General features: G+C 42.0%; 1 protein-coding gene and 1 non-coding gene across 3 annotated transcripts; both read right to left on the bottom strand.

The window, feature by feature from the left end:
* Positions 1 to 9821: 9821 nt before the first annotated feature.
* Positions 9822 to 28292, bottom strand: MMADHC (metabolism of cobalamin associated D). 2 transcript variants are annotated; one of them, XM_074967326.1, is made up of 8 exons: positions 28149 to 28292; positions 27466 to 27511; positions 23540 to 23684; positions 23072 to 23289; positions 19683 to 19788; positions 17486 to 17616; positions 14515 to 14601; positions 9822 to 10909 (listed from the first exon to the last, which is right to left on the bottom strand). In XM_074967326.1, exons 2-8 carry the CDS (start codon positions 27472 to 27474, stop codon positions 10715 to 10717), a joined length of 891 nt encoding a protein of 296 aa, XP_074823427.1. In that variant the 5' UTR covers positions 27475 to 27511; positions 28149 to 28292; the 3' UTR covers positions 9822 to 10714. The 2 variants fall into 2 exon arrangements, with proteins under 2 accessions (XP_074823427.1, XP_074823428.1); XM_074967327.1 differs by lacking the exon at positions 28149 to 28292 and adding an exon at positions 27595 to 27984.
* A 13457-nt stretch (positions 28293 to 41749) lies between these two features.
* TRNAE-CUC (transfer RNA glutamic acid (anticodon CUC)) lies at positions 41750 to 41821 on the bottom strand. Its single transcript has one exon. It is a non-coding gene; the product is annotated as a tRNA-Glu (tRNA).
* Between the last annotated feature and the right edge of the window lie 30268 nt (positions 41822 to 72089).

Consider the following 72089-nt stretch of genomic DNA (forward strand, 5'->3'; position numbering starts at 1 on the left):
TCCCTGATTTTTAGTATCTAGCAAAATTATGAATTTAAACTCTCAAGCTCATCTTTTGACAGTGTTATGCAGATTTCCTTAGAGAATGAGGTCTGAAAGTTCTGATACAGAGTGATCGTTTTGTGAAAAGTGTTTACCCTAGATCTGTGGTTCCCAAACTTGTTCCGCCACTTGTGCAGGGAAAGCCCTTGGCGGGCCAGTCTGATTGGTTTACCAGCTGCATCTGCAGGTTCGGCCGATCGCGGCTCCCAGTGGCCGCGGTTCGCTGCTCCAGGCCAATGGGAGCTGCTGGAAGCGGCACGGGCCGAGGGACGTACTGGCTGCCACTTCCAGCAGCTCCCATTGGCTTAGAGCAGCAAACCGCGGCCACTGGGAGCCGCGATCGGCTGAACCTGCAGATGCGGCAGGTAAAGAAACCGGCCCGGCTCGCCAGGGGCTTTCCCTGCACAAGTGGAGGAACAAGTTTGGGAACCACTGCCCTAGATGATATGCGGTACATCTACACAAGGATAAAAGACCCACAGCATGGCAATGGCTGGCTTGGGTCAGCTAACTCAGGCTTACAAGGCTTGGGCTGCAGGGCTAAAAATCACCATGTAGATGTTTGGGATTAGGCTGGAGCCCACGCCCTGGGACCCTCCACCCTCACAGGATTCCAGAGCTCAGGCTCCAGCCCAAGCCTGAATCTCTACACAACAATTTTTCAGCCCTGGAGCCTGAGCCCCATGAGCCCAAGTCAGCAGACCTGGGCCAGAGGCGGGTTTTTAATCCCTGGATAGACATAGCCATTGGGAGGGGGGCATGAATCACTTCTGAGTTCAGTCGAGAGCGTAGTGATTGTCTGGTTTCACCCACATAGTTGTTTTGGGGGCATTTGATGCACTGGATGAGGTTACACCACATGTTGTGACACGCATGTGCAGGACCCATGGATCTTTGTCTGTGTCCCATACTTACTTCCAAGCCTTCTTTCTTGTGATCCTGTACACCTAGAAGCCCCTCCTGACTGCACCCAGAATCCCGACCCCTTCTCTTACTATGGTTTTACGTAAACTAAAACTAAAACTATGTAACCGTCAGAGACATGTTTATCTTGGGTCCATTATCTCCACCCTATCTTTTCCATCAGCTCATCTTAACTTACATTGTCAACTGTCCTGGGCAAGGACTCCATTTTTGTTTTGTAAGAAACCGTGAGGTCTGACTAGTCTTCAGCAAAGCAGTTTTTCATGGGCATGCAACTGTCAGCCCTCAGAAACTACAACTAGTATAAAACACAGCAGTGTGCCTCTTTAGCAACATGGGCTGCCATTGACTGCATCAAGCCTTTCCTTCACTCACTTCACTGGCTCCCCATTGAATAGTGTAATATACAAGATCTCAGTTTTCATCTTCAAGACTCATAATGACCTGTGCCTGAGATAGTAAAAACTGTCTTAAAGCTCTGGGATGGGGACCATGATTGACAACTGTGGCAGAATGGAACTGCCCAGCATACAGGTAATGCCCATCTGTGCAGGGAACAATGCTTTTCCAGGCGGGATGGGGAGGGGCAGTCTAAGACTGGAACAAACCCCGGCAGGATCTAAGAACAAACACAAACCTCACTACCTTGCATTTCAAGGACAAGGCACATTTCATTGATCTGGCCTTCACTAAAAAACAAACAAACCATGCAGCATTATATATTTTTAAAATCCACATGAGGTTTGCCCCCTGGGGAGAGCAAGAGAGACAACCACACATGCTATGTTGTTCACTGTGCTTAATGCACCTCTAGAAGGTGTTCAGACACCACATGTTGGATACAATATCAAAATGTGAACAGCATTTATGGCACAATATATATATGACACTTTGATTCAATGGACCTGCATTTAAAAACAATAGCCGTGTACCTATGGTATAAAAGCATCTTAATGTCTACCTCACATATGGGTTGAAGCTTAATTCATGTTTTAAAATTGCTTTGACATCCTTGGTTCCTTGCTACGTAAGTGCAATATATTTTTATTATTCTTATGTTCCTAAAGACTATGAGCAATATTATATAGAGGAACACTTGAAAGTAGCAGCGATATATATCATGCCTCAATTGTAAAACATTGGATCTGATCCAAAGCCCATTAAAATCAACGGCCATCTTTCCCCAGACTGCAGTGGGCTTTGGAGCAGCCCCACTATTCGCTTAGAACCCAACACTTGTTTTTCAGCCACACAGACAGGAATTCTGCCTGCAGTGATACTGTCCCAAGCTGTACTCTTGAACATGTAATTGATGCCACGGGCTTAAGGAAATCTCCAGAGAAAGAGAAGGCAGTTTTTGCAGCACCACCGCTAGAGAATGTCTCACAGTTACGATCATTCTTAGGACTGTTTAATTACTATGGTAAATTTCTGCCTGAGCTGGTGAAGTATTGGCACCATCAGATGACATGTTACAAGCACATTAAAAATGGACAGAGACTAAAGAGTGTGAATGTGTATTTAAGGAAGCAAAGAAACTGTTGATATCAGCTTCACTATTACTGGAATGGTTTGTGCTGCTTCACCATAAGCTTCAGTGCTTTCCTACATTTTTCCTAATGGCATGGAGAAACCAATTGCCTTTTTATCGTGAAAACTCACTACACCTGAGCAGAACTATGCACAAACAGAGTGAGAAGCTCTCAGCATTCTATTTGGAATTTGCAAGTACCATACCGAGCTGTATGGTAGACATTTTACCTCGCTGATGGGTCATCACCCATTCATTTCAGTTTTTGAACTGAAACATGGAATTCCATCATTAGCTGCTGCGCACATAAAACGATGGGCATTTCTACATTAAGCTCATTCAGTTCCATAAAGTGACTTAGCATTGACAATGCTGATGGGCTGTTGTGCCCGCCATGCCCAAGCTCTCGTCAACCCAAAGAAAGTTTGGACTAAGTGTTCGATCTCCATTTGATAGCTAGGTTACCCATCACTAGCACAGATATCAACAAAGAAACCGCTAAGGATTATGTGCTTTCCCTTATGAAGGCAATGGTACTACAGAGTACAGTGTTGGATCATAAGAATTCCCATTTACACAATTTGTGTAGCATGCCTTAAAAGCTAACAAGTCTATTTTGCGTCATCCACAGAAATGGGACAATTTGTTGCTTGTCTACAGGAATATACCACATGCCACTACCCAGGAGTCACCTGCAACTCTTTTCTTGAAGCAATCTTTGCATAGCTCTTGGGACTTACTACATCCTGATATTGCCTCAAGTGTAGCCAAATCCCAAGCTATGCAAATTGATTGACAACATGAGACACATTATCGTTCTTGTCAAGTCAGGGACTTTGTATGGACTCACAACTGTGATTGTGGAGTGAAGTAAGTACCTGGAGAACCTGTAAAATGCATGGGACTTGTTTTATTTGTTACAACTATCTGACAGTATTTTGTGGAAATTGAATATGGACCAGTACTGGAGTCCAGGGATACTCCAGTCGGACTTTCTGTTCCTCCAGTCAAACTTCCTCCCATCACAACTCCTAATTTCAAAGACTTGTTGAGAGAAACTTTGGTACCAGATCCATTTGATTCCATACTAGATCCAGTTTTGCCTTGCCACTGATAGTTCCTGTTGTTCAGGATGTTGCTGCACTGCCATCACCATGTTATCCCAAGAGAGTGCAAAAACCAGTGGTGCACCTGAATTTATAAATTGTTTAGTTCATGAATTGTTATTCCAGGGCAGAATAATCCCTTGCAATTTAAGCATCCATAGTAGCCCACCTACAATTTTTGTTGGGTTATATAGAGTTTTATGTTAGCTATATAATAGAGAGGGAGAGAGAGCATGCGAGCACGCTTTTTAAAGTAGGGAGGAGGAATGTGATACCCTCTCCCTTTAAATGGTTGAATACCTCACCCTCCTCAGTGAAATGCTTTACTTTCATGTTGCTTTCAGGCTTGCTGGCTAAACAATAAAGCAAGCACAGAGGACAGCTGTGTTTCTATCAGCTCCCTCTGAGTCTGTATCTCCTTTTCTGTTAGGTCCAAGTATAACAATGCCTCCTTCTGCATGGAACCCAAGGCCTTCTGCAAAGGAGGAGGGCCCAAGAGTCCAAGCTCCAGCCTGAGCCCAAATGTCTCTACACAGCAATTATACACCCCGAGCCCCACAAACCTGAGTCAGCTGACATGAGCCAGTCACGGGTGTTTAACAGTAGTGTAGACGTACCTTGACAGGCCTCAGTTAGGTCAGGGTTCCATTGTGCTGCATGCTGTACAACCATATAATCAATGACAATCCTTGCGCCATATTGCTTAGTTTAATTTTACAATCTTGGAATGAATTCAAAAAATAAACATCCAACTCTGTGCTCACACAGATTTTGAATCACCAAAACTTTCATGTTTCTCTGGTGGACAAAACCCATGTGTACCAGCCCTATCATGGTCCATCTGTACTGCTGGGAAAAGGGAGTGGGGAAAACATATGCACTAAAATATTTTAATTGTCCATGTTGAAAATTTCTCCCAATAAAAACTCCCCATAAACTAGAGTACCAAAGTGGCATCCTGACTTAAATCAATATAATTTGAATGTGAAACATATTTTACGGGATGCCATATTATTTGCATGACAATATGAATTAAAAATATATTGTTCATCTAATTAATACATACACTTTTCACTATAAATTGAAGCAATTAGTTTAGCTTGATTGACTAAAAACCTTTAGATAAGACATGTTCACAGTCCTAGTTTTACACAAGTTACAAGGAAAGTAGTTAATTTTAGAGAGGCTGCCTCTAAAGCCTTACCTGCTTCGGGTCAGCTACTTGGAGTAGTCTAAAATTACAAGCTTGCTTTCTTGCAGTTTTATTACCTACAATATCTGCTGTTGAGTGACACCGCAATTACCAGCGAAGGGCAACAGGCCTGAAATCAAGATGGCAGACACAGAAAAGGGCCTCTCTCCCTGTAGATGTATCTTTGACCTTTCAGATATTTTAAGGGTTTTTTTACACTCAGGTGTTGGGTGTGGAGAGAGAATAGAATTCTTTACCATTTACGCTCCTGTGAATGAGTGCTGTTTAACTGTTTGGGTTATTTTTCCTGCTTTCTTCAAGCATATGTATAGAAACACTAATTTGATTGACAACCTTCAGGATCCCGTGTAAAAGCAGATTGTGAAAGTGGGTCTTAATAAAAAAAAAAAGGCTTTAACGGCTGAGCCCATGTGAAGCAGTTGGTGCAATTAATCTGATATTACATTTCAAAGCTTTACTACATTAATGGGTATTTTTATTCACTCCCTCTACATGATTTGTGAGTAAAATGAGTTAGTTATTCTATACTAGAGAAAGATTAAATTAAGTGAAAAGATTTATTTGCTATCTTACAAGTTTTATGTCTGGTTAAATGAGGCTGTTACACCAGGGTAAACACTGGGTAATTCCACCAAAGCCCCTAGAATTATATAAAGGAGTGCAGGATCTGGCCTGAACTCTTTTTGGCATATCAATTATTAAAATACTGGCCATTTATCTAACCTATTGTAGATGCCCACCTGAGTCCACTGCTAGTTAGAGGACTGAGTGAACAAGTAAATCTTGCCCTCTACCCTGTAGTCATCAAGCTCTGGCTCTGGGAGCTCCAGTTTCAATGGAGACACTGCGGACTGATATTGGTATAACTGAGAACAGACTATAGTGAGGAGATAGCCCCTTTCTGCACCAACTTTGAAATGTCCACAACACCGAGAACTGAAAACAATACCATCAACTAGGAATCATAGTAATGAGATATAAATCCAAAATGCTGTTCTCAGGTTTTAAAAAGGATACACGACTGCAAGATTAACTAGGATATGGGACATCTTTATGATTTTGAATCGACATCAACAAAAGGGTATATTCTCCCTACAGTGCCTGCGCAGCCACGACACTACACTGCAGCATTAGTGAAGGCTGTAATAGCTGGGAACCAAATTCCACCCTAAAATACACAAGCACCACTCCCAGCTCAATGGGAGCGATGCCAAGGTATGCAATAACAGAAGATGGTACTGTGAGTACAGCAAATGCTAAAACCTGGCTTATTCTCATTATATATAATTATTGACCAAGCCATCTTTAAGTTGGACTATGAATCCTGTCTTAATACCAGTTATTTCCCACGTTATAGCTCACTCCTGGCCTGATTCAGGATGGGCTCCTGTACTTCTGGTCACTTAACCCCCTTTGGTTTTCCTTCTGCATTAGGCAGCTATTGTATATATTCCTTCCACAATCCCTTGTCATGACCTGGGCACTGAACACAGTTGAAGTTTCCAGTTCACTTGGCAGTGCTCAGAAATGGAAGTTAAAAGGTAACATTATTATCTGCTACTTACTATATCAGGGAATCTGACTTGAAATAGAGGTGAGATGAGAGGATAGCACCAATGTGCATCCATGTTAAAGTTGAAATCAATTCAATGCTGCCAAAATCTTGTGAGCTATTTTTGTCCCAGAATGTTACAAGAGATCATTGGTTTCCATAGAGTTTTGAGCTCACTATGCCTGTACTTGTGAGATTCTGGCTGCATTGATTGTGAACTGGAAAATAGGGCGATAGTGCTGTGGGATCTGGCCCAACACCAAAAGCATCAGAACAAATTTGTATCTATAGATCCTTATAATCTAGATCCCTCAGAGATTTCATGTATAATTTGAACCAGTAAACAATGTAATTGCTAAAGGAACTGAAGTACCTTATTCAGTCTTGTAGATATACTGTGTGTTAAAAATGTGTTTACAGTTCCCACATAATGTTTTGAAAATACTAAACCACATCCTTTGCTTTAAATACAAAGATTTATTTTCCCATCAAGATAAATAGCTTATCATGTCATGTTACAGAACGTATATTTTTCCTCTCGTTTGGAAGGAGCACACACATAGGTGAGCCTAGACTCTTACCAGGTATTGAATGGATATTAAGCAGACTTGATATTCTGAAGAATGTATCTTTATTTTCACTTTTCTTAATTGTGATTGTGTATTCTAATACAGTAGCCTAGGGAGAGTGAGCTCTTCCGTTTCTTCTAAAGCAGAAGTAGTAGATATACACATTGTAAACACCACCTCACCACTGATTTAATACAACCAACAAGAGGGACCACTTCTAAGATCATGCTCCTCTCTCAGGGCTTATTTGTACTGGGAAGTGACACTGGGTTGTAACACATTAACTAATAAGATGCTGAACACCTTGTGCAGCCAGGGACATGTGTGTAAAATGTCAGCTGGCCCTGGTTTAGCCAACCAACATGATTTTTAAAATATACCATCTAATATGCTAGTTAACATGTTATAACACAATGAAAGAAGGTCGGTGAGGTAATATCTTTTATTGGACCAACCTCTGCTGGTGGAAAAGACAAGCTTTCAAACTTCACAGAGCTCTTCTCTGTGAAGCTCCAATAAAAGATATTACCTCACCCACCTTGCTTTCTCTCATATCCTGGGACCATACAGCTACAACACTGCAAACAATCTCATTTCCCTGTGCTGACAAGTCCTTAGTATGGACTGTGGGTACCCCACACGGAAGTGAAGAAGAGAGGTCTAGGTGCAGGGAAAAGATACAGAGATACTGCTTCTTCTTTCCCATTTCCTGCCACCAAATCTGAAGGCAACAGAGCAGGACAGCGGCCAGGCATCCACCATGCCTCAAGCAGCAGCTGGAGGAGTGAGGTGTTCAGTATCGGCTTTGCGATAACTCACTTGCTGAGCTCCTCAGGAATGCTTCCACCAGACCCTCTGCCCACTTCTCTCACCTCTGATAGGGAAGGTTTGTTCTCCTGGGTCTACCTGTACAGCCTAATAGGGCCCTGATCTCATTTAGACACTACCACAATATCGGTAAGGTTCACGAGAGGAGAATAGGTACATCTTTCTGTCCCCTGCCTCATCCAGATTTTCTTTGGGTAGTAGTTTGAAGCATCAGCAACCTCTTTGCTTTGCAAGATGCTACTTCTCCTGTGGTACCAAGTCAGCGGTCATGCTTATACACACACTAGTTGCTAAGACATGAATGAGCCTTGGAAGTATAGAGATGTCACCACTGAACTCTGGAGCAGCTCTTGCAGACTCCTGCAGCCAGCACCTTTTAGGAGAATCACAGCATTAATGTTAAAGATTTGCAGAACAATTTAAACACAAGTAAAGTATTTGGCTCTAGAGAAAGAGACACACACAACTGATAACCGGCTAATCAACAACTTTCTATTCCACATTGATCAAACTGGGCAGGTGGAGGTTTTTCCCAAACCTCTTCTCAATTACAATGAGGTAGGTGATAGTTATAAACAGTCCATCTAGCCCCGTATCCTGCCTTTCAACACTAGCCAGTGCCAGATGCTTCAGAGGGAATGAACGTAAGGCAATTTACTGAGGGATTCATCCCATCATCCAGTCCCAGCTTCTGGCAGTCAGAGGCTTAGAGACATCCAGAGTATGGAATGGCATCCCTGACCATCCTGGGTAATAGGTTCCTGGAGGATAGGTCCATCTTGGCTATCGAATTCTTTTTTGAACCCAGTTATAGTTTTGACCTTCACAACATCCCCTAACAATGAGTTTCACAGGTTGACTGCACGTTGTTTTAAGAAGTACTTTATGTTTGTTTTAAACCTACTGCCTATTAATTTCATTGGGTGACCGGTGGTTTTGTTAAGTGAAGGGTTAACAGTTCTTTATTCACTTTTTCCACACCATTCATGCCTTGACAGACCTCTCTCATATCCCTCCTTACTCATCTCTTTGCTAAACTGAACAGTCCCAGTCTTTTTCATTTCACCTCATATGGAAGTTTTTCCATACCTTTAGTCATTTTCGTTGTACTTGTCTGTCTCTTTTCCAATCCTAATTATATATGTATGTATTGGAGCAGATATTTTCAGAGAACTCCAAGATCTTTCTTGAGTGGTAACAGCCATTTTAGACCCCATCACTTTGTATGTGTAGTTGGAATTATATTTTCCAATGTGCATTTATCAATATTAAATTTCATCTGCTAGTCACTGTCAATATCGACTGTCAATATATACCAATGTGCAAGAGAGACAATATCCATTCCCCTGAATATCTTTGTTGTGGGCAGTCACCCAATTCAACATTTCATTGTTTAATATCAGTTATAAATCCCATTTTCAGAATTTATCATGAAAATCCTGTGTCAGTGTTATAAACACCAGCACAATCTTATGCAAGTCATCCATATAGGATTACAGTGGCAGTGAGTTAAAGTTCCCTAAGATTAACAGATCATGCCAACCTTATTGGTCTTTAGCTATTTCGAAAATAGTAGGAAATAAAGACTTGTTATTTTATTGCTAAAATATATTGAACCAGGAATTAACCTTGCTCTTTTATTTTAAAAATGTATCAACCCCATTAACAGCAATTTTGATATTAAAACAAAAAAAAGCAAAAACTGATGACAAATAATTTAGCTAATTAATTTTCTAGTTTATCTGTTGCAAACTGCTTTTCCTCAGCTTTGATAGGAATGGATGGTTTGCAATGTACAATGTTTAGCTGTGTAAATTAAGAGGTGAGCTATGCCTTCATTTGTCTTTATAACAATTCTCATGCTGTATAGTTTTAGACCAGGGGTGGGCAAACTACAGCCCATGGGCCACATCCGCCCCACCAGCCAATTTAATCCAGTCCTCGAGCTCCCACCGGGGAGCGGGGTCTGGGACTTGCCCCGCTCCTGCACTCCACCTGGGCAGCGGGGTCGGGGGCTGCTCTGCAAGGCTTCCGGAAGCAGCGGCATGCCCCCCCCCCCCCCCCCGGCTCCTATGCTTAGGGGCAGGGGGCTCCACACACTGCTTCCTCCCCAAGCACCGCACCTGCAGCTCCCATTGGCGAGGTTAACTGCGGTTAATTATTAAAATTCAAATTAGGTTAGTCAGACTCTTCAAGGAGACAGTGGTCTACTTCCATAAATGAAAAAGAAAAAAAATAATTTATTTTTGCAATAAGATGTTTGTGAAAATACACTACTGTAGAGATCCTCATTGGAGAAGACAATTTGCAGTCTTACTGAGAGACCAAGCATTCTTTTAGCAAATTAATATTAAATTTGTGTCTACCAAGATTTTTTAAAAAAATTTCTGTGCAATAATTCAGTTGGTTTCGCAAACAGCAGTGCTTACTAATCTTGCAAACATTTCTCTGGATCTTATTCACGGGGATAAGGCCCAAAACCTCAAAGTACATATATATATATATATATGGCATTGTTTTGGATAGCAGAGAGAATACCTAGACAGCACATCAAGACCCTCTGAACAGAGTAGGTCCCATCTCCACAGCATGGAAAAGCTATGTGTTCAGAGTGATCTTGTTATCATGGATAGCTACAGGTATTTCAATTAACAACCAGAAGGTGCCTGAATTATGCTTGGTTTTATACTTTCAATCAACTCAGGACAGGGGTAACTTGCAGCTTAAAAATCATATGGTATATCTGCATACCTATCAACTAAAATGTTGTCAATTAACAGTGTAAATCATGTGGTGAATATGTATTCCTCACAGACTAAAAACAAACAACAGTTATTTTATTATTTATAAGAGCATACTCTAAAACTCCATTTCCTGACAGTGTTTATAGACAAATCATCAAGTAAAAATACACAGGTCCAATATTAACTTGTAAGAACCTCATAGTTGCTATTTTCCACTTAATTTCTTCATTATAGGGCTATCAGGTTCAGCACTTGTGAAAATACTTCCTACAACCACATGAGTACCCCAGAGATTATGACGAATAACTTTGCAGCAGCCAAGGTCATCAACACAGAATCCTAAATGGCAGTAGCGTTCATCTGTTTCAAATAGTGTGTTGTTTGTGTATGGTCCAAAAAACTGGGGAAAGAGAGACAATTGTCATATTTTAAAGATATATTAGATTAATCAGTTCAGCATAGTGACAATCTTACAAAACAGATGTTTAAGGTTTAAAATATTACAGATCTACCTGAGTTAAAAACAACACCACCACCACCACCAACACAAGCCTAACAATACTAGTAACAAAACTGCTTCCAAAAATCAGTAAGTGATTTCACTGTGAATAAGCTACACAGGGAGGTTTTTTTGGGTTTTGATTTTTTAAAAGAGAAACACATAATTAATTCCTAGCCCCAAAGGATTTTGACATAGGTTGTTTAAAACACATAAACAAACACCTTGTAAGCTTTATTTTGGCATGAGTACAGTGGTTGCCCTTAAAAATATGTTTTGTTTTGAAATATTTTACCATTTCTTGAAGCATTCCTTAGGATAAAGAATATCCTTAAAATGGTAAAATTAAAAAATAAAACAGCAGAACTTTTAAAAGGAGCCCACTATATTAAAGTTATTTCTGAAGAGTAGTTTAAGTACATGCTAACAAGCACACCTTTTTAGGGTTAACTGTCTAATTTGCTTTACTTTCTGAAATAAAAGGCACAGGCACCCACTCTCACAGAACAGCTTGCAGGACCAGGAATTTAGTTCTTAAATCCCTATATACTTTACAAATTTAACATTTTATTAAGCTCTCAGACTATTCCCTCCCCCCCTTTGTTAGAAGTAAATGCAGCTTCTGAAACATGGTACATCAAATATCCAAAATTTTTGAATGGAAAAACTGTAAACTCCTGGAAAAGAAAAGGGGGATTCTAAATGGAATAGCTGATCCATCTTAACTACGATGATTCTAAAAGACACCATCATCCATAAAATGATTGAGGTATACTCCAATAGTTTTTAGATTTTTCTTTGCATTTTGGAAATAAAAGTGAATGAAAATTGCTATAGATTTATACATTTTAAAAGTATTTCCTCTTTAAAAAGATTTTGTATACCAATTTCAGAAAACATGTTGTTCATAGTAAAGGTTGTAATTAAAAACACTTAAGAGTGATTTACCCAAATAAATCTCAGTCTTTAAGGTGCCACTGGACCCTTCGTTGTTTTTGCATCTTCAAGGTGCTTTACATATATTAATTATTCCATACAATATTTCTTCCAGGTGGCTATTCATATTTCATATATGAGGAAACTGGGGCATAGACATTAAATGACTTGTGTAAAGTGATGCAGTGGGTGTTGGGACTGGGATTAGAATGTAGGAATTCCTGTTCCCAATCCTGTACTCAAAGATTCTTATTTCAGTAATGATAATATACACATTATAAAATCTAGCATATTTCATATACTAAATAGTATTTAAAACCAAAATAAGGAAAAAAAACCTGAGGCATGCATACAGACACTTATTAAAACAGGATTTAATACGCCCAAGTCTTTTCACTTAAACTGCATATATGCAAATAGCACTTTCACATGGTCAGCTCTTAAACTGAGGTATTTGCGATATATTATGAAGTTCCCCAGCACAGGAACTGATTTTGAAAACTTCACTGTAAGTAGATCTATGAGTAAATGCTTCCCATTGTGATTAAGATTTGCAGAATCGAGCCCAAAAGCAGACTCCCCACCTCTACCGAACTTTTAGTACAAGATAGAAGCAAGCCATCAAATTTCTCAATAAATGCATAAAAGTGTGAGAAACTTGTAAGTTTCAACAAAAACAGAGAAAGCTATTTATTTTGCCTTGAACTAAATTAAAAAGGTGGATGGAGCTAGGGCATTCAGCATTATTTGCAGTAGTCCCATGACCAGCTTTAAAGAAAGCCCAGCTAAACATATTATTTTCCCTCCCCACCACAGTGATCACTGACTTTATTCAGTTAAAAAAAATAAAAAATAAAAAAAAAATCTTTATACACTAAAAATGCTTAGCTCTGCAGCTAGAATGTTCTAATGTGGAGGAATTTATAATATTTTTCTCATATAGCAATGCAAACCTGCACCAGGCTTTGGTTAAAATTCACTTTGTAGTCTAGAATGGCATAGGCCAGGGATGGGCAACTGACCCCAAACTATGGGCATGTCAGGGTGCACCTCTGCCAATGGGGAGGCAGTAATCAAAGGTAGGTGCTGGAACTCCTTCCTTGCTGGTAAGACAGAGGAGTGGCCAGGTCAAATTTGATTGGTGTTGCAATCTGCCACACAGGGTCCTGCTGCTCCCAGCCTCTGCTCTACTCCCCTTGGACAACAAGCTCCGCCACAAGGGAAGCCCATTCGTCAGCTCTGGTTACTTCCTCTCCCCATGGCAGAGGTGTGCCTTGTCCCCACCTGCTGATGGAGGCAGGGTGGCTGGCCAGAATCTGATTGTTTGTGAGCTGAGAGCCAATCAGCCAATGGTGAAGCAGTAACTGAAGCTAGGTGGTGTGGGACAGTTTGTGCCTACACTGATGGGGGAGTTGAGTGGTATGAGGCAGCAGCTTTGCTAGAAGACTACACCACTCAGCAACCTGGGTCAATCTTAATAAAATAAAATAAAATAAAATAAAATAAAAAAATAAAAAAATCTGTATGACCAGGCAAAAGGTTTTAGTGGTCCTCTACAATCTTGAAGTTGCTCATTCCTGCACAGAAAAAGGGCTGGACTTGTATATTATGTGCTTGAAGAGGATTACTTATGTTTCCACAAAAGAAGAGCTTAGTAAACTCCACTTAACTAGATTGCACTTAATAGGCATGGCAATTTTAATGACACATATTCCAGGTAACCAGTTTAACTTGATAATGAATGCCAATGACTGTTTAATAGGGATAATATTAGCATATATTCCACATACTGGGGACATAATTGACTAGTGCTAGGAGACTATTTGGTTGTTGTTACCCAGTTGGTAAATAGCTGTGAAATTCTGGTCAGTGTGTTAGAGGTGTACTTTTTTTTTTTTTTTTTTTTTTTAAAGTATGCTATAAATAAGGATGAAGACATGCAATGCAGTCAGTCAATTTCAATTCAGTTCAGTATTCTATTTGTCTTAACTTTTTTCAAAAAGTTGGCAGCCTCAGTCAGAATGGATGGCTATTTGAATTATTAGCCATCTACCAGTATACCTTAAAATAGAGCATTCGACTGTATTGCTACCGCAAAAGGGGATTTAACTACTGTAGTTTTACTGTATACTGAACAATATTAAGTTCAGTCTTAAAGAAAATTATTGTCATAAAAAAGGTGGCCAAGAACTCAAGTGCTATCAAATATTCCAGAGAAGAAATATGCACTAATGTACTTCCACCTCATTCTGCAGTATACTTCTAAGGAGGAGAAGCTAGTTCATTTTCTATACTCCACTACTTAGCTTCTTTGCTACAACTGTTCTTCAGAGTAGCAGCTGCAATGATGGCTCGTGTAGCGTGGATAAAAAGTAACTGGCAACTGGGCCAAAACCATGATGTCACTTTAAGACACCAAGGAAGCTATCAGATGGTAAAAAGTTTTTGGTCAACACCTAAAAGAGCTGGATTTGAACCAGTAACTGACAGGTAAAAGGATCCACATACTATTGCCAGTCTATTATATCAGTCTCCATTCTCCACCCATTCTTTTCAGCAGAGTAACTTACCGCCAATCCTGATGATGGATCAATAAAGTCAGCCCAATAGCCTTCAGACAATAGTACATAGCAAATTTCCTTGGCACCATTAACAAACTAAAGAAAAAAAAAAAAAAAAAAGGTGGGAGGAAATAATTACATTAAAAAGGAGTGCTCCTTTTATATGTAAATACTGAATGAATTTTTAAGTTAAAACTAGTGCAGAGTCTCTCTCTAACCTGCACCAATAAATGTCAGATTTAACATCCTTTTAACGAAAAAGGCCAACAACAGTACTAAAAAGATTAAAATTAACAATATATATTAGGCCACTACAATCACATGAGATTTAAAAGAAATTCTTTGTGCCACTCAGTAGAGGATTAACAGTTTGTTCAAGGATCATCTAATTGCTTTGATTGCTTATGCAGTTTGCAGAATCATACCTGTTAAACCTCTGTAAAAGTCAAACATGGCTTCAGTTATTTCTCTACTTCATGAGTCATTTACAGATCAAAACTGAATTTCCTAGTTTGCTACAACAAGCCATTAAATATACAACTTTATTTAAGTATTTCCAAAAAGTTTTGTTAGAAGATATCATGGAGAACAGGACAGTAATGTGTGGTTGCTTTGAATTACGGAAGTCTAACTACAAGTCCTTTTAAACATAAGTCAGGACACCAAACTTTCTAGTTAAAAATATAGTTTTGTAAGTATCTGATACTTTGACTACTGAAACCAGCTGTCATGTTGTAGTTAACCATTGGGCAAGATTAGCGGAGAATTCAACTCCTCCGAACATTTCTGGCCATAAAAAGAAAGTTCTACTGTGTGTTTTTCAAATAAATGGGAGGAGGCTGGTTAACAACTTTTGAGGTTTTACAGCAATATTTTTCAGAAACAAGCAAGGCACCCAGGGATGACAACATGTCATGCTAACATCTCACAAAAACATATAAAAAGAAAGGAGTTTATATTTTAGGAACAACTTTTAGTACATCTGGGTGACATGATAAGGCCAAGGTTTAATGTCTCTGATGGCATCTTGTATTCATTTGTCCAATAGATTTTATTTAAAAGAAACAAACCATAAACAGACACTATCAAAGTTGTGACACACACACCAGATTAGATACCATGTTAACCCAGCTGGTAAAACTATGCTGTTTTGCCTTGATACTGCAACAAAAAGGAACAAAAAAGAGGACATGACATCATGAGGTCCTAGCCTAATCCACAGGTATATTACTGAGCAGTGGAAGACCAGACTCCTTAATCTTACTTAAAATTTAGATTGTGTACTTATTTCCTTATTTTTTATTAAAAATAAAAAGATGCCTGATAAATGTAAAAGTTGAAATTTTTTCTAATGTTTGGACACAGCCCTATGTCTCAAAATTTTTGAAGAGTAATTCAGAAGCTGATTAGTCAGTCCATGTCCCTTCCAGTGGTCCAAAATATCAAGAGCTCTACCTTACTATTGATCTATTCTCCCATTTCTCTACTTTAAGGTTCAGTGGATCTGAAGACTAATTTAAACTTTAAAGTAAGTCACAGACATAAAAGTAAGAAATCTAAAGACACATTTAATGCATACATTTTTGGTAAAACAGATATTTTGATCCAGTGTTGTAACGGTCTCAGAGCAGTCACTTAAAGTGATGTGTTAATTTAAACTTGAGTCTTCCTACTGTAAACACCCAGATATGTCTATAAATAACCCCCATTACTTTAGCAAAAGCCTATCACATTAAATTAGTTCTTCTGAAGTTATTTCTAACCATCTACAAAGCAAACAAATAGGGCATTTTATTGTGAATTTGCTGTTAGTAACCTTTAGGCCAGGAGGTTACATCTACACCCTTACAATGATTATATTAGAGTTGACAAGGAGGTGCACAAGGAAGAAAGAAGACAATTAACATATAATTAGACCAGATTACAATGCTAAAGACCAACAGACCATAAATAATGTAAAGACAAGGACACACTAAAACGAAGGGAATTTTACTTTGTATGCAGTCTTCATGCTGATACTTCAGACTGCTTATTCCTTTTCTTGTAGTAACCCTTACATTGCCTCTACTGATAATTTATAAATGCAGTTTATAATTTTAAAGATAGTGAGTAGAACTGTTTTCATCTTAATTTCTACTGATGCTGTCTCCCATCCATAATTAGATGGATTGGTAGACAAAAATCATCTTACAGGAAGGGAACCTATCCGTTAGAGAGATTTAAAAAACATAATCAAACATTTTAGAGGGATATATTTTAAGATAATGCAGTTAAGAAAATTAGTGTCAGCAGTAAACACTGACATCTGCTGGAATAAACAACAAATTAACAAAGTTGCTTTTTCTAGAAAGAGACCTCTAGTGGCAATGCAACTAGATTCACTTGTATTAAGTTAATGTGGAAGATTAATTTGTAAAAGTCAATGACATTCAGGTTAAAAGCCTTAACTGAATACATTGTTAGAATATTAAAAAAAAAGTGACCAATCATGGCTTTGGAGGTTATAAAACAGGCCAATTTAGCAAACACTATGGAAGGATGAGAATTAAATCATGCAAAGCAACAAAACAGCATGAAACACATTGCTCTTGAACTACAGTGATAATAAAAGATAGCCGTTATTGCTTGTAGAATCTTGACAGATTATAAAACCAAGTATCTTGGGTAATATATGAAAAGGCTTTAACGCATTGCCACATAACAAGATGACTCCTTAAATCATCCCCCCAAATAAGATTAATATTTAGCATTTTCATCAAAAGATATCAAAGAGAGTTTTGTAAAACTGGTGAAGTTCATGATCCCCATTTTACCAATAGAAAAAATTATACTGGCTAGGTCAAGGGATTGGTCTAAGAAAATTAGACAGTAAGTCAGTTCCAGAACTAAATTAGGTCTAAACAAACAAAAAAGGGCCCCATCTACAAAAGATATGTCCACATATAAGAATATGCTGACACTAAATACAAATAATACTTACATTTTCTAATAACAATTCTCTCTCATCTTCCACTTCTTCACTCCATACAGTCATATCATTTTTCGTTTTCTGGGTTATGGTTAGTACTGTTAGATTATTGGCAGTCACCTCTGGAAACATTGATTCAAAGTCTAGAGAAATGGAATCAGCATGTTAAGAGTGTAATGGGTTGGTTTTGTATATTTTATGCTTTTTCTACTTCAGACAGAATGCCTCAAACGTCAGGAGCTTTTCATTCAGTGTGCTACATTTCACTTAAACTGTTGTAATAATGAAACTTCACCAATCTGTACATTTTAAAATGTGCATGTAAATAACTATCTTACTGCTCAGCAAAGACTTAGTAGCTAAGTTAGATACCCAAGTATTATGCTAATGAGATGTTATTCTTTTAAAACATACTATAGTACAGCAAGACGTAATTACAATTAAACTACAGGTGTTAATTATCCTTGTATGAACTGTGTGTTTACACTGTAGGCCAAGGGCTAGATTCACAAATGGACTCAGGTGTGGTGACACAATGTCATAACACCCAACTTTTAGAGAAGTACAAAATTACTGGGATTCACAAAGCCTGGGTTAGGTGCTCAGACTCCCTATGTAATGATGGGGAGAGACAGGCACCTAAGAATGGGATTCACAAAAGGCATCATGTTGACTGAAGAACTGCCTAAGCTAGCTAAGGGGAGATGCTGAGGAAAAGAGGGTATTCTAAACTCTGTCCCTCTCACATAATTAGACATTGGCAAAACAGCTTACTTTAAGCAAATTTGGGCTTACCTTTTTCAAAATTGGTGGGGTTTTTTGCTCAGTTGTGGCCTGTGGGTTTTTCTGCTGCACTCCAAGAGCCGCTTTCTCTCTGGGTTTCTTTTTTTTTTTGGACCATGACCTGTCTCCCTACACTCAGCATTATGACATGACAAGCCCCACCCCCACAACTTTTGGGACCTTTGGACTGCTTTTTAAGACTATTTCATACTTGTGGTCTTGAAATTTTCGGCCTGGGTATGACATGCCTAAGTCCACAAGAAGGTGCCTCTTTCTAGTTGGGATTCACAGCTGGGAGCCTTTTCCTAGAGCCTAATGCATGGAGGAGGAGGAGGAGAAGTCATTGGGCCAGAAACATCAGGAATAAATCTATAATCTGATGGATAGGGCACTCTCCTGGGAGGTGGGAGACCATGGATACAGTCCCCCATCTCCAGTACCTCTATTTATCCACAGTGGAACAGCTTCAACAGGAGAAACTAAGGGAGACCCACATCACAATATCCCATAGCCTAGTGGTTAGGGCACTCACCTGAGTGGCAGATCCTTCTTCAAATTGCTTCTCATCAGAAAACTGGTGTCTCCCACATTCCAGGGGAGCACTCTAAGCACTGATCTAAAAGTTGAGGGAGGTGTGTTCCTCACCATGCATGTGGAGTTAGGCAGCCTCTGAGCATGCCTACTGGATTGAGCTCTGCAGGTGAGACAGGTGCTCCTCTGTCTAACTTCCCCCAGTTTGTGGATTGCACTGGGGCTTCAGCTGCTGACAGCAATGTAGCAGAAACAGGTACCTAGGAAACTTTACTGCAAAAACATAGGCACCCAAGACCCTTTGTTAACCTAGCCCCAAGAGTCCTGCAGTCATGCTATACCCCAAGTCCATCCAAAACTGTTTCTGCGGAGGACTAGAAAGAGGAGAAGCCAGATAATGGGATTCAGTACTTCCATGGCAATTCTCCCCATGTGAACACAGGGCAGAAGAGTGGTTCAGATATGGCAAGCATCCCTACACAATCCATTGGATCATAAGCTGATACGGGTGCACACACAGCAGCTACAGAGGTAGTTCGGGTCAGACTATGAGTGTATCATGCCTTTAAAAAAAAAAAAAAAAGACTTCGGCTGACCTTTTAATTTTACTACTGAGTCATTACTTTTTAAATTAATTACTTTATAAATATTGCTGTTACTTGTACAACAATTTTGTATGAATTTTCATATAGAGTTAAGGATTTTCATTATGTAAAATGTAAACCTTTTAGTAATCATCCAGGAATTTGGATTATTATTGCATTTAATAATGTGAAGCTATAGGAACAATAATTCACATATTCCGCAACCTTGGTCTGATGGTGAGAAACTATTTATATATTTTTACTTCATAAAACCTTAAAAATTAAATTGTTCAAAAATGTGAAAGATGTACCTTTTCGTAACAGTTCTGGACAAGTTTGTATTGCACATTCTATCTTAGCATTTTCAAAGTATGTTTCAGCATTACTTATTTGCTGTTTAGGAGGGACATCAGTGCCCTGAGGAAAATCAAGGAAATACAAATGGTAACTTTCAGGTTTATATAATGTGTGACATGATTAACAATTAAAATAGTATTTCCGACTGGAGTTGTGTAATCCTGAGATCCTGCAGATGCTTATTCATAGTAGTTCCACTCAGTAAAGGCTGTTCACAAAGTTTGCAACAAGTCCCTAAACCTCATCACTCCATTTTATAGGCAGAGAAACTGAGGCTTTTTTGAACAACATCAGAATTAGGTCGCCTGACTCCCAAGCCTATGATTTATCAAGATAACCCTTCTCCTAAATCTAATCCTATAACCACTGAAGTCAATTGTAATTACTTGTGTAAGGGAAGCTGCAATATCAGCCCTATGTATCGTTATTTAAAAAAAAAAAAGTTCTTAAATGTGTAACAAATGAGTTTTGAACTTATCACAGCATTTACCTATCCCATTTTCATATATCAGATGTGTCTAAATACACTACTTTTTATTTAATTGTACTTACATTACACCTATAGCATTCAAATAAATGGATAAAACAAATTGCTAAACGTATCACTTTATGAATGCATGAAAATGGCTTTATAAATCTTTAATGTGTGCTGCAACGAAAAAAACTAAACAGATGTAGATATACCACTACAGGAGTCAAAACAAAAATTTACATAGAATTATGCAGTGCTCCTAAGCTTGATATTTTGCAAGCAAATTTTGCAACTGTTGTAGCCTCACAGCTAAAACTATCCACTACTACTGCCATATAAGCTCTTTAATAACTAAAGCTACTAATCTAGGGCTCTAGTTGCTAAAATTTGGGTTCTGTAGCTGCCTTTCATGTGGAAGTTCTGCAAGTTAAGAACTGCAGTTTACTCCTGTAACTAAGAGGACAACGAAAAGAGCCATCTGCTATGGGAGAGTGAAATGTTACATCAGGCTTTCCACATCTGTTCTATACCTCAACATGGATTTCTTGGCTCTTTAATCCACATATAATATGAAAGTTATTTTACCATTAATATGGGATTCCAGCGAGCTAATGTAGCAATTCCCTTTGACAGTCTAATAATGTTGAACTAGTAAATACGTTTTTTCTAAGAGGACAGTATGTACAGTATGTTTGTAGAGCATCTTCAGCTGCAGCAAATGCAGAGGCACATGGTCAGTCTATAAAACTATTCCTTTTAAAAAGGCTCAACATGTTAGGTTAGCATTTTGCTATAAAATGTTAATCATCAAGCAGGTTTCTTCTGTTTTCCTCTCAGTGTGGAAAATAACCTAGTGGATCTTCTGATCTTGCCAAAGAATTCACAAAAACTCACTAACTGCAGTCTGGGTGCACGTGTTTTCATACTCAGATAACACTGCTGTTTTCTGACTGCGTCTCTCATTGCTCTTCCTCTCTCTTTTGTCCCACATCCAACCAGTCCTTCCACTTACAAGGCTTACAAATTTACAGGACATCCAATAGCCAGAGGATTAAACCTAGTTATCAAAAACCAATATCCACTCTTCCTCTTCACAACTGCTGGGAAAAGGAAGTGAGCTGGTATTTTTACCAGGGTGCTGTCTATTCACCCTATTCAGAGGCTCTATCTTTTGTATCAACCTTCGGCACATCAGAGTCAGATAAATTTGAAATCCACCCCAGTACACTCTGGCCACTGAAAGGTAGTTGGGCCTTGGCTACTTAAACACCTCTCCTGGCTCCTCTGATGGGGGAGCTGGATCTCTCTGCTATTCTAACCTCCTGCTGCTTTCTAGTTGCTATGGGACCAGGTGTGGGGGGGAGTGAAGGGATCTCTGCTACTCTACCCTTCCCTTGCCTCCGTTTCCTGTTCCCAAGAGAAAAGCTTCAGTGTTTGCCTTTACTAATACTCAGAACTTTTCCAAACAGCAGCAGCGTGAAATTGACCCGATTCTTGTGTACACCATCCTGAACAGCAGCAGTGGAAACTGACAGTGCTCTTCTCAGTCTTCTCTCTACAACAGCTTGGCAAAGCTATAAGCAGCAGTAGAGGCATTGGAGCTTTCAGTCTACAGAGTTACTTGCAGCCAGACAGAACCTGTGTCAATTACACTTGGTTCATTTTTTTTTTTTTTTTAAACTAAAGCTTTGATCCCACAGAAGTTCAAGGCGCTGAGCCAGAAAAGCTCACTATGGGCAAATGGATTGTTCAAACTCAGGTTATATGTACACAAGAAATACTGTACAGCATTTTTACATAAAAATAGTTTATCATAATTTTTAAACTGATTTCCTGTGTTTGAGGATGCCACAAAATTCATGTGGGCTGTGAAAAGCTAATATACTAGCTCAGCGATACTCAGACTGAGGCTTGGGAGCAGAAAGTGGCTCTTTAACGCATCTCCTGAAGCTCTTTGTAGTGATATTAAGACACTGTGATTTAATTATTTAACCTAAGCTATTAGCCAATCAGGCTGCTTTTACTATGTTATTATAATCAATTGGAGTTGATAAATAATAATACTTGGCCAGTCATTTTGCTGTGAGAATATATTACTTACTTACTTACACACACACACACACACAGAGTAAAGAAAATAATGAATTCATACTACTGCGGCTTTTTTGGGTAATGTTGATCGCTAATTTGGCTCCAAAACCAGTGAGGTCTCAGTATCACTGATGACATTATACAGGAGCTAAAAATTTCTTAATATGCAAGGCCAGCAAATATAATAGTCAAACTGCCTACTGTTAATAAGGCATCTCTGAATCATTGTGAGCTTTGCTATTCCCAAAAGGGAGTAACTTCAACTACAATCAAGTTTAGTTAGTACACTTCTCATGTTGGCTTTCATGAGCACACAAGAACCACAAGCACAAATAAGGGAGACTTTGTCCTAATGAATTAGACCCATGCAATCTAAAGGAAATCATTAAAATTTAACAATTAACAGTCTTATTGATCTTTTTGCAAAAAACAGATCAATAAGACTAAGTCAACAATTTGTTTTAAAGTTAAATTGACGTAATCTTGTCTTCATATAGCTAATACAAATAAGCAGCTATTTAAAATGCTATTTCATTAGACATTTTGCAAAAAAAATTCGCATTACTCATAGCGTCAAGGGTTTTAAAGGAGACAGTTGATGATTTTCTTGGGGAAATGTTCTATATGATCCCTCCCCCCCCCCATCTCTGTTCATTTTCATCTTACATCACTTTCAGAGCACTATCAATATTCTAATTTTGGGAGATTACTCTCGGGCATATAAGAAAATCAAAACACTACTACAATTTTCAGCTTCATGTATTAAATTACTGTTCTTACCTGAAACTCATTTATGTATTGTGCCATCACAAATTCATGTCTCTCACTTGATAAGGGCTCCACTAATATATCAGGCAAACTTTTATGAACTTGTGTTTTCTTCTGAGAAGCTGTACCATTTAGGTGACAATCAAAACCTATATTACCAGGGAGCTGGAATCTCTGGTCCTGAGGACCAAATGGTCCCATTACTTCATCTGGCCACACAGTTCTTGGACCTGTTAAAAATTGAGTGCTTACATTATTCTTCACATTGAAAAAATATACACTTATTTTTAACCCCCAAATAAAAAACATTTGAGTGCAATCACGTAAAACAGAAAAAAAAAAAGTAATCACAAAGATTAAGTGAAAAAACGAAATGATTCACCATATTAAAAACAAAAGTAATTTTATCTCTATTTATTTGAGACAGATAGTTACTCTGGCAGGCAGTATATGTAACAAAATTTGTTTATTTTTTCTTACATATATCAGGAGGTGTAGCAGCAATGTGAGGCTCATCTGAGCCAGAAGATCCTGCTGTGGAAAAAGCCTTGGGATTTACAACCCTTCTGACCAAGGAGTAAAATCCTGGTAGATAGGTCACCAGTCTTGCTCTGTTACAGAGCACCTAAAGAGGACAAAAGCACAACTGAGTGTCATAGTTGCAAGTAAAAGTGATCCATGAATTTATATTTAACTTTTTAGAATACAAAACTACATGTAACTCCATAAAGAAAAACTTTATGCAATGAAGTGTCATTAATTGTATTTTTTACACTTTATTAGTACTGTAAGTTTCCTATTCAATTTTGATAAAAGAAAACTGCATAATGCAAACAAAAATGCACAATGAAATACCTCCACATTTGAGCTACAGTTAGAAAGGGGTTAAGAGCCAGGGGTATCATTGTGACAACACATGAATGTAAATATGTTTATGAATAGGGTCATGATACACTAGGTATCATTTCCCCTGCTGTTACATTTGAAAAAAAACTCAAAACCCCAAAAATACAAAACAATCAGGAAAGTTGATCTTAGGATCCATCAAAATATTTTAGATAAGTAAATACTGATATCTAATCTCTGTGCTTTGCCCTACAGACTAGCACTGTTTTTAGTCCATCCCCTTGTGCAAAGGTATTACAGGATACTCAGAATAATAATAAAATGTAAAAAGAATGCCAAAGCGCACACAGAGTGCGCACACAAATTTATTTTAAAACCAAATTATCAGAATGGGCAGGAGTAGGAATTCAGTCACTATACCATCTACCTGCAATATTACAACTTGAGGGACACAGTCAAGCCAGGGAAGCCTAAAATTAGTACCGACAACATTATTTTGCTCTGCAGACACAACACATATTTTCAGCTGCAAAAAGCCAGCAATATGGGTTTATAATCAGAAGGTCACACAGCTCGTGTATTCTGCAGAGGCAGAATCTGCGACAGAATTGTGTTTCCAAGTCTAAGTGTTCAGTTACAAAAATACAAAAACAAAGAGACAACACCTACTTCTATAACAACAAAGAAAACCTTAAAAAACAAACCGAGTGTAAATGGATGCAATGTTGTCTTCCCGAGTCTGCAAACAGCCTGAAACAACAGCACTCGGAAGCGTGACCAACTCCAATTCATCTCAATGTTGTTAACTCTGAATCCTAATGATGATAAATTTAAATGTCAACACTGTTCACTATTTTACTGTTGATTGGTTTAGCAAAAATATCCAGCTAACGTGCTTAAGCCCACAAATTTAATCTTCTCCCCAAGTTTCAAGAACTCCAACTACTATCTAACTGCTATAACTTCAAGTTTCCAACAACTTCTAGTTTCTCAACTTCAACGATCTAATTATGCACTCAAAAAACAAATCTGTAGCCAATTCAAATGTTTAGGAACAGTAAAATAAATTGAATCTGAATACCAAAAATAATAATACCATTATATTTAACTAAATAAACCTCTTCATTTTTAACATACTTAGAGCTACCACAAGATGTTCAACGTGCTGAACTGCAGTGCCCTAAAAACCCAGTCTTGCTGCACAATTTAAGTTCATCTTGTGAGACACTTTTTGGGCCTTTGTTCTACTTTCCTAGAACTGGGGGGAAATTGTCGAAAAGATTTTCAGGATAGGACTAAATCTTAAGGCTCCAGTGCTATACACATGTCTGTACACACTTAACTTTAAGCATGTGAGTAGTCTTATTGACTTTAATGGAACGGCTCACATGCTAAAGTTAGACACGTGCATGTATGCAGGATCAGGACCTAAGCCAGCCAACCTGAACACAAAGCCTTTACATAGTAAAGGCTAGTGTGCCTTATACATTAACAAAAAAAGGATGTCTATTATCTACAATACATATTAAACAGACAATATCTGACCAAAACCAAACACTTCTTGTATGCCATGTTGTTGTAGCTGTGGTGGTCTAATATCTTTTATTTGACCAACAGGAGTGGCCAACCTGAGCCTGAGAAGGAGACAGAATTTACCAATGTACATTGCCAAAGAACCACAGTAATATGTCAGCAGCCCCCCATCCGCTCCATCCCCCACTTCCCAGCACCTCCTGCCCACTGGCAGCCCCGCCACCAGCACCTCCCTGTCCCTCCTGATCAGCTGTTTCATGACATGCAGGAGGCTGGGGGGGGGGGGGGGGGGAGGAGGGACGGAAGAGAGGAGCGAGGGCATGGCAGGCTCAGGGGAGGGGGTGGAGTGGGGGCAGGGCTTGTGGCAGAGCCAGGGGTTGAGCAGTGAGCACCCCCCAGAACACTGGAAAGCTGGTGCCTGTAGCTCCAGCCCCCGAGTCGGTCCCTACACAAGGAGCCGCATATTAACTTCTGAAGAACTGCATGTGGCTCCAGAGCCACAGGTTGCCCACTCCCGGACCAACTTCTATTGGTGAGAGAAAGAAGCTTTTGAGCTTACACCGAGCTCTTCTGTTAATGAGAGAGACAAGCTTTTAAGCTTCTGACCTAAAGAAGTTGGTCCAATAAAATACATTACCTCAACCACCTTATCTTTTTAAAAGACAAACACCACAATCCTGCAGACACTTATACATGTTCATATAAGCACTTGACATGCACCAGCATTTGCAGGAATCTAGACTTTAAGTTGGAATTTTGGGCCCAAAATTCCATTAAATTCAAAAGCCACATCACAGCATAGTGCAATCTGATTCCACCCTAATGCTTTACTTGAAATGGGGCACCATCCAGGAATATCAAAATAATAAAACTTAACACGTAAGGCCCAATTCTACAAACACACACCCACAAAGAATGTCACTGACATAAATCAGATTATCCATGTTCATACTTCCAGGATCAGGGCCTTACAGCATTTGTTATCCTTAGATCTCAAAGTGCTCAAAATCAGTACACAATTACTTGAAATCAGCCTTAAGTAACGGCTTTCACAGCCTTGTATTTCACACTATTCAATCAAATAATTTTTACAGTTAATATCAGCACAATCAGAACTCACTTTTTAAAATTACAATTTGTGCTGCCAAAGCATCCTCTGAAATATCAAAATTTGCTATTTAATGTGAAAGATTTACACAAGATAAATGATTTAGATTGCTGGACAATTTTAAAAAACAATTTTTTAAACTCTATAATAAACATTAAAATATATTCAAGACACAGAACAGACCTATACTCTTACTTTATTGTACACACAGTACAACCACTTAATCTTTACCCTTACAGTTTACATTATCTTATGTAAAATCTTGTGTAAAAGAATACCCTATATCAGGGGTTCTCAAACTTCATTGTGACATGACCCCAACAAAAATTCTAACAATAAAAATTACCACACGACCCCAGGAGTGGGGGGACTGAAGCATGTGCATAAGTGTTTGGAGTGCATAAGGATTGGGGACAAACATGAATTTATAAATCAGCCTGAAAAATTCAGCCAACCAAATTTTTCTATCAGTCAAGAATCCAACATTGTTTTTACGGAAAAAAAAAAAAAGTTGTGTGCAACAGAACCTTTTATGAACAACCTAACATTATATAGGAAAACTGCACAGAATTTCACTCATGCCATGAAAAAATAAAAGAGAATCTGGTGCCATATAAAATATTAACAAAATTTTTTGTAGTTTGCATGTTGTCTTATCTTAGAGACACAAGACAGGTAAGGTAATATCTTTTACTGAACCAACTTCTGCTGATGAGAGAGACAAGATTTTGAGCTTACACACAGCTCTCCTTCAGGTCTAATCTTGTCAGATATGAGGGGCATGGGGAGTCTTTCATGGCATCCAACGGAAGCCACAATACAAATGAAAATTAAGTTTCCTGCTTAATGCTGTTTAGCTTAATGATACAACTAACATTATAAGCTATTGGTAGCAGAGCTCAATGACTAAATTACTCACATTGGCCATTTCTGAGGGTTGTTTCTCTATTTAAATAAAATTCTTCCTGAAACAGAAGAAAGACGTATCACACACCAGCGATCGGTTACATAGCGCCAGACACTATGCTTATGAGGATGGCATACAAACCTATCTAGAACAGGCAACTGCTCCCGTGCTGCTCGGGCGCCCCACCGCACTGCAGCTCTCCCTCACCGCTTCCAGACGGGACCGCACCATCGCCCGCACTCCGCCGACAGCGTGCAGGGAGCCTGGGGCCATCCACCCAAGACGAAACGGGCCAGGCTGCAGACAGCCCCCACCCTGAACAGGCCGCCGCGGCCCGCGGAAGTGCCAGGCCCCTGCCGGCCGCGCCGCCCTTTGGCTAACCCGAGCCGAGGCTGCTCAGCGGGAAGTTGAAACTCCTGCGCTGGGAGACGCCAGCAGGGAGGCGATTTACTGCAGCCTCAACCTAGTACCGGCCAGCAGCCCCCGCCTCGCAGCGCAGGGTCAGCGCCTTTAACCAGCAGCCCCCCGAGGGCAGACGCGGCTTGTCCCGGCACGACAGCCTCTGCGGGTCCAGCTCGCACCCGGCAGCTACGCGGCGCGGCGCCCGCCGGGGCTTGGGCCAGCCCGACCCACGGCCACGGGCTTGTGCAGCCCCGCGGAGGAACAGGGGCTGAGGCCCGCGGCCAGGCTCCTACCTCTCTCCCCGCTCTTCCTGCAAAATGGCGCCGCGGCCAAGGAATCGACTCCGGGAGAGCATCGATGAGGAGAGCGCCGAGCTCACTCAGGCCGCAGAGCGGGCTGCGCGAATCGGTGCGCTCGCGGCACAGGCCCGCCTTCGGGCTCGCGAGAGCGGGGATTCCGTCTCCGCGCAACAGGCGGAGCAAATCGACCCACGCTGCATCGAGGCGGTGGGGGAGATCGCCGAGTCCATCGATGAGGCCAGCGGCGGAAAGGGACTCGCTGGGGCTGGCGGTGGCCGTGCGGCACGCGCGGTCAGCGGCCCCCGCCGGGATCTCCGCCCGCAGGGGACACGACCCCGGGCCCCCGCGGGCAGCCGCCAGCCGGGGAGCCCCTGGCACAGCTCAAGGCAGAGCACTGAGTCCTTGAGCTGCACCGGTGCCAGGATTCACTAGAGAGAGAAGCCAGGTCACGTCTGTTGGACCCACTTCTGTAGAGGAGAGAGACAAGCTTTCCAGCTACACAGCACTCTCCTTCAGGGGCCCGCACAGGAGATTGCCTCCCCCACCCGGTCTCCAGCATCCTGGGGCCAGCACAGCTGCAGCAACCCTGCAAACACCTTCACTTGGGCCTTGTCTACGCTACAAGGTTTTGTCGGCAAAAGTTATGCCGCTTTATTTAAAATCACAGTTGCATGTCCACACTAGCGCCTCGTGTCAGCAGAGGGCATCCATACTAGCAGCTCTTGCATTGACACAGAGAGCAGGGCCCTGTGGTAGCTACCTCACTATGCAACTGGCCCTAGGGTGCTTTGGGATGGGTTTGCAAAGCCTCATGGGGCAGGTAGAGTGCCACATGATGCAGGTTTCTCAGTCCCATAGTTCTGGAGCATCCTAGTAGATTGTCAGCTGCTTTTTCATCTGAAGGGTGTGGGGGGAGGGAGAGGAGAGGGGTGTCTGGGGCAGGGGAGACAACAGGCTGACTGACCTATCCTGAAGAAGGGGGAGGGGATGCTGCCATCCCACGTCAGCCCCTGGCTCTGCTCCGCACAGCAGACTCTCCCCAAGCAGCCCACTTGCTCTGCCTGCCTACGATTCCCTCCGAGTTCTCCCACAGCCTCCTCAGCTGCTTGAAGCAGTTCTGGGAGCTCCCCATGCTGAGGAATGTCAAAAAACAACACAGCAGTCTTTCTCCCCCTCCAGCAGCAGCCTGCCTGGTGCGGTGTTCCTAGTGCAGGGCAGAACCAGGGGTCAGCAACATGTCCGTGGTAAAAATTGAGGTCCATGGTAATTTTTCAAGAAACACTGAATGACATTTCCCCCCCCCCCCCCCGTCACTAAGTAGGGTAATTTTGTCAAGTGTCAGAGTAACAGCCGTGTTAGTCTGTATTCGCAAAAAGAAAAGGAGTACTTGTGGCACCTTAGAGACTAACCAATTTATTTGAGCATAAGCTTTCATGAGCTACAGCTCACTTCATCGGATGCATACTGTAGCTCACGAAAGCTTATGCTCAAATAAATTGGTTAGTCTCTAAGGTGCCACAAGTACTCCTTTTCTTTTTGTCAAGTGTCTATCACACAACATAGTGGTGCAGACCCCTGGGGAACATTCCACACAAATGATTTGCTCTTTGTTCCCCAAAAGGAGCAGCACACTCAGCTGTCAGATACTTCCCAGAGCTTTGAAAGGGGTGGAGTGCATGCCTGCAGGGCAGTAGAAATCAAAACAATGAGCAGAGCAGTCAAGGCATGCATTGTGGGATATTGGCGGAAGCCAGTTCTGTCAACAAAACAAACTGCAGTGACTATGCTGATGCTTTGTTGCTTTAACTTTGCTGCAAAAGGCTTTATGCCTCTCACTGAGGTGGTTTTATTTTGTTAGCAAAACAGCAGAGTTTTGCTGTCAAAAGTAGCTTTGTTCTGTAGACACCTCCCCTGTTTTGTCAGCAAAAGGCAGGTTTTGCTGACAAAACTTTGTAGTGTAGACAAGACCTTAGACTTAGGTAGATTGATTTAAAACAATATACTGTAGAAATAGATTTCTTTAAGAATAGGAGAGAAAATTTGGAATGGAGTCTGAGGGGCAGCCGAGAAGAATATCTCAGCCATTTTCATTTCCCACTATAGTGTAGACAGGTAGTGGCCAAGATTGTTAGTCAGTGTCACAGCCAGGACTAGAAATGTAAATGAGGATTTCCCAGCTCCTCCTGCTCATTCCTTTGGGCCACACCATGAGTATTATGGTATATGTACTCTTGGAAGATTTGGAAAGATTAAGGAATGGGTTGCTTATAATATTACAAAACTATTGTCATACAAAACATTAAAATTAAGAGATAAATTTATTGGATAGAAGATTGATTTGGAAGTTATTGAAGTAAATGTTTCATTAATGTTCAGTATTTTTGCTTTATCTAATTACACTTTAAATGGGACAAAAGCAGGTCAGATAGGAACAGATATGAAAACCAAACAAAATTATACCTTTTCACAGTATAAACAAAGAAGAAACCTCTTGGACCCTATATGTCACACAGTATATTTCTAAACATGGGATTATGATACAGTGTTAGGCATTTATCCTGCAATGAAATCCATGCAGGTGCAAGGGTCTGTCCTTGAGATTCTGATTGCAGGATTCAGGCCTTGTTTCATACGTTCATAACAAAGGAATTGAAACAGAAGAGTCCTGGGGAGGAAGCAGTGAGTAATGAAGTTATGTGGTTACTTAGTAAATGCATACACAATTTTAAATAGCTTTAAATAAACCAGCTGCTTTCATAACAAAGCCTGGGTGAAATCTTTGATCCATTGGAGTCAGTAGCAAAACTCTCATTGACTTCAGTGGGGTCTGGATTTCATCCCAAAATTCCAATGCAGACAAAAGGGAAATGCTCTCCAACTAAAATCAAAATAAAGTTTTCTAAAGTAACATTTAACTCTGATCTCCCAGTACATCCTGTTTGTCTTTGTCTCATAGATTGTAAACACTTTGGGGGCAGATATGATCTTTTTCTTGCACAATGCCAAATATGTCAGCACTTAAAAAAATAGCAAGAAAAAACAGTGAGTATTTGAATACACTAACCTCAATGGAATGGAGGAAAAACATGTGCTGTCTTCCAAGTCCTAGTATATCAAGGAGATGTGTGTGAAATCTTACCTGCTTGCATTAGGGATATGCACTATGGCCCTATCCAGCACAGCATTTAAACTTAAAATTAAGCACTTTAAGGGCTTTACTGGATCAGGGGTGAAAGAGAATAGCAAAAACAAAGTGATATCTGAATAGACAATGGGGAGAGAGAGAGAGATAAAGAGGTCAGTGGAAGTTCTCCCACACCACAATCAATATCCACAGGACTTTCTCACCTCTGCAGGTGGTCACTGAGATGCCCATCCACAGTTTGACAGTGTTTTTGTACCTGTATGTAGAGGCACCGTTGGTGTCAAAGAGCTACATTTTGCCCCCCTCTCCTATGATGTATATACGTGGGTATCAAGATGCTCACAGATGCAGTCCTCCACCCCCAAAATACACTTGTTCCAAATGACCAGACTTTTCTCTACACTAAATGGCCCTATAACAATTATGTAGTTCGCAGAAAGAAAAGGAGTACTAGTGGCACCTTAGAGACTAACCAATTGGAGACTAACCAATGCAAAGTCTCTAAGGTGCGACTAGTACTCCTTTTCTTTTCACGAATACAGACTAACATGGCTGCTACTGTGAAACCTGTAATTATGTAGTTGAAACCAGACAATCACTACATTCTCGAACGAACTCATACAGGAAAAATGATAAGACAAAAAACACCATATCACATGTGAGTGAACACTTTTCACAAAGTGATCACTCTAAATTTGACCCATCAGTCCTCCTCTTCAAAGGAAACCTGCACAACACTTTCAAAGATGAGACTGGAATCTTAAATTCATAACTTTGTTAGACACTAAAAATCATGTTCTTAATAAAGGCACTGGATTTACAGCTTATTACAACTAACCCCCCTTTTTGTCCTATAACTACAGGGGTGTTGATGGGACACTTCACCTTAAATAGTCCCATAGAATATGTGGTAACTACTTATGCTAAATTATCTGTTTGACCTTGTATTTAGCTGTGACACTCTGAGTACCTTTCCCAGACCTGAAGAAGAGCTCGGTGCAACTCTCAAAAGCTTGTCTCTTTCATAAACAGAAGTTGGTCCAATAAAAGATATTGCCTCACCCATCTTGTCTCTCTGATATCCTGGATATGCTTACAACAACTCTGCAAACAGACTTTCCTCTGTAAGGAGATATTGACCTGCTGAAAGAGCCTGGAAGCTAATTAAGTGCAGTCCCTTCTGTCTATTTAAAGGACTTTTATTTATGGTCATTATTGTATTGGCACATCTAAGATGCTCAACATGATATTTGTAGGGCTAGGCTCAGGATTTGGGTACAAGAGTGTCGAGATAAATGTATCTTTTATTGTAGCCTGGTGCAGTACTGCTTATGTCCACCAGGTAGCAGTAGCTGATAACAGACAGTCTGCGTGAAGTGCAGAAGAAAACTAAAGCTGTGGTTATTTTAGGATTAGGGAACAGAATGAAGAAAAATGAATAAAAGTGTGTATTATTATTGAGCAAACCAAAGGGGGAGATGTTCAGAGGCACAAAGGGCAGTTAGATACCTACGTTCCACTTAAAGTCAATGGGAATTGGGAGCCTAACTGCCATTTCTGCCTTTGAAAAATCTCCCTTAGAAGTGATGTGTGTTTTCCCAAAGCACACTCTGCAAAATAATAATAAAAAGACTTGTCTTTCTTGTGTTAACAAAACCTACCAATTCTCCTTTTTTGGGGAACTGGTGTCAGATCTGCTTGGGAGGCATGAGCTTTTTCGTAAACAACCACATTGGGCTAAATGATGTAATTCCATTGGCTCAGTTTTAAAATTGTGTTTATTCATTTACTTGCTAATTCATAACAGTTTGTTTCCCAGTTAGTGCAGACTGCTGAGGCTACTATGTACATGCACATACATTAACACACTCACTGTCTGAACATGAATCTCTATTGTGTTCTGGGCCCATTATACTGCTCTAGCATATCAAGGGAGCTGAAAATCCAGTAGATCTAGCCCCCAGGAAATTCTGCCATCATAGGAGGAATCCCCAGAGGGTGTAATGGCTCTACACCGCTCTCTACACAACCCACTGATGTAGTGGGTGAGGGTACTCAAGCTTGTACACAGAGGGCCCAGCTGGCCCAAGAAAGGGAGAAATGCAAAGATGGCTTACAGCCACTTCTCTCTTCACTCCCTGCAATTCTGCACTGAGCATAGCTCAGTTAGAACAGAGGTTTAGAATCTTTACACCTGCAGCTTCCAAAAGGTTCCGGCAGGTTCACTCCTTTCTCCGTATTCAATGACAATTACGCTATTCTCCGTTTCAAACAACACTTTGTTAAAGCATGCTAAAAAAACAAACTTTAGGGCGCACCAGCAGGGTCTACATGCTAATGCTCAACCCGTTAGAGCACTTTTAGAAAGCACACCTCCATTACTCCACTATGTAGATGAGCCCTTGATCACTCAAGTTAATAAATTTAGGATCATTTAGGGATAGTCTCCATTACCATACTACATTGGCACAGCTGCACCGATGTGGCTGTACCTCTGTAGCGTGTCTGGTGAAGACACTTCTATGCTGATGGGAGAGCGCTCTCACACTTCTGAGTGATGTAAGTTACATCGACTTAAGTGGTAGTCGAGACAAGCCCTATGATTCCTCCCTTTCCTTCTCTCAAGTCCTGTTGCTTTGCCTTCCAAAACTTCAAAATTTGTCTCTTCATCTCTGTACCCACTTTTGAATCTCTGGCTCCATTCCCTTGTTATTTTTGACTTGGACTGTGATAAAGGTCTCCTCTCTGGCTTGAGGTTATGCAGCTAATCCTTTAGGTTTGCCCTTGCTTGAAGCATGATCTTTGGGGTAGGGATATCCGTGGTATATATGAAAAGCACTATGCAAACTAATGGCACTATTTAAACACTGAAATAATAATACAAAGGGAAAGATGCTTAATGTCACAAAAATTATGTACTTTGAGGCTTGAGGGTATGTCTATGCTATGCAGACTATGTCACCCTAGCGCTGTAATGTAGATGCAGCATACACCGACAGAAGGGATTTTTCTATTAGTGTAGGAACACTTCACCCCCGCCCCCCCAACAATACTAGTTATCTTGACAAAAGCCCTCTTGCATCAACATAGCTGAATCCATGCTGGGTGTTATGTTGGCATGATTATGTCTGTCAGGGATGTGTTATTTCTAAACGTGTAAGAGCTGAATGCTGCTTCCCTCTACAGTACAGAGGGGAACCACACATAAAACGTGTTAGAAGTAACAGGATTAAGAAACTTTTCTATTATTTTTGCTGTTTCATTGCTGTCTGTTCAAGGCAGTAATGTTAGTTAAGTATAGATCAATTTAAACTCTTCAAAATAAAAAAGAGATTAGATGTCCATATCCCTTAGTGAATGAACACTTGACATGACCTTCAGTTTGTTTCAGTCATAAAACAGCTCCTCTGAGACGATTGCTTTATTTTGTTGATACATTATTAGCATAAAATAAATCTATTTGGTGCATAGCTCAAAATCTAAAAAAAAAATCAGAAAAAAGGAGTATAGTATAGAAGATCAGAGTTGGAAGGGACCTCAGGAGGTCATCTAGTCCAATCCCCTGCTCAAAGCAGGGCCAATCCCCAACTAAATCATCCCAGCCAGGGCTTTGTCAAGCCTGACCGTAAAAACTTCTAAGGAAGGAGATTCCACCACCTCCCTAGGTAATGCATTCCAGTGTTTCACCACCCTCCTAGTGAAAAAGTTTTTCCTAATATCCAACCTAAACCTCCCCCATTGCAACTTGAGACCATTACTCCTCGTTCTGTCATCTGCTACCACTGAGAACAGTCTAGATCCATCCTCTTTGGAACCCCCTTTCAGGCAGTTGAAAGCAGCTATCAAATCCCCCCTCATTCTTCTCTTCTGACTAAACAATCCCAGTTCCCTCAGCCTCTCCTCATAAATCATGTGCTCCAGTCCCTTAATCATTTTTGTTTCCCTCCGCTGGACATTTTCCAATTTTTCCACATCCTTCTTGTAGTGTGGGGCCCAAAACTGGACACAGTACTCCTGTTGAGGCCTCACCAATGTCGAACAGAGGGGAACAATCACGTCCCTCGATCTGCTGGCAATGCCCCTATTTATACATCCCAAAATGCCATTGGCCTTCTTGGCAACAAGGGCACACTGTTGACTCATATCCAGCTTCTCGTCCACTGTAACCCCAGGTCCTTTTCTGAAGAACTGCTGCCTAGCCATTCGGTCCCTAGTCTGTAGCGGTGCATTGGATTCTTCCGTCCTAAGTGCAGGACTCTGCACTTGTCCTTGTTGAACCTCAGATTTCTTTTGGCCCAATCCTCTAATTTGTCTAGGGCCCTCTGTATCCTATCCCTACCCTCCAGTGTATCTACCTCTCCTCCCAGTTTAGTGTCACCTGCAAACTTGCTGAGGGTACAATCCACACCATCCTCCAGATCATTAATGAAGTTATTGAACAAAACCGGCCTGAGGACCGACGCTTTGGGCACTCCACTTGATACCGGCTGCCAACTAGACATGGAGCCATTGATCACTACCCGTGGAGCCCAACAATCTAGCCAGCTTTCTATCCACCTTATAGTCCATTCATCCAGCCCATACTTCTTTAACTTACTGGCAAGAATACTGTGGGAGACCACGTCAAAAGCTTTGCTAAAGTCAAGGAACAACACGTCCACCGCTTTCCCCTCATCCACAGAGCCAGTTATCTCGTCATAGAAGGCAATTAGATTAGTCAGGCATGACTTGCCCTTGGTGAATCCATGCTGACTGTTCCTGATCACTTTCCTCTCCTCTAAGTGCTTCAGAATTGATTCCTTAAGGACCTGCTCCTTGATTTTTCCAGGGACTGAGGTGAGGCTGACTGGCCTGTAGTTCCCAGGATCCTCCTTCTTCCCTTTTTTAAAGATGGGCACTACAATAGCCTTTTTCCAGTCGTCCGGGACCTCCCCCGATCGCCATGAGTTTTCAGAGATAATGGCCAATGGCTCTGCAATCACATCCGCCAACTCCTATAGCACTCTCAGATGCAGTGCATCCAGGCCCATGGACTTGTGCCCGTCCAGCTTTTCTAAATAGTCCCAAACCACTTCTTTCTTCACAGAGCGTTGGTCACCTCCTCCCCATGCTGTGCTGCCCAGTGCAGCAGTCTGGGAGCTGACCTTGTTTGTGAAGACAGAGGCAAAAAAAGCATTGAGTACATTAGCTTTTTCCACATCCTCTGTCACTAGGTTGCCTCCCTCATTCAGTAAGGGACCCACACTTTCCTTGACTTTCTTCTTGTTGCTAACATACCTGAAGAAACCCTTCTTGTTACTCTTAACATCTCTTGCTAGCTGCAACTCCAGGTGTGGTTTGGCCTTCCTGATTTCACACCTGCATGCCCGAGCAATATTTTTATACTCATCCCTGGTCATTTGTCCAATCTTCCACTTCTTGTAAGCTTCTTTTTTGTGTTTAAGATCAGCAAGGATTTCACTGTTAAGCCAAGCTGGTTGCCTGCCATATTTACTATCCTTTCTACACATCGGGATGGTTTGTCCCTGTAACCTCAATAAGGATTCTTTAAGATACAGCCAGCTCTCCTGGACTCCTTTCCCCCTAGCTTCATTATCCATAGAAGTCACATCCATCCAGTTACAATCAGAGGGCTCCTGCTCCCACTGAATTCAATGATAGCTTTGCTACTAATTTCAGTGGAAGCAGGAGTAGATCTTTTATATTAAATTTTAAACGACGATTTATAATTCTTTTTTTTTTTCCCCCACAAAACAATTGCACACAGTTGCTTGGCGCACTTGACAATTGGATTATTTCTATGTTATCACATACAAATCTCATTTGCTTGCAAATTAATAATTGTGGTGGAACTCTGAACTTAGGTATAGAAGGATTGAAGAAATGCAATTTTAACTCTTTATATAAAATTAATTTGTTTTCTTCTCACACAGAAAACTTTTCTAGATTCTGTTTAGCCTATATTGGCTTGGACTCAGGAATCCGAGTTTTAACAATACCATAAGGTTAACACTTCAGGTTTCTCAAATCAGTCAATGGTTTGTCCTACTCCCCCCTGAAATTTATGGCATGAATTCATAAACATCAATTGCAAAGAAGTTGCTACCATAATTCAAAGGAGACAGCAAAAATCAAATTATCCAATTACAGATTTATCAAATATTAATCATGAAAATCTTCCAGTCCTTTATAGTGCCAACATTTCTCTCCCAGGGTGTCAGGAAAGTAATTAGTACCTGGTTTTGATTAAATTCTTACCTTGGAAAGGACATTTTTCAATTGGAAGAGGAATGCACACAAACAGAAGATTTTAACTGATTCTTCATTTTAACATGTTTTGAGGAATATCTATAAATTGAGTTTGCTGAATATTTATTCATTTGCAATTGAGGAAACTTTATAACACTGGGCAGAGGCACACAGAATCCACCCCAGGGCCTGTTCTGAAATATATGGGTTTTACACAATACTGTAATCCAGCAATTAAAATGTTAATCATCTCACACCGTAAATACATGGGCTAACCTGGAGTACTGCGTTCCTACAGACTACAAGTTCTACTCCATTTAATATAGCTGCATTAAGCAACATGACTCCACATCTGTCATATGTTGTTTGTTTTCTCATCCCCTTCCCAGAGGGAGAAGTGTGTAGAATGGAGTGTCTTGTTTTGGTAGGGTTGGTTTTGTAGTTAATTATACCTGTTGCTTTGTGTTTGTGTTAGAGAAGCATCAAAGAAATGCACCTTGCTCTTGGAATCGAAAGCGGTGAGGTTTGTGATACAAGTGCCTGGGAAGTGGGATACAAGTTGATATATTGTTGCAAATATTCAGTATCGTATCTGTTTAAAACGAACAAAAGCCCATCCCATGGACCCAACTCCTTTGCCACCTGCATGCACCAGAGGTTCTAAATACAGTACAGTGGAACCACTGTGAGATGCACCACAGAAAGCTGTCTCTATAGCATCGTGTAGGCAGGAAAGACGGAGATGGAAATGAACCATAGAAGGGAACAGTATTGTGGTTGGCAGGTCCATGACTGGACAATCTCCCCTTTCTAGGGGAGTGCCAGGCAACAGTTGTATTTGTACTTAAAGAGTTGGGGCTGGGAATATTTTTGCCCTTCCTCTATCTCTGTGATTCCTATGTTCAAATCTTATTTATTTGGTTTATGGACAAGGGACCACGATCTGTCCAAGGTGTGCAGAAATTCATAATTTTAAGCCAGAATGGACCATTAGTTCATCTAGTCCAGTGTTTCTCAACCAGGGACCCGGGGCCCTCTGGGGCACCGCAGACAAGTTTAAGGGGGTCCATCAAGCATGGCCAGTATTAGACTCGCTAGTGCCCAGGGCAGAAAGCCAAAGCCCCGCTCTGCAAGACTGCAGCCCAGGGCACTGAGTGCCACTAGCCAGGGCTGAAGCCAAAGCCTGAGCAATTTAGCTTTGTGGTGCTCCCTGTGGCATGGGGCCCTGGGCAATTACCCTGCTTGCTATCCCTTAATGCCGGCCCTGGCTTTTATCTGCAGAAAAACAGTTGTGGCATAGCTGGGCTGTGGAGTTTTTATACTATGTTGGGGGGGAGGGGGGGGCTAAGAAAGAAAAATGTTGAGAACCCCGAATCTAGTCTGATGTCCTGTATAACACAGGCCATTAATTTTAACCCGGATACCCCTATACCTATAGTAAGACCAAAGACTTTAGTTTGATTAAAGCACTAACGTTTGTGACCTCCTACTGAAAAGAGTTTCCTGAGATTATGTAGCCCAAGATCCAATGTGCTTCAGCAGCAGTGGTAAGAACTAGAAACTGTGGACTACAAACTGCTGTATGGAGGGAGTACTTCCTGGTTCCTCCCAGCAAGTACCCTCTGCCCTCTCAGCAGGAAGTTTTAGTGCTGAGTGGAGCCGGGAGCATGAGATAAGCAGAAAAGAGGCTGCTGGACTGTAATCCCATTCTATGCTTCCTTACAGGTAGGACCAAAATGCAGCACCAGGTTTACAATGGCACCAGTGTCACCATGGAGCCGGGCTCATGCTCAGAAGGGACCCCGGCCTGCTCCACTTGTACTACACCCGAGAGCTCACCAGCTCCCCCTCGCTCACCACTTGCTCCTCTCAGCCTCCCGGCCTAGGGTTGCTCTCCACCCCCTGGCCGGACCCCAGTGCACCTCCGGCTCTGGGCAGTCTCTGCTTCCCATCACTTATGGGTCCTCGCCTGTTTCCCCGGAGCTGAGCCACCTGGGACTGAGGCAGAAGCCTGGCCAGTGTCAGCCAGTTGGGGCGGGGCAGGGGGGCTTGCCACTCATGAGGGGCCGGAGCGATTCCCTGCCCCGGGACCAGCCCTGGCTGTGCTGTCAGCTCAGCCTGGCAGACACAGTCGCCTCCCAGCAGGGCCGGTGAGTGCAGCTGGGTGGCAGGGAGTGGGTCTCTGGGGGGTGCTGGGCTGTAAGAGGGCAAGGAAGATCTGTGTGTGTTGGGGCACTAGGGAGTGGAGGTTCTGTGTGAGGTGATGGGTTGTTGTAGTGGGGCTGTGGGCAGGGGGGTGCTGGACAGGGGTGGTGTTGTGCAGGGCACTGTGCATTTGTATGGGGGGTGGGGTCTGGGAAGGCACTGGGCATAGTGGGTCTGGTGGGGCGCTCTGGCCATAGGGAGTCAGGGAGATGTTACAGAGATGCCAACTTTCTGATTTCCCCGGGAGTTCTTGACCCCCACTTTACCCCAGGCCCTACTCCCGTTTTGCCTCTTCCCACCCCTGCTCCACACTCACCCCACCTCTTCCTACCCCTCGGAGGCAGGGTGGCCAAGTGGCCAGTGCCTGGGGGCCATCAGCAGGGGGGTGGTGGCCCCAGTAGGGGGGCCCAGCCCACCCAACTCCACCAGGCCTCAACCCAGGGCCCTAACAGCAGTGGAGCAGTCCACCACTGGGTCAACAGGGAATCCCACCAAAACACAGTGACCTCATGAGGGTGGGAGGTACCACTCCCTCACCCACCCTGGGTCACTTCCTACCAGCTTTCCTGCAGCAGCAGTCCATAGGGTATCGGGGCCTCCAGGCTCCTCAGCGCTGGACACTCCGTGGGGTTCCGATAGCGGCAGGCCTCTGGTGCAGGTCCCGGGCTCTTTCGCTCCTGTAGGTAAGGGCTGTAACAGCTCCTAGGCTGGAACCTCTACCAAGCATCCTTCCTCCTCAGCAGAACACCTAAACTGAGCTATGCTGCTCCCTTTTATACTGCAGCAGCAGTTGGAGCATGCCCCACAGGGTCACGGGGGCATGGCTCTGGCTGCTAAGAGCACTGCTTTAACCCATTCTGCTCCAGTGCAGGGCCAGTCACAGATGCTAAATTTAGTATGGCAGAGGTAAGTTAAATAGCTAAATAAATAATAAGAAATATTAAAAAAATATATTTTTAAAGCGATTAGTACAAGCGAAGGTCACCGTACCAATCTTTCCACAATAGTGAAGAGTGCTGTTGCTGGCCACTTATGCAAGAGTCTCAATTAAATTTCATTAAGACTTAGTTAAACTAAGACGAATTGATCTGTGGTCTCCAAGAGGCAAGGCAGATGTGGAGTAGAGCCTGGAGGGTCAAGCACTCCAGCAAGCAAATAAAGTCCACCCACTTCCCTGACTGGGAATTGAACTTAGGCTGTGGCGGTGAGAACACCAAATCCTGACCACTAGACCATCAGGGAGAGGCACTGTAGGGACTTGCTCGACCCACATACGTGTGTATCTTCTCCAGACGCCACTGGCACAGGGGAAGCCTGGACTCCAGCAACCACGGGTGAGGGAGAGCTACAAGTGGTCAGGGCTATAGCAGGAGACAAAAAGCTCCCTTCTCTGAGGCTCGAGCTCAGGACCTTCAGATTATGAGACTGACGTGCTACCGACAGCGCTCAGAAGGCTTGCCTGCAGCACCTGGCCACGGCTGGTTGAGTGGCATTTGAGAGCACAGCACAGTTGACTTTGTCTGCAGGACAGACGGTGGTGCAGGCGGTGACGTCAGCCTCCTGTAGGCAGACGCAGTTCACCTGACTACCCCTGCAGCTGGACCCTCCCCCAGTTCTTCCTGGAAGTCCAGACTGCACCCCATCCCTCAGCAGACCAGCCAAGAAAAAGCCTTCCTTGAGTGGCGCCGGAAGTTGTACCATGGCGCTGAGTGCCTACCATCCTCACCACTTGAGGAGAGGAAGGGGAAAAATACCCTCTTGGACTAATGAAGAGAGGAGCTGCAGGAAGGCAGGAGAGGGCGAGAGCTGAAGAAAGGGGGAAAGCCCCTCCCGAGCAGGCCCTGAAAGTTGGAGTGCAAAAGGGCGGATGTGCCAGGGGAAGGCAGAAGAGAAAGAAGAGCTTCTTGAAAGACAAGTATTAGCAAAGGGGTTTCAAAGGCTGCGTGTGAGCAAGAAAACCAGGCAGCCCAGATGAGAGTGAGCAAAGTCCACCTGCTTCCCTGACTGGGAATCGAACCCAGGCCGTGGCAGTGAGAACACCAAATCCTGACCACTAGACCATCAGGGAGAGGCACTGTAGGGGCTTGCTCGACCCGTATACGTGTGTATCTTCTCCAGACGCCACTGGCACAGGGGAAGCCTGGACTCCAGCAACCACGGGTGAGGGAGAGTTACAAGTGGTCAGGGCTATAGCAGGAGGCAAAAAGCTCCCTTCTCTGAGGCTCGAGCTCAGGACCTTCAGATTATGAGACTGACGCGCTACCGACAGCGCTCAGAAGGCTTGCCTGCAGCGCCTGGCCACTGCTGGGTGGAGGGTGAGTGGCATTTGAGAGCACAGCACAGTTGACTTTGTCTGCAGGACAGACGGTGGTGCAGGCGGTGACGTCAGCCTCCTGTAGGCAGACGCAGTTCACCTGACTACCCCTGCAGCTGGACCCTCCCCCAGTTCTTCCTGGAAGTCCAGACTGCACCCCATCCCTCAGCAGACCAGCCAAGAAAAAGTCTTCCTTGAATGGCGCTGGAAGTTGTGCCACGGCACTGAGCACCTACCATCCTCACCACTTGAGGAGAGGAAGGGGAAAAATGCCCTCTCAGACTAATGAAGAGAGGAGCTGTGGGAAGGCAGGAGAGGGCAAGAGCTGAAGAAAGGGGAAAGGCCCCTCCCGAGCAGGCCCTAAAAGTTGGAGTGCGAAAGGGCGGATGTGTCGGGGAAGGCAGAAGAGAAAGAAGAGCTTCTTGAAAGACACGTATTAGCAAAGGGGTTTCAAAGGCTGCGTGTGAGCGAGAAAATCAGGCAGCCCAGATGAGAGCGAGCAATGTCAACCTGCTTCATTGTGTTCGTCAGGAGTGACTTCTTCTGGCTGCTGTCTGCATGTAGAGAGGCAGTATGCTGACTCACTTTTCTCTCCCAACACACACACACTCCCCCAACATGTACTCTGTCTCTGTCCCATACATGGTGTCCTCTACTCTCTCAGACACTTCCCAACGCACATTCTCTCTGTGTTTTCTGCCCCCTGTCACACAGTCTCCCCCTCCCATCACACTTCAGTTGAAAAGTGGCTGGCAATCTAGTAGGATGCCCATGGAACCATGGGGTTGAGTAAACTGCATCATGTGACGGTGTACTTGCCCATAACTTTTTGTCTACAGAACTCTGTTGTGTAGACATGATCGAAGAGTTTTCTCCTTCAGTGAGTCAACAAGACTGTTAGCCAGGGGACTGGGTGCCACCTAGAGGCTGGTATGGAGAACAGAAGTGTTGCCTTCAGCATGTTTTTCTCAGATGATCACTTACATGTTCGGTCTATCAACCAATGCTGGCTCCCGATAGCTCAAATTGGGCATAGAAGCAGTTTGTCCACTGAGGATGTGACAGGATCCCCAGGGTACAACGTGGAAGTGGGGTACTACTGCACACTCTTAACTCTCCAGACAATGCTTTGATAGTGAAAAGCAGCAACCCCCTCCAGGTGCTGTTATCCCTCGATATAGCAGCCTGTGGAGCCCCATAGCCAGTTAGATTGCATGAATGCTCCCTGAGCCACTCATAAATCACACGGAGACGGGCACCAGCAAATCTCCCAACCCCCCAGCCTTGCACTCTAGAACTGTACTGTCTTGCCCTGGTCAGAAACCTGACCAGTGTAAGTTCATTGTGTATTCTGCCTCTCCCTCGATATGTGGAGAGGACAAATACTAGCCTTTGTGTCCTGAGGTGAGATTTCCCAAGCAGTTCAACCAAGACACTCTGTTTTAGATAAAGTATAAAACAGATTTATTAACTACAGAAGGATAGATTTTAAGTGATTATGAGTGGTAGGCATAAAAGGTCAGAGATAGGTACCAAAGGACAGGCAAACAGAGGGAGTTTGCCTGGGAACCCTCTGAGAGGAGCTAAAGTGAGCGCTGTGTTGTGAGCTGCTGGGGTGAAGATTCGAGTGTCTGTCTCCTGTGACCATTTGTTTGACCGTGTGCTTGTTTGTTTACACAGTGTGATTTGGTAGTGCTTTGTTCCAGGTGGGCCTTGAGTGGTTGATTGGAGGGAAGGCTTTGAGCTGAGCCACCCCTTTGAGCCAGCAGTCCTAGAAAAAGGCTGGCGGTTGCGAACTGAGGACAGGCAAACAGAGGGAGTTTACCTGGGAGTTTGCACACAGCATTTCTGCCTTTCAGGCTCCTGTGAGCAGTACACACAACATCTGAGGAGCCTCTTATAAGGAAGACATGGCTAGTGTGTGATCAGCTGTTATGGCCTGCTCAGAATGTGCCATGTTTGTCTTTCTCCCAGGGGACAGAAGCTTCTTCGTCTGTACGAAGTGCAAGCTGGTCTGCATATTGGAAGAGAAGGTTAAAGGACTAGAGAACCAAGTATCAACCCTGCGTTGCATCAGAGAACATGAGGATTTTCTGGAGAGAAGTCAGTGGAAGCACAACATGCTGAAGATTTAGAGAGTGCAGTGCAGAACGGGGAAGAATATTAGCAGCATGTGACCTCCAGAAGAAGAAAGAGGAGAACCTATTCCCTCCCCACTCTGAACTTTAGGGTACAGATGTGGGGACCCGCATGAAAGACCCCCTAAGCTTATTTCTACCAGCTTAGGTTAAAACTTTTCCAAGGCACAAATTCTCCCTTGTACCTTGGATTAGGTAAACGCTGCCACCACCAAGTGATTTAACAAATAATTAGGGAAAGGACCACTTGGAGTCCTATTCCACGCAAATATCCCCCCAAGCTCTACACCCCCCTTTCCTGGGGAGGCTTGAGAATAAACAAGATGAGCACAGACCAGCCTTTTTTTTTAGGACACTAAAAAAACCAATCAGATTCTTAAAAAAACCCAGAACTTTATTAGAAAGAAAAAAGGTAAAAGAAGCACCTCTGTGAAATTAGAATGGGAGATAATCTCACAGGGCAATTAGATTCAAAACACAGAGAATTTCCCTCAAGGCAAAACCTTAAAGTTACAAAATGAAAAACCAGGAATACATCTTCCTCTCAGCACAGAGAAAATCACAAGCCAAAACAAAAGATAATCTAATGCATTTCCTTGCTAAATACTTACTAAGGAGTTGGAGTGTTTGCTTTCTTGTTTTGTCTCTGGCAAAAGCCACATGGAAAAGACAAAGCCCCCCACCCCCGGATTTGAAAGTATATTGTCCCCTTATTGGTCCTTTTGGTCAGGTGCCAGTCAGGTTACTTGAGCTTCTTAACCCTTTACAGGTGTCCCTTTGGCCACGAGGGATTTTATAGTACTGTATACAGACAGGTGGTTACCCTTCCTTTTATTTTTATGACAACCCCTAATGCAGATAGAGGTGTGAAACTGTTTTCAGGCTCTCTGCACAGGTGCTGCTGTGGAGAAGGATTTGGAAGAGCCCTCTGAGGGAAGGGATCAGAAGGCGACCCCATCAGCCAGAAGGCATGGGATGCATTGTCCTGGGGATGGGGGTTCCATGACCACCACTCCCAAGAGGAGCAGATGGGTGAAGAGTGGTCGGGGACTCCCTCCTAAAGGGGACGGAGTCATCCATCTGCCGCCCATACCAGAAGACTCGAGAAGTGTGCTGCTTGCGTGGAGCTAGAATCCAGGATGTGACAGAGTGTTTGCCGAGACTGATCAAGACCTCGGACTGCTACCCCTTCCTACTTCTCCACATGGGCACCAGTGATACTACCAAGAATGACCTTGAGCGGATCACTGCAGACTACGTGGCTCTGGGAAGAAGAATAAAGGCGTTTGAGGCGCAAGTCGTGTTCTCGTCCATCCTCCCTGTTGAAGGAAAAGGCCCAGGTAGGGACCGTCGAATTGTGGAGGTGAATGCATGGTTACTCAGGTGGTGTCAGAGAAAGGGCTTTGGATTCTTCGACCATGGGATGTTGTTCCGGGAAGAAGAATTGCTAGGAAGAGATGGGATCCACCTAATGAAGAGAGGGAAGAGCATCTTCATAGGCAGGCTTGTTAACCTAGTGAGGAGGATTTTAAACTAGGTTCGCCGGGGGATGGTGACCTAAGCCCAGAGGTAAGTGGGGAAGAAGGATACCGGGAAGAAACACAAAGAGGAGGGTACAAGAGGGGAAGCCTCCTGATTCATACTTACAAAGTAGGGCAATTGGCTAGCTATCTTAGGTGCATGTACACAAATGCAAGAAGCCTGGGAAACAAGCAGGAAGAATTGGAAGTCCTGTCACAATCAAGGAATTATGATGTGATTGGAATAACAGAAACTTGGTGGGGCAGTTCGCATGACTGGAGCACTGTCATGGATGGATATAAACTGTTCAGGAAGGACAGGTACAGGAGGAAAGGTGGAGGAGTTGCATTGTAAGTAAGAGAGCGGTATGATTGCTCAGAGCTCCAGTATGAAACTGGAGAAAAGCTTGTTGAGAGTCTTTGGGTTAAGTTTAGAGGTGAGAGGAACAAGGGTGATATCATGGTGGCTGTGTGCTATAGACCACCGGATCAGAAGGATGAGGTAGACAGGCTTTCTTTGGACAACTAATGGAAGTTTCCAGATTGCAAGCTCTGGTTCTAATGGGGGACTTCAATCACTCTGACATCTGCTGGGAGAGCAATACAGCAATGCACAGACAATCCAGGAAGTTTTTGGAGAGTGCTGGGGACAACTTCCTGGTACAACTGCTGGAGGAACTGACTAGGGGCCGTGCTCCTCTTGAACTGCTGGTTACAAACAGGGAAGAATTGGTAGGGGAAGTAGAAGTGGGTGATAACCAAGGCAGTAGTGACCATGAGATGGTTGAATTCAGGATCCTCATAAAAGGAAGAAAGGAGAGTAGCAAAATACAGACCCTGGACTTCAGAAAAGCAGACTTTGACTCCCTCAGGGAACTGATGGGCAGGATCCCCTGGGAGGCTAATATGAGGGGGAAAGGAGTCCAGGAGACCTGGCTGTATTTTAAAGAAGCCTTATGGAGGGCGTAGGAACAAACCATCCCGATGTGTGGAAAGAATAGCAAATATGGCAGGTGACCAGCTTGGCTTAACAGTGAAATCTTCAGTGAACTTATACTAAAAAAGGAAGCTTACAAGAAGTGGAAATGAAAGATGACTAGGGAGGAGTATAAAAATATTGCTTGAGTATGCAGGGGTGTAATCAGGAAGGCCAAGGCACAAGTGGAGTTGCAGCTAGCTATTCCAATTCAAATGTGTCCTTTTTGAGATGGGGAGATCAGAACTGCACTTACTATTCAAAGTATTGGTGTACTATGGATTTATATAGTGGCATTGTGATATTTTCATTTTTATTATCTATCCCTTTCCTAATGGTTCCTAACACTGTTAACTTTTTTGACTGCCACTGCACATTAAGTGGATGATTTCAGAGAACTATCCACTAGGATTCCAAGGTCTCTTTCTTGAGTGGTGTCAAGGTTCCTTCCCCACTCTGAACTCTAGGGTACAGATGTGGGGACCTGCATGAAAAACCCCCTAAGCTTATTTTTACCAGCTTAGGTTAAAACTTCCCCAAGGTACAAACTATTTTACCTTTTGTCCCTGGACCTTATTGCTGCCACCACCAAGCGTCTAACAAAAATAACAGGGAAAGAACCCACTTAGAAACGTCTTTACCCCCAAATCCCCCCAAGCCCTACACTCCCTTTCCTGGGGAAGGCTTGACAAAAATCCCAACCAATTTGCTTAGGTGAACACAGACCCAAACCCTTGGATCTTAAGAACAAGGAAAAAGCAATCAGGTTCTTAAAAGAAGAATTTTAATTGAAGAAAAAGTAAAAGAATCACCTCTGTAAAATCAGGATGGTAAATACCTTACAGGGTAATCAGATTCAAAACATAGAGAATCCCTCTAGGCAAAACCTTAAGTTACAAAAAGTCACAAAACCAGGAATATACATTCCATTCAGCACAACTTATTTTATCAGCCATTTAAACAAACCAGAATCTAATGCATATCTAACTAGATTGCTTATTAACCCTTTACAGGAGTTCTGACCTGCATTCCTGCTCTGGTCCTGGCAAAAGACAACACAGACCAAGAGAACCCTTTTCTTCCCCCCCCTCCAGCTTTGAAAGTATCTTGTTTCCTCATTGGTCATTTTGGTCAGGTGCCAGCAAGGTTGTCTTAGCTTCTTAACCCTTTACAGGTGAAAGGGTTTTTCCTCTGGCCAGGAGGGATTTAAAGGTGTTTACCCTTCTCTTTATATTTATGACAAGTAGTAACAGCTAATTTAGACCCCATCATTTTGTATGTACAGGTGGGATTATGTTTTCCAATGTGCATTACTTTGAATTAACCAACACTGAATTTCATCTGCAATTTTGGTGCCCACTCATCCAGATCTCTTTGTAACACCTCACAGTCTGCTTTAAACTTAACTATTCTGTGTAGTTTTGTATCATCTGCACATTTTGCTATCTCACTGTTTACCCCTTTTTCCAGATAATTTATAATTTATTACATGTTCATGTTATAAAACAAAGCTATAATGGAACAAGAAGTAGCATCCAATTTTCATTTCTTCTTAGCAGCATTTATTGGCATGCATGTCTCATTTTGAAATGTCCACATAAGATCATTTTATGGAGAGAATGTGTAGTGGTCCCTCATGCTCGAGTAGGGAGGGAGACCACTCTGCCTCACTACTGGCAGGCCACAAGTAACAGACTTTTAGGGGAAAGCTCCAGCCCCCTGGGCAGGGCAAAGCACAACAGTCTTTAGCTCACAGCCACCTGGCTGGGGCAGGTGCTACAAATAACACACGGGGCCACCTCCACAGGGGTGAGGGTTGGCAGCAATGGGTAGGAGGACCCAGGCCCATCTGACTCCACCGGGTCCCAGCCCAGGGCCCTAACAGCGGCAGAATGTTCCACTGCTGGGTCATTGGGGAATCCAGATGCAAAATGCTGACTCTCACTCTGCCAGGAGAACCAGACTAGAGTCTGGTTCCCCTGCGCTACTTCCTACCACTGTCTGGGTGTAGGGTCCAGTGGTCCAAAGACCGTCTGTCTCCTTGGGGTATTCGGCCGCTGGTAACTCTGGTAGCTCCTCGGGGTCCTTGTCTGCCTCCCCTGACGGTAAGGTATCGGTCCACGCCGGGGCTTGGCTGGGTTCTTGCGGAGGAATCCTCTCTCTCCTGTGGCTCAGCAGCAACTGAGCTCCAGGGCTCTCCTTTTCTACTTCCTTTCCCGCCCTGGTACTTCCGGTGAGGGGGGCGGGGTGGGTTTGGCTCCACCCACCCAGGGGAGTGTAGCGGTCCACTCCAGTTCCGAGGGAGGCCACTCCACCTCATTACAGAATGTCAAAGAAGGAGATTTCCCAGATTCTAACCATCAGTGTAACACACATTTCTTGCCATGATCACTTGGAATCCCTAGACCCCAACATCAAATAGCAAGATTAGTGTCCATTAAAGATTTGGTGCCTTTTTACTTCGCCATCATCTTAAAACTAACAGGAATAGGAGATATTATGATGGGTATGTTAGGCCAAAATGGCCAAATAGTGATTTAAACTGATTGTTGCAATTTGGCTCACTGCCTGGATTCATCTGCTCTAAGTAATGATATTCTTATTCCTGGAAGACTTGTATGTTCCATCTGGATATTGTGAACATGTTAATACTTGCTGAATAACTCCCACCAGTGTCAACATGCACATGATCCCCTAACCAAGGAGCTGAGTGTGTGGGTGTCTCATGCATGTCACTGTGTAATTGTGCCCTGAAAAACATGTCTAGTAAATGATGTCTGATTCCTGTTATTACACATGGTGTTTACACAATGATTAGGTTACAGAAGGTTACAATGAGGTGTCATTAGAGGAGGTTTTGGAACAAATTGATAAACTAAACAGAAATAAGTAATAAGTCACCATGACAAGATGGGATTCACCCAAGAGTTCTGAAGGAACTCAAATGTGAAATTGCATAACTATTAACTGTAATCAGCTTCTGTGCCAAATGACTGGAGGATAGCTAATGTGACGCCAATTTTTAAAAAGGTGCTCCAGAAGTGATCCGGCAATTACAGGCCAGTAAGCCTGACTTCAGTACTAGGCAAACTGGTTGAAACTATAGTAAAGAATAAAATTGTCAGACGCATAGATAAACATAATTTGTTTGGGAAGAGTCAACATGGTTTTTGTAAAGGGAAATCATGCCTCACCAATCTGCTAGAATTCTTTGAGGGGGTCAACAAGCATGTGGACAAGCGGGATCCAGTGAATATAGTGTACTTAGATTTTTGTAAAGCCTTTGACAAAGTCCCCCACCAAAGGCTCTTAAGCAAAGTAAGCTACCATAGGATAAGAGGGAAGGTCCTCTCATGGATTGGCAACTGGTTAAAAGATAGGAAACATAGGGTAGGAATAAATGGTCAGTTTTCAGAATGGAGAGAGGTAAATAGTGGTGTCCCCCCAGGGGTCTGTACTAGGACCAGTCCTATTCAACATATTTATAACTGATCTGGAAAAAGGGGTAAACAGTGAGGTGGCAAAATTTGCAGATGATACAAAACTACTCAAGATAGTCAACTACTCCCAGGCAGACTGTGAAGAGCTACAAAAGGATCTCTCAAAACTGGGTGACTGGGCAACAAAATGACAGATGAAATTCAATGCTGATAAATGCAAAGTAATGCACATTGGAAAACATATTCCCAACTATACATATAAAATGATAGGGTCTAAATTAGCTGTTACCACTCAAGAAAGAGATCTTGGAGTCATTGTGGATAGTTCTCTGAAAACATCCACTCAATGTGCAGCGGCAGTCAAAAAAGTGACCTGAATGTTGGGAATCATTAAGAAAGGGATAGATAATAAGACAAAAAATATCTTATTGCCCCTGTATAAATCCATGGTACGCCCACATCTTGAATACTGCATTCATATGTGGTTACCCCATCTCAAAAAGATGTATTAGAATTGGAAAAGGTTCAGAAAAGGGAAACAAAAATGATTAGGGGTATGGGATGGCTTCCATATGAGGAGAGATTAATAAGACTGGGACTTTTCAGCTTGGAAAATAGACGACTAAGGGGGGGATATGCTAGAGGTCTATAAAATCATGACTGGTATGGAGAAAGTAAATAAGGAAGTCCTATTTATAAAATTAGAAATTTAATTTGGTACTGTTGAGCATGGAAGGAGTGTCTTCAATCTTCTAGCCAGCCATTAGAATATATAACTGTTGAATATACTGTGTGAATATACAACTGGAACTAATGGAGTACAAATATATAATCTCTTTAATTCTTAGTAGTCTCATGGTTGAGGTTAAAGATTTGTACACAAAGCTTCCTGATGATGAAATACCAGGAACTAATAGAAGTGCATTGATGCACCTCTAATTTGTATAAGCATCTGTGAATTTAAAAAAAGAGATAAACAAGCTGTATAAAACAGATTTAATTTTGCCTCCTTGTATGCAGGTGTGGATTTTACAATGTCATGAGCCATGATTTAACTGGATGAAATAAATGACCACTCTAGATGTGAGAGGAAGACAAAGCTGTGGCCTTGTGGGCTTTGAAATGCAGGCTAACTACAGCTCAAATGGGAAAGAGGCACTGTATGAAACTCCAGGATCTTTGTTATATGACACTAACTGCTGCCCTGGCAGTCGGATGGGCTATGTCAAAGGTCTTTTCCATCTTTTAATTTGTATGTTTCTATGGAAACAGCTACTGAATGTGAATTGTTCTTCCTGTCCTTTTCTCTTCCTAAAGACACCTTGATTGGTGTGAAAGAAGTGACACTTGAGATAAAATCCAGTGCATTGTATCACAGCTCAGCTCTGTTAAAAATATTTTAATAAGAACATGCTTCACCAATCAAAACCTTACAGCCAAATCCTCATGTCGTTCCTCAGTTAAAATGCTCATTAAGGGGATGAAATTTCAAGGAGTTTTGCATAAAAATGGATTAGGGGTTTAGGAATTTGTCTTATAATTGTTGGAGATATGAAAGAAAGCTGTTTTGTCAAGTATCCTGACTGGTGTAGAAGTTGCTACAGTATTTTATCCCTACCCGTGCAAAGGGCATTCAAGTATGAGCTGGAGGTAAGAAGGGGAGTATCAGGGGAGAGGCTGGAGAGAATAATGCTCTTGGATCTTGGCTAGTGGAGCAGCTCCTTAGGATTTATTATATACTAGTACAATTTAGATCATCCTCACGGCCACTCTAAGTTGTGCTGGGTGCTGATTTGTCCCCCAGCCATCACTCAGATTGGTGAGAGAGACAAAAAGGAGAGAGAAGGCCCTTTCCCCATGTCACACTGTAGGATAGGGCTAATTATTTTCAAAGTTTAATACATTCTGAAGTGTCACTTTCTCTTGGTCACTTCCCCACTTCTGGAGTCCAGGAAGTAAATTGTCATATACAGTTCTTTATATTTATCTCAAACACAGTGACAAAGCTTTCAGAGTCAAATAATAAATCTGGTCTTAACATAGGAACATCATTATCCTCTACACAGGCTCCTCTATTATATGGGCCTAACTGTCTCCAGACATCCTAGCAGAATTGATTGGCCAAGAGAAAGCTGATTTCCATGACAGTGATTTTAATTCAGTGGACTTTAGCCTTAAGTGCTGTCACTAAGCACCACAGAAGGATGACAAGTTCCGTGGTGGTCTCAGTGCCCTTATATTTATTCAAACATATCTAACCTAGCTGATGAAACTCACTTTCTGTATGACTCTCTTGTCATGAAAGGCAGCTACTGCTTCAAGATAAACTCTCATAGCACCTGCCTGAAATGCAGGGTGGAATAAAACGGATCATTTAGGATTGTTGATAACCAGACTATTGTGACTTCCTGACATCAGGGTTAGAGAGATGAGTCAGAAAATAGGGATATAAAGAATGGATATGACATCTAGCCTGTGGATTAGCCTGATCCGGGAAGATCAACTGGAGATTTTATGCTGAATAAATCTGAGTAGTGGTGATCTATTTAAGTTTTAACAAGATTGCCCATCACTGTGGCCTCTGAGAAGCCACCAGGAAATAATGGATTTCAAGAGGGATAGTCTAGTCATGATGTGTGTGGGGAAGGGAAAAGCTCTCCTTGGTCCCTAAGGGCCAACGTATGAAAGGAAGAGAAAATCATTCCAAACTGTTGAGGTCTTTTCCATATCGGTTCACTCACAACTACATGTACTACCTATGATGGGCCAGACTCTCAGCTGATATAAACAGGCATAACTCCATTGACTTCAGTGGGGTCACACCAGCCCTACAGGATGAAACACCATAGCCACTCATGTCATGTGTGTTTGCTTTTATAGACTGCAATCTCTGTTGCAATAACTTTGCATGAAAGACACTACTGAAAAATGTATGAGTGTTTATCTCCCTTTTGTCATTCTGTTCAGGCATTCTGACATCTTATTACTCTTATGTAGTGATAAATGAGTTTTTTTTCTTTTTGTACTTGTCTTTCTCTTGTTGCTGTATTTATAATTTGAGAAAGAACATATATAAAAAGTGGGTTTAATTACTCTTACTTTTCAGCAGTTCTGCTTTTCCTCTAGCTGGCAATGTTCTTCCCTATGCAATGCTGGAAAGTTTTAAGTATTGGCAGCTCTGACTATGCTCCAGTTAACTCCTTTGCAGGAATTAGTAGACAGATGGCTACTTAACCCTAGCTGTTAATGTTTGGGCATTATTGCGTAAGCTTTGAATTCTTTGCCCCTCACAGCCTGTGGATCAATTGAAGCAGAGAATTAAATGGCCATTCTGTAGTGTTTTCAGATGAATCATAAAATAATGAACATTGAGTTAACATCTACTTACGATATATGCTCCACCTTACTTTGCCTTCACTTATGAAGTATAAGGAATGACCATATGTCTATTTCAGCTTCTAAATGCTGAAAGACTTACAGATTTATCCCTTGTGAACTCTGTCGATGTTGTTAAGATTTTAAATAGTAACGTGAGAATGGCAAGTTGGCTACAGTGGGTTAGAAATAGTCTGACAAATGACTGCTGGAGAGCTATGCTTTCCTTGAAAGAAAGGGCCTTTTCTACACTTGGGTTTTCGTCAATGGGTGTAGCTGCACTGGAGCCCACCTCTAGTGTAGATTCACTGTACCAGTGTGAACTGTGACTTGCAACAGTGGAGTGCCTTGGTTCTTTTTACACCAGTGCACCGTATCTGCATTATGAGTTTGCATCTGTGTGGCTCTATCATTGCAGCTACCCCAGTGTAGTCGAAGCCTAAGTCAGTAACCCTTTTCCTTGTGGAAATGGGCTGCCAGTTGTAAATCAATTACTAGAGAGAGTTGGTCAAACACGCCATTTTTAAATTAAAATACATTTTAAAAAGTAGAAGTTGTTAGGAAACTCTTCTGACACTTTGTTTTCGCTGATCTAGTGTAGGAACAGAAAGTACATTAGAATTAAAAGTAAGGTTATTGGAGTCATCCAGATCATGAGGAAATGCCTCCATGCTGTGCTGCCACGCACAAGCCCACTACTAGCTCCATTATCTCCTTCTCTTGTAGACTTTCTCAAGTCTTCCTTTTTATAGGGCAGAGGTGTGTGTGTGTGTGTGTGGGGGGGTGGCATTATTGTGGGCTGAGGAGAGCATGAAGGGACAGTGGAAATGGGGCTATGGCAGTAGCAGAGAAGGGGGTATGAAGAAGGGGAACCTGAAGCGCAGCAGGGTGGGGAAGGATTCCACCCATCCCTCAGATCAGGGGTTCTCCACCTTTTTCTTTCTGAGGCACCCCCAACATGCTCTAAAAACTTCACAGCCCACCTGTGCCACAACAACTGTTTTTCTGCATATCCAGTAGATTAAAAGCTGTAGTAAATTGAGAGTTATACAGTTAAACACACTCACACGTAATATAAAAAAAGAAAAGGATAATGTAGGTACAAAAATAAAAAAACCTGAATGTTATTTTTGTTTTACTTACTCAGTGTGAAACTTGTTGCTGGTGCTGATCCATAGGCTGGGTGGCCCTCTGAGGTGAGTCGGGGGTGGGGGAGGAGGTGGTACTCCATCCCCAAGCCCCTCCATGTGAGGCTGAAGCCCAAGCCCGAGTCCTACCACCTGCGGCTGAAGCCAAAGTCCTGTTGCCCATGGCTGAAGCTTGAGCCCTGCCGCCCGGGGCTGCTCACGATCCCCAGAGGGCCGTGGACCCCCAGTTGAGAACTGCTGCCTTAGATATTAAGAATCCTTGGGGATTTATGTACACACAAATGCATGCACATGTTGCGTACACACATACACTCTAAACCTTAGGAATCCAACCCTTTATAATCCTTAGTAGCTGTGCTGGGCATGCTCACAATGACCTCTTCCTTGGCAGGAGCCTTAGTAAACACTGCAAATCCAGATGATCCCAAATAAATTTGGCTCATCTGGTAGAAACAAGCCTCCAATGGCTCGCAGAGAGAAGGGGACTGGTTGTCCCATGACTCTCCTAAGGCTTGTGCAGCCCTGAAGAGCTTCCCCAGGGGGATGGTGGGCTACCAGTCTTCTAAGGTGGGTGCATAAGGCTCTTATGGCCTACAGAGGTGTTGGGAGGCCCTGGACAAACCTCATGTGGGCTGGGGCTCATGATGAGCCTCATAAGCATTGTCAGGGTGTTGAAGCATGTACCTAGGCATTACCATATTCCTGCCCATCTCAAGAAGTCAGCAAGAAGCATGGGCAATGCCGCTCTCCTTTTCACACTAGTTCCATGTTAGGACTATTGTAAAAAACTGTGGAAATTCCCAGGTAAAAAGCTGTTAAATTGAAGTAAAGGTTGAGAGCATACAGCAGTAACTTAAGGGTCAAAATCCTGACGAGAATGTCTAGAAAAACACCCAATTCCCATCCCCGAGCTCCTCTGAATCCCCTCCCCCTGCCTCAAATAGCTAAATAACTGTATTAAATACAAAACAAATCAGGATATTCAGAATTACAGTTACACTTACGACCGCCCCCGCCCCCCTGCCAAATACTGGAAATCCTGGGAATTCAATAAAAGTACCTATATCTCATGGCAATCTCTTGAGATAATTTTTCCCACAAGGTTTTATCTTTAATGTAGATTACTTTCTCTCTCCATATTTGACTGGCTACAATGTTTCCATTTGATGATATGCTGCTGCTGCTGACTCAGTTGAGGAGGATTGAGTGGGACAAACTGGATGACAATTCAAAACCTTGTGCGGTTTAGCATACTGAGTCTCACACCCAGCTTTAAAGATTAAAACACAGGTTTTGAATTACATTTCACTTTGTCCCACTGGATCCTCTGCACTGTAAGTGGCAGCACCACCAATCTCAAAGGCAAATGCAGAGTGTTGGCAGAAAAGGCAGCACTTCAGAAGAACACTAGTGTTCTACTACCCTCTCCGACCAACCAATCTTTCAGAAGGGACAAGTTTGAAGACTTCCCTCTGATGTTTTCCTCTTCCATTTCCTCCCCTCTTCAACACTTACTCATAACAGTGCAGGGAAAAGAGTTAAAAATCCCGATTGGCCTGCAAGAATGCTTCAGAATTCAAGTATCAGAGGGGTAGCCATCATTGCATCCGACGAAGTGGGTATTCACCCATGAAAGCTTATGCTCCAAGACGTCTGTTAGTCTATAAGGTGCCACAGGACTCTGTCAGAATTCAAGATATTTTTACATTCACTTTCAATGGGGCTGCTCTTAAAATGAAAAGCAGAGTAAATGAAACAATGAGAATGAGGGGATGAGAAAGATCAAGGGAGGGAATACACAAACAAACAAGTTGAAATGGGGGGGTGGTTGGGATAGAGAAACACAACTACATGTGTGAATGTGTAGATGTGTGAATGAATGTGTGTGCAAATCCACAAAGCTCTATATTGATTTCCTTTGAAGTGTGTAAATGATTTTTCCAGGATATACATTTGAATTATGGTCAATCATGTTCAGGTTTGAAAATACAGGGCTGGATTTTCTTTGAGAAACAATGAACATAAAAATGCTTTCCATGTTCATCATGAATATAGGAGGGTTTACAGTGAAAGGTATTGAATTGATAGGGGGAAAATTCTAGGAGTCTGGAGACTATGGATGGCTTCTGAGAACCCCCTTAAAAACCCTGGCCGTGGTGTATGGAATATGCTGGAAGTGGGTCTAGGGGAAGGAAGAGTATGAAGGGGCAGAGTCACAGCACACAGTGCTGCAGAGATTCTGGAAAGCACTGCAGCCCATATGGCAGCCCTAGGAGGCTACCATAACTTAGACTTAAATAGGTCCCCAGGACTGTTTAATCACATCAGGGCCCTGAAGCAGACCAGGATCAGGAGGGAGCAAAGGCGGCTAAAAGATTCCCTAGTCACTCCTGCCCTCGGGCTGTTAGTTCTGTGAGTTCTAGAGGCGCAGCACAAAATCTGGATTCATAGATTTCAAGACCGTAAGAGACTATTGTGATCATTAACCAATCTGACCTCCTAACAGGACTTTCTTGAATTACTTCCTGTTTGAACTGAGGGAATCTTTTAGAAAAACATCTAATCTTAATTACAAAAATTCCAGTGATGAAGAAATCACCACAGCTCTTGGTAAAGTGTTCCAAAGGTTAATTACCCTCGCTGTTAAAAATATGTCTTATTTCTATTCTAAATTTCTCTAGCTTCAACTTCCAGCCATTGGATATTTTTATACCTGCCTGCTAGACTGAAGAGCCCTCTACTATCAGATTTCTGTTCCCCATATAGGCATTCTTACAGACTGTGGTCAAGTCACTCCTTAGCCTTCTCTTTGATAAGCTAAATAGTTTGAGCTCCTTGAGTTTATCACAATAAGGCAGATTTTCCAATCTCTTAATCATTTTTGTGGCTCTTCTCTGAACCTCCTTCAGTTTTTCAAGATCCTTGAACTGTGGGCACCAGAACTGGACACAGTATTCCAGTAGCTGTTGTACCAAGTGGCAAATATAGAGGTAATATAACCTCCCTAATCCTGCTTGATATTCCCCCATGTATACATCCAAGGATTGTATTAGTCTTTTTGACCACAGCATCCCACTGGGAGTTTATGTTCAGCGGATTATCTACCACAACCCCAAGAACTTTTTAACCAATCGTCCATCTTTAACCAATCTCTCTGATCAGTGATCTTTCCTCCCAATCTTTGTGTCATCTGCCAACTTGATCACTAATGATTTTATATTTTCTTCTATTCCTGGCTCTGCCACTGAAATGTTGTGTGATGTTGGTTAATCTCTAAGGGTACAGATGAGGGGACCTGCATGAAAAACCCCCTAAGCTTATTTTTACCAGTTTAGGTTAAAACTTCCCCAAGGTACAAACTATTTTACCTTTTGTCCCTGGACTTTATTGCTGCCACCACCAAGCATCCAACAAAATATAACCGGGAAAGAGCCCACTTGGAAATGTCTTTCCCCCCAAAATCCTCCAACCCCTACACCCCCTTTCCTGGGGAAGGCTTGATTAAAATTTGCATAGGTGAACACAACCCAGACCCTTGGATCTTAAGAACAAGGAAAAAGCAATCAGGTTCTTAAAAGAAGAATTTTAATTGAAGAAAAAGTAAAAGAATCACCTCTGTAAAATCAGGATGGTAAATACCTTACAGGGTAATCAGATTCAAAACATAGAGAATCCCTCTAGGCAAAACCTTAAGTTACAAGAAGACACAAAACCAGGAATATACATTTCATTCAGCACAACTTATTTTATCAGCCATTTAAACAAACCAGAATCTAACGCATATCTAACTAGATTGCTTATTAACCCTTTACAGGAGTCCTGACCTGCATTCCTGCTCTGGTCCCAGCAAAGGCAAAAACACACAGACCGAGAGAACCCTTTGTTCCCCACCCCCCCAGCTTTGAAAGTATCTTGTCTCCTCATTGGTCATTTTGGTCAGTTGCCAGCGAGGTTATCTTTAGCTTCTTAACCCTTTACAGGTGAAAGGGTTTTTCCCTCTGGCCAGGAGGGATTTAAAGGTGGTTAGCCTTCCCTTTATATTTATGACAGGGCCAGATTCTGCCACCCTTACTCAGGTGGGTAGGACTTACTCCACTGTTAGCCTCACTGAGTTCAATGTGGCTACTTCTGGAGTAATGTACTACCATTAGTAGGGCTTGTTGAAAATTTTCCATCTAAACTGTTTCTTGACAGAAAATTGGGTTTTTGTGAGTGAAGTGAGTTTTTGAGAGTGAAGAGATGTCATCTTTCCACGGAAAGTTTTGTTTTTTCATCTAAATATTTTGGCTTAAAGCATTCAGTTTTTGAGGTTTTACTGAAAACGTTAAAGTTTCCATGAGAAATTGTGAGAAAAATGAAGATTTTTTCATTTTTATCAAACATTTCTGCAGAAATTTTGTTTTTTGGGACCAGCTCTACCACGAAAGATGAGAAAGTGTGTCCAAATCTGGCCCTTCATTGCTCTGTAACCTATAAACAGGGGATATTAAAATTTGCCCTCTTGTGAAGCACTTTTAGCTGTACAAATACAAGAAGAAAAGGAGTACTTGTGGCACCTTAGAGACTAACCAATTTATTTGAGCATAAGCTTAAATAAACCAATTTATTTGAGCATCAGATGCATCCGATGAAGTGAGCTGTAGCTCACGAAAGCTTATGCTCAAATAAATTGGTTAGTCTCTAAGGTGCCACAAGTACTCCTTTTCTTTTTGCGAATACAGACTAACACAGCTGTTACTCTGAAACCTGTACAAATACAAAGTACCGTATAAAACCCTGATGCTGCAAACATATATGCCCAAGTGCTAAATATTATTACTGTATTTGGTAAACAAAGTTTGAAAGTAAATCACCAAATTTTTTACATTTAAAAAAATATTATGCCATTGACAGATACCATATGGGAAAGAAACAGGGCTGATAAAAATAGACTAAACACAGCATCTAATTTTAATGTGTTGCAAAACTTTTAAGATTTCAAATTTGAAAAAAATATACAAAATTACCAACTTCCACTTCTTTTAACTGGATAGTTACCGCTTTGGGCATTTTGCAGATAATGACTAACAATTTTTATATTCCAATTTTCTCATTTTCATTTTTAGCTCCATGGAGCAACTGTGATAGACGCACATCACTACTAGACAGATTACATCTCTAATGGCTGTAAAAATGCACCATAAAATAATATTTTTTTTAGTTATAGCATAATCCTCAAAAATGAATTTGAACAATAATGAAATATTGGAGAGTGGAGATAGGTTCAAAGCAGTTTAAATAATGGTATTAATATTGAATATAATACTGTAATGATATACGGAAATATAATCCCTCTCAGATTCTGTTTGTATCACTGAAAGGAAATCAATTTCCTGTGCACAGTATCTTTCTACTACCACTTAACGTAGGTGGATGGAAATAAGTTATTGTTAGTGTCTCCCATGAATTTCTTTCTGAAGGACAAGTCTTTTCAAAAATTAAGAGGTCATGTGACTGAAGGTTGAATGCATGTTGCTACTTTACTGTATAATTACTTTCCCAATCCTCTGCTAAGTCAGCCTGTAGAAAAGATCTGTTACTTCCCTGATGTTAAATATGGATGTGCTCTAAAGATTTAATAGATCCAAACTGTGATATCTAATTTGAACTGCTATATGCAGCCCTCTAGCTCGGTGGTGGAAATTGAATGGGTTTCATTCTAGTTTGTTTTAGGCTTTTATGTATTATTATTTTTAATGAAGAAAAGAGACAATCTTATGTTCTGAGGATCAGCATGTCAAAGCAAAATGGAAGGACACCTGAATCCTTAAGATAACACAGAAAAAATTATGTAAAAATTACCATTGCTGTTTAATTCATTGGGCTTTTGTTTATCATGCAGAAAATATTAGACATAGTGTGAATAAAGAAATGTGGCCATGAGATAATATGTTGTAGAGGTGAGCACAATATGACCAAGGAAACCTTGATAATAAACAGTGTTATCTCTCTAGGAGGTAAACAGTCTGAAGTGCCAATAAAAACTGTAATTACACTCACAACAGGAAGCTGTATTTACAGTGACAGCAAGACACTCTCTTAAACCCTGTTATGGTAGGCTAAGACTTGCAGGTCTTAATTATATGTATGACGAGTTTGTGTTCACATCTCTCTTAAAATAGTAAGAAGAAGCCTAATTATAACCAGGGCCAGAGTAAATTGGAGTATATTTACACAATGAACATTTGGGCATCTTTTTATTTTAGCCATGATTGCCTTGCTCATTGAAACTCAAGCCAAGCATATTGTTTCTATTGCTTTTGAGACAAAACAAAATAACAGATAAATATTAAAATTATATCTTCCTCAAGTTCTAAATCTGTTGGGAAGTCTGCTCTATAATACGGACTCTCTCATGGCTAGACTTACAACCTATCTGCTATCTGTGGCATTTAAGTGGAAACGAGGAATAGTTTCTCATTTCTGTGGAACTAGTATGATATTTTTCTTTTCTAATCACATTGGGCTAGAACCACAGTTGGCATAGATAGGCAAAGATCAACTAGCCCCTTTACCATGCATTTAGTGTTTGTTAAAGGGGTATGTTTGACTCCCCTGGAGAATGAAGCTTTCTAATTAGCCACAGAACAGATACAGCCAGTGAAATTCCTCCCTGCCCTGCCCCCTGACACTGCTGGATGTTGTACAAACACAAAAAAGAAGACAATCACTGCTTAGAAGAGCTTACTGACCAAAGGTACAGACACACAAAGGGATGCAGATATAACATACAAACAACTGAGTATAGAATTGGCACGGCTTTGTCAGTTACATGGATTCTAGTTTCTTTTTTATCTTCTAGATTTAATTGGGGGTGGACAATAGGAGGAAGGTTTGTTTGCTGAAGTGCATGATTCATGCTCTGCCTTGGTCCCTGTACCTGAGCGTGAGGCTCTGCAGTAATAGAAGATGTGACCACAGAAGGCAACAGGAGTGGCTTTATCAAGAATAAAAGCAAACTGTGTCACAACACTCTTCCTACTCACTACTTCAAGCCTCTGAATTCTTTGCACGTATGTTGCTGGAGGCTTCCTTTGTTACAAAACAGGAGAGTGCGCAGCTGGACTTATATTGTCACCTAACCTTACATGTGCAGAAAAAGGGAAATCTTCATTGCTATGTTTGAAAGATGTATGCAGTCCTCGACTAGTTCTGATCCTGTACACAACAATCTTTTTAAATGGTACATAGACGAGAGAGAATTTATTCAGTAAGGTAACACTAATATACATTAGTAGAGTATGTAGGGAATCAGAAGTGGAATAAAAGGGGGTGCTGCAGGTCAAGATTCAACTGCATTAGCAGAGCTATGTGGGGAACCCAGGACATCCAAAGCAGAGAGTGACACAGATCAGGACTGAGGTGTATTAGCAATGCTGTATGGGGACCCCAGCAATGAAACAGTAGGGGGTAGGTCAGTGTCGAGATACAGGTGCATTAGCAGAGCTGTGTGAGGAGCTCAGGACAGCAAAGGCAGAAGGTGAAACCGGTCAGGACAAAAGTGCATAGCAGAAAAGTGCAGGGGGGCTTGTGCAGCGCCTACCAGCACTATGTCTGACTCAGTCTTCTACTGTCATGAGCACAAGTTTTTATTTCATTTTTATTTTAAAATAAATAAATAAATAATTACAAGTACACAGCTGAATCATGCATTTCCAGTGTAAACATATATTCAAACTAAGAGATTTCTCCTCGGTTGTAAAAGGCAATTGGCTTTTATTTTTTCCCCAAATGACAAAGTGTTCATTAGAAATCTTGGGTGTCACTGCAAGAATCAAGCATTTTAACAGTTCCCAATTTTATGGGATTCTATTTATTTCAGTCTTCTTGGGAGGGGGTGGGAGCAACCCTTTAAACTATAGTTTACTGGGATTGTCTGTCTGCCATCGCTGCTCAAAAATGATCCCAAAAGGCAAACTCATTATTGGATTGTTTTCATTGGAGTAGCTCCAGGGAGCAGTGAGGTTTCAAAATAAACATTGTTCAAGATGGAAAAAAAAGGCACAGAGAATTTTCTGAGATTGTGTGTTCTGAGTGACTTACCTTTTACCATTCACTAAATATTCATGCATAGACATTCTATTTTATACCTACAACTTAAAATATTGAATGCATTAATTGTACAGGAAGTATTGAACCTGGGGGCCTGAAGTTAGGCATCTAAATAACTCTAGTCTGATTTTTAGAGTGCTGAGCACCTACAGCGAAAGCCTTACTCTACCATGGTAAAAGATGGATCACTCAGTGCACACACAACTTGAGAAAATCCTCTGTGCCATTGTGTTTGAACAATGTTTTCTGCTTCATGCCAGTGACCTCATTGAGAACTATAGGGGCTCAGCACCTCTGAAAGCCAGGGCCTTGTCACTTAAATGTCTAAGTACAGAGGTAGGTACCGAATTTAGGCACCCAATATTGAAGGCTCTCTACTCCCATTGCAACCTATTCCCTCTAAGAGTTTTCTTTTTTCTCTCACTAACATATAGCCTGAATTTTTCCCTTTTGTGTCCCCCATCCAAACTCTGAATAAGGGTTCTTATGGGGGGGGGGCAAAGTGAGGGATGAGTGAATACAATCCCCAGTGCAACCTGCTCAGCAAATCCACAGCTGCTACTACACAAGTTGGACAGGCTACAACCTCCTCATGAGGTTTGTAGCCTGTGGATCTGAGCAGTTTTCTGATCACATCCCTGTCTCATCCACATGTGTTCCCATGGAAACTTGCTCTGTGGTGCTCAGGGACTGCGGTGTTCCCCTGCATAGCTTCTCCTCTTCCTGGCTCCCCTAACATGACCTACCATGGTAGTTCAGCTGTGTTTGGGCTCTTCTGAATGTCACCAACCACAAATAATTCCTTGAAGTTATAGCCCCCTTTGTTTTCTTTTTACAATTCCATATATATATATATATATATATATATGTATATAAATATATATATATATATAGTTCCCTTTACATGAGCTATACTCCAGTCCTTGCCTCAGCCAGCCAAAGCACAGAATGACTGTGTTCACTAAAATAGTGCTCTGCTGGAGAAAAGAAAGAGAAGGGCATGGGTCACTTGTTGGAGGATTCTCTGCACCTTGAAGTCTTTAAACCATGATTAGAAGACTTCAATAGCTCAGACATAGGTTAGGGGTTTGTTACAGGAGTGGGTGGGTGCGATTCTGTGGCCTGCGTTGTGCAGGAGGTCAGACTAGACGATCATAATGGCCCCTTCTGACCTTAAAGTCTATGATTCTATGATTCCAGATTCTCGTATTAAAATTCTTTCAAGATTTAAAAAGTGTTAACTATAAACTTTCCCTCTTCCCTGTGTAATGAACGTGTGCGACAGAAGACCTAGAACCACAGTGTCCTAAACAAGCTTCTACATCCTGAGCTAGATAGCTTCATTTAGCTGACAAAAGACTTAGGTTCTGATCCAACCGCAATCGAAGTTACTAGGAGTCTCTTTGTGGGCCAGCAAATAGAAGGCAACATGATCATACACATTGTCTGTGAAGAGGTCTGACATTTCTTCCAGCACAGAGCAGCAATATACATATACATGCCCTCATTTCCCATAAGTTCAGTACTCCCATCCCAACAGTACAAGTTTAGTGCCTTCCTTTTTCACCTTATTTTACAATCCAAACCCCAACTCTCCATGAAAATTTCTTAATCTAGTTCTGCCCTCCATCCCTTTAGCACTCCAGATGACTTTACTGGTATATTTAAAACATAATGTATAACAAATAAATAACTGGTTTCAGAGTAGCAGCCGTGTTAGTCTGTATCTGCAAAAAGAAAATGAGGACTTGTGGCACCTTAGAGACTAACAAATTTATTTGAGCGTAAGCTTTTGTGAGCTACAGCTCACTTCATCGAATGCATTCAGTGGAAAATACAGTGGGGAGATTTATATACACAGAGAACATGAAACAATGGGTGTTACCATACACACTGTAACGAGAGTGGTCAGGTAAGGTGAGCTATTAACAGCAGGAGAGTGGGGTGGGGCGGGGGGGAAACCTTCTGTAGTGATAATCAAGGTTGGCCATTTCCAGCAGTTGACAAGAACGTCTGAGAAACAGCGGCCGGGTGGGGGGGGGGGGGAATAAACATGGGGAAATAGTTTTACTTTGTGTAATGACCCATCCACTCCCAGTCTTTATTCAAGCCTAATTGTATCCAGTTTGCAAATTAATTCCAATTCAGCAGTCTCTCGTTGGAGTCTGTTTTTGAAGTTTTTTTGTTGAAGAATTGCCACTTTTAGGTCTGTAATCGAGTGACCAAAGAGACTGAAGTGTTCTCTGACTGGTTTTTGAATGTTATAATTCTTGACGTCTGATTTGTGTCCATTTATTCTTTTATGTAGAGACTGTCCAGTTTGGCCAATGTACATGGCGGAGGGGCATTTCTGGCACACGATGGCATATATATATCACATTGGTAGATGTGCAGGTGAACGAGCCTCTGATAGTGTGGCTGATGTGATTAGGCCCTGTCATAAATATAAAGGGAAGGGTAAACCCCTTTAAAATCCCTCCTGGCCAGAGGAAAACTCCTCTCACCTGTAAAGGGTTAAGAAGCTAAAGGTAACCTCGCTGGCACCTGACCAAAATGACCAATGAGGAGACAAGATACTTTCAAAAGCTGGGAGGAGGGAGAGAAACAAAGGGTCTCTGTCTGTCTATATGCTGCTTTTGCCGGGGAGAGACCAGGAATGGAGTCTTAGAACTTTTAGTAAGTAATCTAGTTAGGTATGTGTTAGATTATGATTTCTTTAAATGGCTGAGAAAAGAATTGTGCTGAATAGAATAACTATTTCTGTCTGTGTATCTTTTTTGTAACTTAAGGTTTTGCCTAGAGGGATTCTCTATGTTTTGAATCTAATTACCCTGTAAGGTATCTACTATCCTGATTTTACGGAGGGGATTTTTTTACTTCTATTTACTCCTATTTCTATTAAAAGTCTTCTTGTAAGAAAACTGAATGCTTTTTCATTGTTCTCAGAGCCAAGGGTTTCGGTCTGTGGTCACCTATGCAAATTGGTGAGGCTTTTTATCCAGCATTTCCCAGGAAAGGCAGGGTGCAAGTGTTGGGAGGATTGTTCATTGTTCTTAAGATCCAAGGGTCTGGGTCTGTAGTCACCTAGGCAAATTGGTGAGGCTTTTTACCAAACCTTGTCCAGGAAGTGGGGTGCAAGGTTTTGGGAAGTATTTTGGGGGGAAAGACGTTTCCAAACAGCTCTTCCCCAGTAACCAGTATTTGTTTGGTGGTGGTAGCGGCCAATCCAAGGACAAAGGGTGGAATATTTTGTACCTTGGGGAAGTTTTAACCTAAGCTGGTAAAGATAAACTTAGGAGGTTTTCATGCAGGTCCCCACATCTGTACCCTAGCGTTCAGAGTGGGGGAAGAACCTTGACAGGCCCTATGATGGTGTCCCCTGAATAGATATGTGGACACAGTTGGCAATGGGCTTTGTTGCAAGGATAGGTTCCTGGGTTAGCATCATCAAGGATCTACAACCTATCCTGAAGGACGACCCATCACTCTCACAGATCTTGGGAGACAGGCCAGTCCTTGCTTACAGACAGCCCCCCAACCTGAAGCAAATACTCACCAGCAACCACACACCACACACCAGAACCACTAACCCAGGACCCTATCCTTGCAACAAAGCCCGTTGCCAACTGTGTCCACATATCTATTCAGGGGACACCATCATAGGGCCTAATCACATCAGCCACACCATCAGAGGCTCGTTCACCTCCACCCCCCGCAGCTCTCCTGCTGGTAATAGCTCACCTTACCTGACCACTCTCGTTACAGTGAGTATGGTAACACCCTTTGTTTCATGTTCTCTATGTATATAAATCTCCCCACTGTATTTTCCACTGAATGCATTCGATGAAGTGAGCTGTAGCTCACAAAAGCTTATGCTCAAATAAATTTGTTAGTCTCTAAGGTGCCACAAGTACACCTTTTCTTTTTGCAAATAAATAACTGTTACTTCTTGAAGTTTGTTTTAAGGCATTGTACAGGTTAAACATCCTCAGGCTAAATTTTGCATTCATCTGCATCCCAGTGGGTTCAATGGAGTTGCATGGGATTTAAGTCAGCAGAGATTTTGACCCTATGTATTTCCTGGTTGCTGCTAGCATGGCTTCAGCCGTAGTGTGAACAACATCTAAATTACTATGGCCCTTCAGTGGTCTATGCTACAAAGTTAGCTCAGCTTAAATACATTGCTCAGGGCTGTGAAAAATCCCATGCCCCCTGTGACATAATTAAGATGACCTCAGCCCCGGCGTAGACACTACTAGATTGACAGAAGAATTTTTCTGTCAACCTAGCTACTGCCCCTAGAAGAAGTCGATTTACTAGAGCAATGGAAGAACTCCTTCCATCGCTATAGTAAGTGTCTATGCTCCAGCTATAGCATTTCTAGTGTGGACATATCCTCAAAACTGGGTTTTCAGCTACAGTGCTGTGTGACTCGGGAACATTTTTAATACTACAATTAAATTCATTTGTAGTATAACAGCTGTGATAGGAAGGGTACTTTGTTTTCTTTGGCTATTGTCCATGACTGTGAAAACTGGGAGAGTTCCCATTTCTTGAAAAATGATAACTGTATGGATCAACATTTACTGTTCATTAGCCCAGTGCAACTCCAATGAAGTCAAGATTAATGGTCTTTAATGAGCTGCACAGGGACAACTGAAGGTAGAATTTGGCCCACAATATATATGTAACAAAATATCAAAACTAGGGAATGTATATATTATGTAATGTAATGGCTGCAGTTGTCGAAGTGGGAGTTCAATTATTATAGGGGAGCATTTAACATAAAAATGCAACTCGGAAGTAATTTTTCTTATAAAATTCCAACTGCAGAGAGTGTGACTATAATGTTCTATAATGAATGGAGAGGGGGGTGTAATTTTAGAAAGTGGCTTTCAAAAGCTATTCTGGAACACATCTGGATTCTCTTAGGAACAAGCAAAATCTCATCAGGGACCACTTCAAAGACCATTTCCTCATGGTGGTTAAATTATCTTGTGAGAGACTGCTGTTGCATATACATTGTTACATTATGTATGATTTCTGACTGCTCCTAATATGAACAAACTGCACAATGTTCCATTAATGATTTTTCAGTTTATACTGAGCCTTAAGTCATGTAGACAGCTCGCTTTGTTGGATTTACTTTGAAGATGTATGTTCTCGGAAATTTCACAGCCCTCCTGCCTGCTGTCCTGTCTAGAGATTTTGGTAACCAGAATTGATGGACTGGGCTTATAGTAAACATAGTCATGTTACTTCTGTAATGGTACTCAGGTGGGTTTCAAATCTTGCATTTTCATGAAAGCATATAGTACCGTTGACATTTCATACTGTGGATAACTTAAACAATTTGATTGTATACATCTGGATCATGAGATTGTAGTTATGTGGTGATATAGTATGCTTGGGTTCCAGAATCAACTTTAAAGGATGTGCCTTTATTTTTCTGTTTACTTCTTTTTTTTTCCAGGAAGAGTGTACATAGCGTCATTTCAGCGGTAAACAAAGCGATTCCTGTGCATTTAAGGCTACATTTTCCCCAGTGCAGGGAAAACAACATGATCGGCTTCCCCAAATGGGACAAATGTAAGCTGCAGAAGCTTATTATTCAAACAAGGAGCAGAAATAACATTAATGAGAATGGGGGCTATGCATAACAGACTCTGTCAGGTTAACGAGTGTATGCACATAAAACATATGGCCCACACTTCTTAACCATTGGTCATATTCCAGAATATCCCTCCATAGCCACTGCTGCAGAATTCTTGTAGAGCCGTATTCGTAGGTTTGGGGGTAAGCCACGTTGGGGGTAGACAACTTTTCCCCTATGACTCTTCTCCCTACAAAGTACCAGACAGAATTTGGCCCATAGCGTGTGAAGTGTTTGGGGACAAAAAGTGCTAAAGAAATGTAAGATAGTGGTGTAGACTTTCAGCTGATAAGCCTTGTAGCGCCATCCTACTATTCTTACTACAAATAGCATCAGCACCTTACTCTGTTGACCGAATTTCAAATCACTTTATGGGGCCAAGTTCAGAGGTGAGTTTAAGTAAATCCAGAGGGAGTCTAGCTTCCTGCAGTCAAATTTCTTACTTCATAAGAACGTAAGAATGGCCATATTGGATCAGACCTATGGTCCATCTAGCTCAGTATCTTGTCCCTGACAATGGACAGTGCCAGATGTTTTAGAGGAAATAAACAGAACAGGGCAATTTCGAGTGATCCAGTCCCAGATTCTGGCAGTTGGAGGTTTAAGGACACCTGGAGCATGGGGTTGCATCACTGACCATCTTGGCTAATAGGCACTGATGAACCTATCCTCCATGAACTTATCTAATTCTTTTTTTAACCTAGTTATACTTTTGCCCTTCACAATACCCCGTGGCAATGAGCCCCCCAGGCTGACTGTGTTTTGTGAAGAAGTACTCCTTTCATTTGTTTTTAATCTGCTGCCTACTAATTTCTTCAGGTGACCCCTAGTCCCACTGTTATGTGAAGGGGTAAATAACACTTTGCTATTCACTTTCTCTATACAATTCATGATTTTATAGACCTGTATCATATCCCCCCTTCGTCATCTCTTTTCTAAAATGAACAGTCCCAGACTTTTAAATCTCTTCTCATATGGAAGCTGTTCTCATACTCCTAATCATTTTCACTGCCCTTTCCTGCACTTTTTTTTCAGATAAGGTGACCAGAACTGTACATTGAGTGGATGTTTTCAGGGAACTACCCACAATGACTCCAAGATCTCTTTCTTGAGTGGTAACCCAAGATCCCATCATTTTGTATGTAGATTATGGGATTATGTTTTCTAATATCCATTACTTTGTATTTATCAGCATTGAATTCCACCTACCATTTTGTTTCCCAGTCACACAGTTTAGTGAGATCTCTTTGTAACTCTTCATAGTCAGCTTTGGACTTAACTATCTTAAGCAATTTTGTATCATCTGCACATTTTGCCACCTCACTGTTCATCCCCTTTCCAGATCATTTATGAATATGTTGAACATCACAGGTCTCAGTACAGATGCTTGGGGGATAGCACTATTTGCCTCTCTCCATTGTGAGAGCTGACCATTTATTCCTACCATTTGTTTCCTATCTTTTAACCAGTAACCGATCCATGAGAGGACCTTCACTCTTATCCGATGACTACTTAGTTAGCTAAGAGTCTGTGGTGAAGGATCTTCTGAAAGTCCAAGTACACTATATCAGCTGGATCACTCTTGTCCATGTACCTGTGGACTCCTGAAAAGAATTCCAATAGATTGGTGAGACATGATTTTCCTTTACAAAAGCTGTGTTGTCTCTACCCCAACATACTTATGGTCATCTATGTGTCTCACAATTTTGTTTTATACTGTGGTTTCAACCAATTTGTCTGGTACTGATTCGGCTTACTGGCCTGTAATTGCCAGGAGTACCTCTGGAGTCTTTTTGAAAAATAGGTATTACATTATCTTACCCTCCAGTCATCTAGTACAGAGGGTGATTTAAGCAATAGGTTACATACCACAGTTAGCAGTTTTGCAATTTCATAGGTGACATCCTTCCACCATCCAGTCCTGGTGATTTATGACTGTTTAATCCATTAACTTCCATGTCCATATATACATTATCTCATCTTCCATTCCCTCTAGACTTCCATCCACTTATCATAATTTCACTTACATACACCCTTTACACATCATGGCCCCGTCATCTGGTGTATTAGGGAAACTTTGCTGACACAAAGCTGTCCTTAGCCAGGTTAACCAGCCACCAGAAGATTCCCTCGGAGTAGGCCAAAGCTGAGGATCTGGGTCCACATGTGATTTTGGCCCACTGAGTGTAGCTGAGCATAATGGGGTTTAAAAGGAGAGTATAATTTAATATAACTCACACACTGGAGGGCCGTCAGAGGATAGGACTGCAGCAAGAAAAGCAACTAACAGCACGATGTGAGAGATATAAATTAAAACAGACCATAACTTCTTTAATTTACATAGTGATTTCCATAGTTCATGGATCATCAGAGCCTGGTGGAGCACTTGCTGGTGGTCTGTGTAAAGCTGTCTGGTTACATGGTTCTGGCTTCTTCTTGAGCTAATCTTGTACAAGGCTATATTATAAGAAGCTAAAAAAACATTCACTGCTTTCTTAATATTACTGTTTCATGCAAGCAATTGCTGTAGTTGCTACAGGGATATAATTTAATTGCCAGTGGGTGTGGAGTTTGGTCTGTGAGACAATCTCTCTATTAAGACGTGATCCATGCTGTGAAAAAGTTTAAGAATCTTGACTTAAATCTTATTCGGTCTTCTCAGAGCGTAAGTTACATCACTGTAGTTGCACTGTAGTACGCCTTCCCATATCAGTCAGTGGGTAAAGGGTATAAGGCAGTCTATGCACACAGCCTGCTACCTCACCTTTGAATTTGGCCCTTATTGTTATCTGTCTTTTACGAATTCTTTTTGCTATCACTTAACTGAGAAATGTAATTGAGCTACCTGTAATTCCATGACAAAATAATGATTTTACATAACTCCCATGGTAAGAAGTACTGATTTGCACCAAATTAGAACCAAACTAAGGCCTTGTCTACTCTACAGAGTTTTGTCGACAAAAGGCAGCTTTGATGCACACCAAGATCTCACGGGAATCCTCCAGAGAGATCTCTAGGAAAGTTTCCTGGAGGTACTCGGTAATCCTCTGCTGAAAGTTCCTTGGCAGAGCTGCTTTGTTCCTTCCCCCATTGTAGGAAACTTTCCCACACCATTCAGCAATCCCATGTGCAGGAACCAAAGTGGCACACAGGCAAGTAGCGTAGGGATCAGGGCAGAAGTCACAAGCATGTAGTAGATCATAGAATATCAGGGTTGGAAGGGACCTCAGGAGGTCATCTAGTCCAACTCCGTGCTCAAAGCAGGATCAATCCCCAACTAAATCATCCCAGCCAGGGCTTTGTCAAGCCTGACCTTGAAAACCTCTAAGGAAGGAGATTCCACCACCTCCCTAGGTAACCCATTCTAGTGCTTCACCAGCCTCCCAGTGAAAAAGTTTTTCCTAACATCCAACCTAAACCTCCCCCACTGCACCTTGAGACCATTACTTCTTGTTCTGTCATCTGGTACCACTGAGAACAGTCTAGATCCATCCTCTTTGGAACCCACCTTCAGGTAGTTGAAAGTAGCTATCAAATCCCTGCTCATTCTTCTCTTCCGCAGACTAAACAATCCCAGTTCCCGCAGCCTCTCCTCATAAGTCATGTGCTCCAGCCCCGCAATAATTTTTATTGCCCTCCGCTGGACTCTTTCCAATTTTTCCATATACTTCTTGTAGTGTG

The sequence above is a fragment of the Natator depressus genome, chromosome 11 (assembly GCF_965152275.1).
Source record: "Natator depressus isolate rNatDep1 chromosome 11, rNatDep2.hap1, whole genome shotgun sequence".
Lineage (NCBI taxonomy): Eukaryota > Metazoa > Chordata > Testudines > Cheloniidae > Natator > Natator depressus.

Excerpts from the sequence above, each read along its gene's own strand:
- MMADHC (XM_074967326.1), bottom strand. Across the intron at positions 23,290-23,539 it reads TGCTACACCTCCTGATATAT|GTCCAAGAACTGTGTGGCCA; the intron begins GTAAGAAAAAAT and ends AATTTTTAACAG. Across the intron at positions 10,910-14,514 it reads ATCCATCATCAGGATTGGCG|TTTTTTGGACCATACACAAA; the intron begins GTAAGTTACTCT and ends CTCTTTCCCCAG.